The following is a 57,292-nucleotide window of genomic DNA, read 5'->3' as shown; positions in this document are numbered from 1 at the left end:
GGCACTGCCAGACTTCCTGGACTTCTTAGGGTACCACCTGTCTTCCCGGACACAGCCAGGGTTTCTCAGGGCACCACCAGTACTCCTGGGCACAGCCAGACTTCCTGGACTTCTTAGGGTACCACCTGTCTTCCCGGACACAGCCAGGGTTTCTCAGGGCACCACCAGTACTCCTGGGCACAGCCAGACTTCCTGGACTTCTTAGGGTACCACTAGTTTCCCCGGGCACAGCTAGGATTTCTCAGGGCGCTGCCACTTTCTCTGGGAACAGCCACACTTCCTGGACACAGCCAGGGCTTTCAGGGCACTGCCACTCTCTGTGGGCACAGCCACACTTCCTGGACACAGCCAGGGCTCTCAGGGCACTGCCACAGCCACACTTCCTGGACACAGCCAGGGCTCTCAGGGCACTGCCACTCTCTGGGAACAGCCCGACTTCCTGGGCACAGCCAGGGTACCTTCAGGGCTCAGCCAAACTTCCTGGACTCAGCCAGGGCTCTACTCTCTCTGGGAACAGCCCGACTTCCTGGGCACAGCCAGGGTACCTTCAGGGCTCAGCCAGACTTCCTGGACTCAGCCAGGGCTCTCAGGGCACTGCCACTCTCTCTGTGCCTCGCAGGGTACCCTGCTGGAACAACAGCGACTCACAATCAAGGTGCTTACATATTCTCAATGGCGGCCAGTCAAGAGACAAAAGCAAATATCCCCCAGTTCCACTAACAACAGTTCCCAAACAAACAGTCAAGCGGTCCATTAAATTAGGGATGGAAGGCAATTCCCCATAGTCCATAGTCATTCGCCAGGGCTGTCCTGGGGTGAGGGACGACCTTGACCTCACCCTCATCTCCCACGGAGGACTCAGCAAGCGTTACCTCCTGGGACTATAAGTCCTGCATCCGGGCTGCCTGAGCAGGAACTTCCCCGGCCCACAGGGCTGCAACGACCTTCGCTTTCTCCGGCCTGTGCTGGTTGGGGAACCGTCCACATCTTTCCACCTCTCCACGGGGCTCCATCTCTCCAGCAGCTGCATGGCTTTTCCTGTGCTGGTGTGAGAAACGTCCACGTCCTCCCACCCCTCCACGGGGGTCCAGCTCTCCGGCAGCTGCTCCTCCTGTTCTTCCTCAGACTGAGTGTTCACACGCACAAACTGCTCCACCGTCCTTTGGAGAGCTTTGGCTGGCACCATATCCTGCCGACTACGCCATGTGTCATGCGGGAGACCCTGCTCGCTGCGCCATTTGTCGTGCGGGGAGGCCTGCAGGGTCTCTGGTCCCGCTCCCCATACAAGAACGCAGGATATGGTGAGGCCAAAAAGGAACACCCACGGAGCCATAGGTAGGGGAGTCATACCACTATATTCTCTCTGGCGGCACTATACTCTCACTGGAGGCTGGATACACACTGTCCGCAAACCGCCATCCACGCTTGCCAGCCCAGCCGCCATCTTCTTGCTAGCCCCATCCTTCTTCTCTCCTTCTCTCCTCTCTCCTAGCGTAGCCACAGCAGTTATATTGTGGCCAATGGCTCACTGGTTACAGCTGACGGCCAACTAGCCACAGCTGATGGCCATGCAATCACAGTTGGCCATTTACTACCTGAGCCAGCACCTGTCTATGTGAGGCCGAGAGCCTGGAAACTACTCTCTGGGGCTCCGCCCCCACAGTTGGTTTGGTGCTCAGGCTCTCAACTGCAAGGTTGCCAATTCAATTCCTTGACTCCCCCAAGGGATGGTGGGCTGCTAACTAACAATGGCAACTGGACCTGGAGCTGAGCTGCACCCTGCACAACTAAGACTGAAAGGACAACAACTTGAAGCTGAACGGCACCCTCCACAACTAAGATTGAAAGGACAACTTGACTTGGAAAAAGAAAAAAGTCCTGGAAAGTACACGCTGTTCCCCAATAAAGTCTTGTTCCCCTTCCCCAGTAAAATTAAAAAAAAAAAAAAAAGAAAAAATAATCAAGGCACTCATCACAAGTTAAGCAGAATATTATTTTAAAATCACCAGTTAAATTAAGGGAGTGCTTGAAATAGTGTCAGATTATGACTGGAAGATAGTAGAGGAAGGAGCACTGTTTGTCAAAAAAAGTTGTTTCCAAGAAAGACAAAAGTGGGAAGAATAAAAATAGGAGCTGTCAGAGAGGTGAAAATTAATCAAAGGCAAAATTACAGAAAACGGGTCCTACTAAAATCAGGTAGGTATGTTTAAGAAGCCCCACAATGACTCCATCACAGTTCATGGTGTAGAAAAGTCTGTTTCTGGAGAGAAAATGGAAGTAGTCAATCTAGGGCAAATATTAAACCAAAAAATAGTACTGCTTTTAAGTTTAGGGACTATGAAACCATGTCCCGGAAGATATATTCATTAGTCCATTAAGAGGGTCTTTGAACCCAGCAGCTCTTTGATCCTTTCAAGTCTGAGAGTTCTCCATCATTCATCAATGATGCAATAATCTTTCTTCTCAATGAAAGGCTAGGGCCTTGGACTGATTTTGAGCCTGTGTCTAGTCCTAGGAAGTCATCCCAGGTGTGCACTATGATATGAGGAGTCGCATATAAGCCCACTTCCACGGCAAGTGCAGGAATCGTCCACTGGTGTTACAGATCCCAGGCCTTCTTCACAAATGTCTGGCTTATCTCATCAACTGGGGACCACTTCAGCTGTGGGGCCATGGGGGCCTCCACCCTTTCTTTTCATCTCTGTGTCTACAGAAGTGTCTTATCTAAGCTCTGAAATCTCATGTTTTTTTGATTCTTGAGAATACCTGTACGGAGATGTATCTTTAAGGTATATGGTTTAAAAACAATTGAATTCACCACAAATGAAGATCACTCCAAGCTGTATCCTTACAGACGTACCTGCCTTTTGTTTATGTAAATAGATTATCACAAATTTAATAACTTTCAATATTTTAAGTTTTAAAATAAGCTCCTCTCTGGAAACCATTAGTCCATAACAGATGATACAGAGGTTTGTATTATCTATGGTCTATTAAAATTTTCCAGTTGATAACCCTTGAAAGAACACTTTACGCATTAAGTTTGACCTCCTTCTCCAGGAGAGTACCAGTGGGTAGGCAGGATCACCTTAGCTCAGCGAAGGCTTTTAGACAAAAATCACAGTATCTGCCACATAGCAGTGATAACAATAGCTAACATGTATTTCACCTTCAATGTGCTTTACACTATTCTGAATACTTAATCTCATTTAAACAGCTGTAGATGTTATTACAATCATCACACTAAATGGAAGGAAACTGAGGTACAAAGTCATTAAGGTAACTTTCCTAAGATTGCTCAGCTTGTAGGTGACAGTCTGGGCATGAAGCTGAGACATTCTGGTTCTGGAGTCTGCACTCATCTGCTGCACTATTTTTTTCTTTTTTTAATTTGTTTTTATTTTATTGGGGAACAATGTGTTTTTCCAAGATCCATTAGCTCCATGTCAAGTCGTTTTCATTCTAGTTGTGGAGTGCACAACTCATTAGCCCATGTGGGAATCGAACCGGCGACCTGGGTGTTATTAGCATGGCACTCTGACCAGCTGAGCCAACTGGCCGCCCAACTGCTGCACTTTTGAGCTCAGGGAGAGGAGGTTTTTCAGGCCCCTCTTCTGCCTCCCTTTCCCATCTGAGAGAAGGAAAGAATGAAGTGAGAAAGCAAATTGAACTGTCCAGACACAGTATAGGTCCTGTCCAAATGTAATGCTTTTCCTTGAGGCCAGGTGCTCTGTCTGGTAGGTAGAGATGAGAATAAGATAGCCCAGGTGGGATGAAGTCAAATTCAGCAGTCACAGCCTTGTCTGTTTAATTTTCTTGATCAATATAGACAATGCACCTATGAAGCTGTGCTAATACTTATTCAAGGAGTTCCGTGGGGAATATAATCAATAATGTTGTAAATATTTTGTAGGGTGTCAGATTGGCATTTGTCTTATTAGGGAGACCACTTCATGGACAGTGTAGATGCCTGACTACTGCACTGTACACCTGAAGCTGAGGCTGAATAATACTGAATGTCAACTATAATATGTATATAGTCACAGGATGTAAAGTACAGCATTGGGAATAATCAATGGAATTGTAACAGCTATATACGATGTCAGAGGGGTAGTAGATTGGGGGAGGGGGTTATCACTGTGAGGGGTGTAAGTGTCTATTACATTGTCTTGTACACCTGAAACTAGTAAAACAACAACAACAACATGTGAGTTCCCACCAGGGGAGACTGGCCTCTGCGTTTACAGTTCTTTCAAACAGCACTTTGTGTTAGTGAAAGGAGTTATGGTACCCCCTTAGCTTGATGGGTACTTGCTTGAATTAGTTTCTTTGCCTAGCAAAAGACTACAGGTAGAGACTAAGCAGTGTTGGGTGTTTGCCCTTAACTTTAACCATTTCTGCAGCAGGCCCAGCCTGCAACAAGCCCTAGCTTGGACATTAGTGAAGTGAGGTCTATCTCTCTCCATATTGACTTGTCAGCTTTCAGCCTGATAATGAGTTTTCCCACCCCAAAATATGTACACTTAGATGCCTTCACTTCTGTGGGGCCTCAGGAGAGTCAGAAAACTTCATTTGGATCAAGATGTACTGTTATATATCAATTCTAAAGCTGGAAGGGGGTAAAAAAGGTGCTGGGTACAAGGCAGCTTGCAGCTTCTCTCTGCCTCTCTTGCAGTAACTTCATTAAAAATTATAAATAAAACACAGAAAGTTACAGATATTGTACAGATATAAAATATACTGATATTTTGAAATATTGACTATTTCCTTCCATTGTTTTCAGACCAAAAATTACAGATAAACCTGTTCTCCGAGGTGGTTTTCAACTCTTTAAAAAGCAATATACAGTTAGTGGGGAATATTGAAGTTTTGGGATCAGAGAAGTAACAAAATGTGTGGCCCATTTACATAAATTTATTTAAAGACTTTTTTCCTATCATATAGATTGTGTGTGTAGGTATATGCTATCTTGATCCATTTTTGAGGCCCTGGCTAGAAGCTGTCGGTTCCTCTTAAACAGCTGATTATGTCCATACCACCAAACTCTTCCCTTATTGGGCTCTCATATTCTGGGCCACCATACTCCTACTCTAAATGCCCCAGGGTCAGGTATCAGACAAACAAGGATAGCTCCAGAGCCCACTGAAATTATTTAAATTAGCTATTCCTAATTGTGTTTGCTCTGTCTAACCCTTTCCTTCCAGCCGAAGCCACAATAAAAGTGCTTGCCTACAGCTTGCCCTCGCTCTGCCTCGTGACCAACCTGGTGCTTCCCCTGAGTGGCCTTGGCTGGTATGCTGTGTTCTCCCCGAGAGCTATGAGTACAAAAAAGTGTAAAGTTCTTTCTGGTATTTCTCTCATGATCTGCATCTGACCTCACCATACCTCACCCGAGATAATATGGTTACAATTCTTTCCCACTGCAGCATCCATTTCAAAACCATCATGGTTGGATTGTTGAGGGAGCCCAGCCCTGGGGCGCCTGCATCAGCCCCACATTGCTCCTGAGTGCTAGCCCTTGTGGGGGAGCAGCCTCTCCTGCCTCCAGTTCTTCATGGCAGAGTTTTTGCTCCCCAAGGGCAAATGAGCAAGGAGGCCAGCGTTGGCCAATGATTCCTGAGCCTCACTCCACATGGGAAAGAGGTGTGAGACCAGGCTACACGGGTTCCAGTCCTCCCTCTGTGAGCTGAATATATGCTAAGCAATTTCATTACCTATGTTTTTTTCAAAAGTTCTCTTTTTTATCACTTTGGGTTTATTAAGCAGCAATGTGTCCTGCTAACATTTACATTTGGAACACTTTTTTTAATGAAAAAATAAACCTCAAGTTTTATCCTTGAAACATTGAACAAATTATGAGATCTTTATCTTCATAATAGGAGTTCTTAATAATGTTGACTTTGAAAGTTTCTGCTACAATAGGAAAAAAAAGGAGGTTTATAAGTTAAAGAAGATCAGCTGAGTTAAAGTGGTTTGGTGTATGTGAGTGGTAATGAGACAGAAATAAAAGAATAGGGTTTACTGCTCTTCTGTACAAGGAAGAAGAAACCAAAAGTTTTCTGTATCACAGACAGCCTCAGGTCAGGAATCATTAAAGCTTCCTGAACTCTTGCTCTTGTCAGGGCATCCCAAGAGGCAGGCCACATGGGGTGTTATAAAGAACCCAGGGGTGGTGGCTTCATGCTGGCAGCCTGGCTAAGCTGAAGGCCATTGCCCAGAACTCCCTTCCCTGTGTATTTCTGGTTGGGGACAGGGCTACAAGAGAGATTCTTGTGTGAGATTTGGGTGGGGGTGGAACCTACTACCCTCCTTGGTGGGCGGCAGTGGCCAGCCTTTCAACTGTTCCACTTCTCCCGGATCCTCCCTTAACTTCCCTGACTCTTGGGCCAGGTGTGTGTTTAGCTCAGCAAGGAAGGGTCTTCTATTGGCTATCCATGGTCCAAGGCAAGGAGAACAGATGAATTTCCGCTCCAATGCTGACTCACATTGTGAGTTCCAGCTTGTTTTTGCTGTCCCCCACTTTACATCCATCTTTCCTTCTGCTTAACCAGTTCCCACAGTGACCTAACTGTCAACTCCCTGTAACAAATTATACATACACATCTCCTGGTGGTTCTGTTCCGCTTTTTGAACCTTGGTACAGAAAGTCACTCAAAGTTTCAGTTGTACTTATACAATAAATGGGTACTTAGGGACATGGCTCAGTTCTTAGTGCTTATCTGTGAGTACAAAACACACATGGGAGAGAGAAATCACCTGTTCTGACAAGCAGTTAACTGCTGCCTTCCTGAAGTATGGCAGCAGAGATTTTTTTTTTTTTAAAGTGGTTCACTGTAGGGGCTGGCCGGTGGCTTAGGTGGTTGGAGCTTCGTGCTCCTAATGCCGAAGGCTGCTGGTTTGATTCCCACATGGGCCAGTGGGTTTTCAACCACAAGGTTGCCGATTGGACACCTTGACTCCCGCAAGGGATGGTAGGCTCTGACCCTGAGACTAAGATTGAACACAGAACCTTGAAGTGAGCTGCAGCTGAGCTCCCCGATGATGGCTTAGGTAGTTGGAGTGCGTTCTCACAACCATAAGGTTGCTGGTTCAACTCCCGCAAGGGGTGGTGGGCTGCACCCCCTACAACTAACAACTGGACCTGGAGCTGAGCTGCCCCCTCCATAACTATGATTGAAAGGACAACAACTTGTTTTGGAAAAAATCCTGGAAGTACACACTGTTCCCCCAATAAAGTCCTATTCCCCTTCCCCAATACAACCTTTAAATAAATAAATAAATAAATAAATAAATAAATAAATAAATAAATAAATAGAAATAAATAAAGTGGTCCACTTTACATTTTCCTAAAATGATGTACGAGGTCAGACAATTAAATTTGCGAACTTGTTGCAACGATGTTGCTAACTTTTTTTGATATCAGAGGGATTATTCATTATGAATTTGTACCAACTGGACAAACAGTTAACTAAGTTTACTATTTGGAAGTACTGAAAAGGCTGCATGAAAAAGTTAGACAACCTGAATTTTTCTCCAACAATTCATGGTTCTTGCATCATGACAATGCACCAGCTCACACGGCACTATCTGTGAGGGAGTTTTTAGCCAGTAAACCAGTAACTGTATTGGAACACCCTCCTTACTCACCTGATCTGGCCCCCAGTAACTTCTTTCTTTACCCGAAGATAAAGGAAATATTGGAAGGAAGACATTTTGATGAATTCGGGACATCAAGGGTAATATGATGACAGCTCTGATGGCCATTCCAGAAAAAGAGTTCCAAAATTGCTTTGAAGGGTGGACTAGGCACTGGTATCAGTGCATAGCTTCCCAAGGGCAGTACTTTGAAGGTGACCATAGTGATATTCAGCAATGAGGGATGTAGCACTTTTTCTAGGATGAGTTGGCGAAGTTAATTGTCATACCTCATATTCTGGTATTGTGATTAAATGTGCAATATATATCTACATACATTAAAAAGTTCTAGAAGGTTGTCCTGAAAGTGTTAACAGTGGTTTTCTCTACTGTGCCCCTCTTCTGAGTATTGGGAGAACCATCTATTATTTCAATCCTTTGACCTTCAAAGTTTTCCAAACTTAGGGGTTTCATTGCAGCAAACTCACCTGCAAGTCATCTGGGTGCCTCCTGAAATAAGTCGTCTCTCTTTGTTCTTACTGCCTATTATCAATGTTAATTTTGCTGGCAACCACCAGAATCTGAGGACCACTCTCCTCATCAGAGAAAAAAAATTCTTCTTTAAAAATTTTTTAAAATTTTTATTGGGGAATATTGGGGAACAGTGTGTTTTTCCAGGACCCACCAGCTCCATGTCAAGTTGTTTCCAGTCTAGTTGTGGGGGATGCAGCTCAGCTCCAAGTCAAGCCATTGTTTTCAATCTAGTTGTGGAGGGCGCAGCTCTTTGGCCCATGTGGGAATCGAACCGTCTACCTTGGTGTTACAAGCACTGTGCTCTAACCACAGTACCAACCGGCTGCCCCAGAGAAAAAAATCTTACACTCTCCTGAATGACCATTTTATAGGTGAGGAAAGAAAATGGTAATAAAGACTGAGTCATCTACTGTGTTAACCTTAATGTCTATGACTCACCATTATAGCTGTACTTTTATATATACTCTCTTAGAATACAACAGTGGCATAGAAAACTAATTACAGATGTCAGAGAGATAATATCACTTTTATGTGTTACTGGAATGTATTTATTCTTGCACTTGTGAATAGACTGGCAAATCTTCTAGGCATTATTGCAAACCAAATAATGAAGGCACCATGTAGATTTGACTCAGAAAAATATAGAACATTGGGCAGAACCTTTCCTCTTCTTACAGCCCAGCTCCATCTCCTTCTTCCTGGGAAACAAGGCAATAATCCTCTTAGGTGGTTACATGGTTTCTTGCTTTTAACATTCTAACTTCCTTCCCCACCCCCTCAAAACTAGACACCTTAGTAGTTAAGAGGTTTCAGAATGCAAGAAGGTGAATAAATATGCTTTTCTTAAACTATTTTATCTCCCTGCATTTATTTATATCAATAAGAATCTGAAAGCAATTCTGGAATTGCTTATGGGAAATTTGGATTCTATTTCTGTTGTACTCCTACTCACATGCCTGGCAGGCGTCTGCCGAATGTTGTTTGGAGTAAGTATGTGATCACTGCTTCTCATAGTAACCCTGAGAGATGGATAGTTTTATCTGTTTTACAGGTGAGGGACTTACCTAAGGTCATCCATTAGGAAGTGACAGACCCTAGATTTAAATCAGTCTGTTGAACCCTTAAGTCTATGTTCTTCTTAAACTTTCTACTAGGTTGCACCTGGACACAGCCAAACCTTGCTTTGTAGGGTTCCTATATGCACAAATTTCACTTACGTGGTTTAGTTAAGTCCCCTTCAGTCCCCTAACAATATGGTTCAAACTTCAGTTACTATGGTATGTTAACATTAATTACATAAAATATAAACTTGGCTGCTAGATCATCAGGCCACAAATGGCTACGTAAATAACACATGTGCATTATGTTCAGTGAACAGTCAGGTAAGTTCTCTTAAAAAGTCTGGGTGACCACTGGAGTCTGTTACTTAGCTTACACATGGACAGAAAAGCGTGGGCTTCTGTTGCTTCTTGTCTCCCCAAATAAACCATCTGACATTTTTACATAAATAGATGATTGAAAGAGGGAATTAACCAACAAAGATGAAAGTGCAGCAAGTAAATGAAAAGTTCTAATTCTGGGAGGAAATTGGAACTGAGTGCAAATGGAGTTACAGAAGAAATAGCTGCCTGGGAGTGTGTTGACACTGCTTCTGTTCAGGAGACTAGCTTTGCAGCCAGAGATGCTTGTTGAAGGAGAACTTATGACCATGAGTGAGGAAAGTGTGATGAAAAGGATGAAGGTGTCCTAGGGGGAAATGATGCAGGCAAAAAACTTCACATTAAAGGAGTCTTGGAGGAATTTCATGGCATTAAAAATGCAAAGGAGAAAATGTTGGAAGGTGATCCAAATTGATAAAGAAGTATGACAATTTGCCAATGCAGAGGCAAATGCTCACTCTATCATAAATTATGTGATGAAAGGAAGAGGCAAGCATTGTTCAAACTACAATACTCTCGGTAAGTTTTTTAAAATAAAAACACTTTAATTCTCAATGTAATGTATCAAGTTACAAAATACTGAGTAAATATTCGTTTTGTTTTCATTTCCCAATACATTGATATAACTGTCAGATTTTTAAATGTTTTGGCTAAAAATTTTAAATGTGACAAAACCATCACTTTTCCCATTGAGCATGAAGATCGTTTTGCACGATTTCAACTTGCATGGTCACTTTTATAGTCCCACACTACATGCAAAGTGAGGAACACACACATGTACATACATAAACATACAGCAAAGAATCAGTTTAGCTTAAGCAGGAGACCATTAGCATGGTCAGTGAAATAAGGGGTCCTAGCTGTGACTCTCTTCTGTCCTGGCCAGTCTGACTTCTGCTAATTGGCAATCTATAAATTACTACTGATTCAATCCTCAATGCAGTCATGAATATTGAATCTATAAACAAATTACTAAAGTCTGTAAATGAAATGAAAAGCAATTATGCATTTCCTGAAAATGTGAACTATAAGCTCTTCGTTTGCTATCGGGATGTTGGCTGACTTGGAGTCACAAAATTAGTTTTTGTTGATCTTAACCACACAGGTCAAGAGCTCCTGTGATTATAGCTCTTGGGGCTGAATGCCCTTGGGCAGTTGTGCCCCTTAAAAATGTGCCTTTATGTTTATAAAATCTGAGAGGATGTCGAAAACTTCTCTTTTGCTCTATTTTATAACACTTAAAATATTTATATGAGAGTTCTTCCTAAGGATTAATAAATGCAACTATCTATTCATTTCAAAGCAGTTTAGTTTAAAAAGTTGCTAGCTTCCATTTATTTATCTATTAATTCAACATTACTTGAGTCCTTCCTTCAGACAGGGGACTATGCCAGCTGCTTTGGATACAGCAGTAACTAAGATAAACTTGGACCCTGGCCTTGATTACTGGTAAGCAACAAAGACATTTAACCCTTGTTAAACAAAACTGGATAATTTCCTTTAAAACACACACGAATACCTACAGAAAAAGCATTTCTAACAATCAGCAAATACTTATTGAGAATTTATTTTGAGTCTGTGCTTAATGGTATAGAAGATAAAGAAAAATAAATTGTTCTGTCCTTGTGTTTAGAGACCTTACCACCATGCTAGGGATTGTTAATTTATTTTTAAAATTTTTACTGAGGTAACAGTTAATAATATTATGTAAGTTTCAGGTGTACATCATTATAATTTGATATCTGTGTACTTTACTGTGTGCTCACTGTCAGGCAGGGTGTCAGGCGGGGTCTCTGGTCCCGCTCCCCACATAAGAATGCAGGATATGGTGAAGCCATAAAGGAACACCCACGGAGCCATAGATAGGGGAGTCATACCACTATATTCTCGCTGGCGGCTGGGTCGGAGACACAGGAAGCAGAAACCACATGATCCACTACCTACTGTCCACTTCTCTCTGCCAACCAACCCCACTTGCTAACTGCAATCCGCCTTGCTAACTGCAATCTGCGCTTGCTAGCTCAGCCACCATCTTCTTGCTAGCCCCCATTTTCTGCTAGCCTAGCCACGGCAGTTATATTAGTGGCCAATGGCTCACTGATTACAGATGATGACCAACCAGCCACAGCTGATGGCCATCCAAACACAGTTGATAGCCATTTACTACCTGAGCCAGCATCTTTCCACGTGAGGCCAAGGGCCTGGAAACTGCACTCCTGGCTCTGTCCCCACACTCCACCCCTACAGGGTCTCGCCTCACAATCTATGCGACAAGCGTCTTCCGCGAGGGGCCCTGTGCGAAGAGCCTAGACGTGAATGCAATATCCTGGACACAGCCAGGCTCTCTGGGCACAGCCAGGGTTTCTCAGGGCACCACCAGTCCTTCTGGGCATGGCCAGACTTCCTGGGCTTCTTAGGGCACCACCAGTCTCCCTGGGTACAGTCAGGGCCTCTCAGGGTACTGCCACTCTCTCTGGACACAGCCAGACCTCCTGGACACAGCCAGGGCCTCTCAGGGCACTGCCACTCTCTCTGGGCCTCTCAGGGCACCGCCAGGGTTTCTCACATTTTCTCCCAGCCGGTCAAGACACAAAAGCAAACATCCCCCAGTTCCACTACATGGTGGTATGCTCCCAAACAAACAGTCAAGTGGTCCGTTAAATTAGGGATGGAGCCCATTCCCCATAGTCCATAGTCATTCACCAGGGCTGTCCTGCTCGTGAGGGACGACCTTGACTTCACCCTTATCTCCCACGGAGGACTCAGCAAGCATTTCCTCCTGGGACTACAAGTCCTGCATTCAGGCTGCCTTAGCAAGTACTTCCTAGCCCACAGGGCTGCAACAACCTTTGCTTTCTCCGGCCTATGCTGGTTGGAGAACCGTCCACGTCTTCCCACCCCTCCACGGAGTCCAGCTCTCCGGCAGCTGCTCCTCCTGGTCTTCCTGAGACTGAGTGTTCATACGCACAAACTGCTCTACCGTCCTTCGGAGAGCTTTGGCTGCGCCATGTGTCACGCGGGGTGTCATGCGGGGTGTCAGCTCCCGCTCCCCACATAAGAACGCAGGATATGGTGAGGCCAAAAAGGAACACCCACAGAGCCATAGGTAGGGGAGTCATACCACTATATTCTCGCTGGCGGCTGGGTTGTAGACACAGGAAGCAAGAGCCACACTGTTTGCAACCCTCACTGTTCTGCTTGCCAGCTCAGCCACCATCTTCTGGTTAGCCCCCATTTGCTGCTAGCATAGCCACAGCAGCTATATTAGTGGCCAATGGCTCACTGGTTACAGCTGACGGCCAACTAGCCACAGCTGATGGCCATCCAATCACAGTTGATGGCCGTTTACTACCTGAGTCAGCAACTTTCCATGTGAGGCCGAGAGCCTGGAAACTGCCCTCCTGGCTCTGTCCCTACAGTCACCACCAAAAGCCTTGTTTCCTTCCATTACCATATATTTGACCCCCTTTACCCAATTTGTCCCCCTTCTGGTAACCACCATTCTGTTGTCTGTGTCTAGGAGTTTATTTTGTTTTGTTCATTTGTTACTTTGTTTTATATTCCATGTGAGTAAAATCATATGGTTTTTGTCCTTTTCTGACTTATTTCACTTAGCATAATACCATTAAGATTCATCCATGTTGTTGCAAATGGCAATATTTCATCTTTTTTATTCTATTATAGATGTTTACCACATTTTCTTTATCCATTCATCTGTTGATGAACACTTCGGTTATTTCCATATCTTGGCTATTGTAAATAATGCTGCAATGAACATCTGGGCACATATATCTTTTTGAATTAGTGTTTTCATATTCTTCAAGTAAATACCCAGAAGAGGATTTGCTGGATCATTTGGTAGTTCTAGTCTTAATTTTTTTAGATTTTATTGGGGAAGGGGAACAGGATTTTATTGGGGAACAGTGTGTACTTCCAGGTCTTTTTCCAAGTCAAGTTGTTGTCCTTTTGATCTTAATTGTGGAGGGTACAGCTCAGCTCCAGATCCAGTTGCCGTTGTTAGCTGCAGGGGGCACAGCCCACCAGCCCTTGCAGGAGTTGAGGAGTTGAACTGGCAAACTTGTAGTTGAGAAGACGCGCTCCAATCAACTGAGCCATCTGGGAGCTCAGCTTCAGCTCAGCTCAAGGTGCCGTGTTCAATCTTAGTTGCAGAGAGTGCAGCCCACCATCCCTTGTGGGAATCGAGGAGTCAAACTGGCAACCTTGTGGTTGAGGGCCTAGTGGCCCATGTGGAAATCAAACTGGCAGCCTTCGGAGTTAGGAGCATGGAGCTCCAACCGCCTGAGCCACCGGGCTGGCCCCTCTAGTCTTAATTTTTAAAGGAACCTCCATACTGTTTTTCCAGAGTGGCTGTACCAATTTACAGTCTCACCAACAGTGTGTGAGGGTTTCCTTTTCTCCACATCTTCTCCAACACTTGTTATTTTTTATTTTTCATTTCTTTTTTTTTTTAATTTTATTGGGGGAATATTGGGGAACAGTGTGTTTCTCCATGGCCCATCTGCTTCAAGTAGTTATTCCTTCAATCTAGTTATGGAGGGCACAGCTCAGCTCCAAAAGTCCAGTCGCCATTTTCAATCTTCAGTTGCAGGGAGCGCAGCCCACCATCCCATGCTGGAATTGAACCGGTAACCTTGTTGTTGAGAGCTCGAGCTTTAACCACCTGAGCCACCTGGCCACCCCCCTGGGAAGCTCAGCAGCAGATCATTGTCTTCAATAAGGGCACAGCTCACAGTCCCACGTGGGAATTGAACCAGCAACCCTGTTGTTCAGAGCTTGAGGTCTAACCAACTGAGGAATCCAGCTGCCCCTTTCATTTCTTTTTTGATGGGAGCCATTCTAACAGGTGTGAGGTGATATTTCGTTGTGGTTTTGATTTGCCTTTCTATAATAATTAGTGATGTTGAACATTCTTTTTTTTTTTTTTTTTTTTTAACATCTTTTCATATGCCTGGTGGCCATCTGTAAGTCTTCCTTGGAAAAATGTCTATTCGAATTCTCTGTTCATTTTTTAATTGGATTGTATTTTGTTGTTGAGTTGTACGAGTACTTTATATATTTTAGATATTAACCCATTACTGGAAGTATCATTTGGAAATATCTTCTCCCATTTGGTTGGTTGCCTTTTTGTTTTGTTGTTGGTTTCTTTTGCTGTGCAAAAGCTTTTTTGTTTGATTTAGTCCCATTTATTTTTGCTTTTGTTTCCCTTGCCTTTGGAGTCAAATTCATAAAAACACCACTGAGACCAGTGTCGAGAAGCTTAATGCCTATGTTTTTTTCTATGTCTTTTATTGTTTTAGATCTTATATTCAAGTCTCTAATCCACTTTGAGTTAATTTTTGAGTATGGTGTAAGATAGTGGTCTAGTTTTATACTTTTGCATGGCTGTCCAGTTTTCCCAACACCATTTATTGAAGAGACTTTACTTTTTCCATTGCATATTCTTGGTTCCTTTGTTGTAGATAGGTTGCCCTTTTACATATGGGTTTATTTCTGAGCTCTCAATTCTGTTCCATTGGTCTGTGTGTCTTTCTCATGCTAGGGATTTTTATTATTTTCTGAAAGGTAATGTATTCTCAGGAGCCACATGTAATTAAAAATACTTTGAGAATAGAAAATTTGATTAAATCACATAGTAACAAAATACAATTACTATAAAAACACGACTACAATAAGTCCTTGTCTAAAATACACATTGAACACCTGTTAGGAACCCTGAACTGTACTAAAAGCTACAAATAAAAGCCAACCAGTTAAGCTCTAGGAGGAAAGTCAAGAGCAAACCTTGATGATGTCTCATATTGCTCCTTCACCCTGAGATTCCAAATATCTGTGCTACTCACAAATCAGACAACTTCATAAAAGCTGCTTTCAAATCTTAGATGTTGGATCATAGTGATTTCGGTTTGAAATAATCCATTTGGGGTGAAATTTCACAGGGTGACAAGTAGAGGAAGTCTCCTGTGTCTCCCTTCTGAGAAATATTACACCCACAGAGTTAAAGTGGGTGCCTAACTATTAGAAGACTGCACTTCCTTCTATACACAAGTGAATTTCCTAAAGGAAGCTGAAGCTTATTCTGAAGTAATCAGTGTATTTACCACATGCAAAACTTAGGTAACAGGTTCTAATTCTCCTGGCGGAGTGAAGAAAGAAAGTGGCTTAGAAAAGAGATAGCCACAGGCTGCCCTTTCAGAGTGACAGTTGAAGATAGGATTTTAGTTCCTCCTTTCTCTCAGTATGAAGCTGCACTTTATGATAAGTGGGTCCTTTGGCCACACAGGGCTGTTGAGCACTTGAAAAGTGGCTAGTGTGATTAAAGACCTGACTTTTTATTTTAATTGTGCTAAAATACATAACATAAAAGTTACCATCTTAACAATTTTTAAGTACAGTAGGGTTAAGTACATTGAGTGTTGTATAACCAATTTCCATAACATTTTCCACCTTGAAAACCTAAAAGTCTATACCTATTAAACAACAACTTGCCATTCCTGCCTCCCTACAGTCCCTGGCAACACCACCATCCTACTCTCTGGCTCTGTGAATCTGACTACTTTTGATACCTCACATAAGTGGAATCATGCAGTGCTTGTCTTTTTGTGACTGACTTCTTTCATGTAGCAATTGTCCTCAAGGTTTGTCCATGTTGTAGCATGTCTCAGAATTTCCAATTTAAGGCTGAACAGCAATACATGTATACACAGTATTTTGTTTCTCCATTCATTTGTCAATGAACATGAACGAGTTGCTTCCACCTTTTGATTATTGTAAATCATGCTATGAACATTGGAATGCTATGAGACCTTGCATTCAGTTCTTTTGAGTATATATCTAGAAATGGAATTGCTGGATCATATGGTAATTCTTTTTAATTTTTTGAAGAGTTGCCATATTGTTTTTCATAGCAGTTGCACCATTTTACATTCCTATCAGCAATACAGAAGAGTTCCAATTTCTCCACATCCTTGCCTTAATTTAAAAACTGATACTTGATTCAGTTATTCGAAAACTTTTAAGTATGTTTGGGACAATGTGGATATGTGAATCTACTTTTTCAACTGTAAATTTTATGAAATCTAAATATACATTAAGTATTCCCAATAAAAATTTAGCGTCTGCATTGAGATGTGCTGTATGTGGCCAATACACACCAGGTTTCAAAATTTAGTACAGAAAAATAAAAAAATCTCATCGATAATTTCATATGTTGATTACATATGAAATGATATCTTGGATATAACACAAATAAAAATATTAAAATTAATTTTAACTGTTTTTTACTTTTGTAAATGCATCTATTAGAAAAATTTTAAATTACGTATGTAGCTTACATTATATTTCTATCGGACAGCAAGCACTACTATAGAGGTAGCCTTTACTCCTTGACATAATGCAAGTCACCAGATTCCAGAAGACAACTCCTCCTGGAGTCCCAATAGTTGTAAGTCAAATAAATTCTCTTAATCCTCTCTTCTGCTGTTTATATTTACACCCATCATTCTTTTACATGGGAGGAGTCCCTGAATGAAAATTTCTATCAATTGTTACTGCGAAAAGCTGGGCTGTCTGTTATATCTAGTCCCCCGGTGACTATCTGGTGCCCAGGCTTGGGTATCCTATTTTCTATGTTGTGTTGGTGTATAATAGCCCGATGCCTTCCATTACAGAGTTGATTAACTCCTGTTGTTGGGTGAAGGCTCTGGGCTGCAGGACAGTGCCACACCAAGGAAAGCTCAGGAGATGTGTTAATGTGTTTGCAAAGTTTCCTTCCTTCTCCTTTGATTTGACAATGCTGCCTTGACACAACTTTGCCTCCTGTATCTTTGTGGTTCTTACCTACTTACATCTTATTTCCACTCTGAAAGCAGTCAGGAATCCTGGATTACTTTCACCTCTGTGACAACAAAATAGTGGGGCAAGACCTAGAGGAGGTGTGGTCACTTTCAGTGACTGATGGCCACATGTCCAGAGTGGTGAGGGTGTGTAAGGGAATCCAGGAAAGAACCCTGAAATGTTGGGTAGGGAACAGCCAGAAGCTGGAATTGAAGCAGAAAAGCTGTTGTGACTATATTTCTTTGCTCACACCAAGGTCACTCAAGATGCAATAACCACCACCACCACCACCTGAGTTAACAGCAAAAATTAGCCTCCTCCCTAGAGGATAAATTGTGCCTAAGTTTTAAAAAAATAATTTTGGAATAATTTAAAATCTACAGAAAAGTTGCAAAGATAGTACAAGAAGGTTCTGTATACCCTTCTCCATTTCTCCTATATTTAATGTCTGATACAACCATAGCTCATTTGTCAAAACTAAGAAATTCATATTGGTACAATGCTCTTAAATTACAGACTTTAATGTGATTTTACCATTAGCGTCCTACTGTTTAAAATCCAACCAACAGTCCCACATTGCATTTATTATATACCAAGTTCTCCCCTATTTTACCATTCACATTAATGTTTATTTTCTCATTAGGTTATAGGCTTTAAGGCTTTATTTGTGTGTGTATATGGTCATGTATAGTTCAGATATAAATTCATTCATACTGGTGATGTCCACCAAAGACATAGTTATGATCAAACAGTGAAGGGTTAGTTGCTATAGTGAGGGAGATCTCACACCACTGAGGGGGGTGTTAAAGAGGGCATATTATAGCATTTAGACTTGTTAGGTGATTTGGGGGAGGGTCCATGGAAACGGGTCTATTCTGGTGCTATCAGCAGGGGCAATTCAGTGATTAGCTTAATACCGTATTTTGTAGTGTATAATGGGCACTTTTCTTTGCCCAAATTTGTGAGAGAAAAGGATGTGCATTATACATGGGTAGTACTAATTCTACATCTATGTAAATGTTTTTAATTATTTTATTTATGCTTATGCGTTAAAAGTGTAATAGTAGAAATCAATAACGATATCTGTATGCAAAATAATACTCTGGAATATGATAATCGGTTTTGTTGAACTTAAGATGAACTTACAACCACTAAGAGTTCTTTGCCTTCTATCATAAGTTTGTTACCAGTACATAAAATTTCTTGTACCTTGTACCTGTTCTTATGTTTTGTAATTATTTGTTATGTAAAATTTCTTGTAGCGTAATATGGTAAAAAATAAATGCTAAAATTCCTTTGTAATACAAAAAACAAGTATTGTTGTCGCACAGCAGTCTAACTGTCTGTCCCCTCGTGCCTATCCCTAAAGAAAGAAGAGTCTGTGAGACTGATCCTTTCAGGGACTTTGCTTCACCTTTGTGCTTACACTTCATGTCTCTCTGGCCCCCAAAAGACAGTTGGTCAGCCAATGACGGGTAAGATTCCTCACGGGAGGAACAACCCAAGCCAGGCGTAACCATGTATGGACCACCAGGAGAACTCACGGGTCAATAGAGGTGGGCACAACCCCCACCTTCCCCTGGCTAAGGAGAGCTTCTGCTTCTGTGGCCATATTCCTTCCCACAACCTGCTTGGGAAGTGAGTCAATGATGTGATAACATCAGTTCTCCTTCCTTTCTTATCAATAAGTTTCAGCATAAAGGTTTTGTCCCTGGGGAGGCACATATCATAATTGTTAAGACATCATGGGACTTTCTATTCCGGCTGTTTGCAGGCAAGGATGATTGATTTGAATTAGTTTTCTGGTATGATGTATGAGACTCAGACCGTGGAGAAAACAATACTACTTCCTTGCGTGTATATCAATAAAAGCCAGAAGGTGGCCTGATTCGGGGGCTCTCAGTCCTTTGAGGCTATGAGACCTTTGGCCCCGTTTCATAACTTTCTTGATTTCTGTTTCTTTCTTAACCCTTCGCCGTCCCTTCTCGTTCTCTCACTGCCTGTGTTGTGCTGCACCCGACAAAGTATCTAAATGCAAACAAATAAAAATTTGAGTTAAAAAAACGAAATTTTCCCCCTGAAAGTTTGGGCAAAAAACGTGACTGCACATTATACACGGGAGCACATTATACACAGCAAAACATAGCAACTTTTATCTAGAAAGCAGGAGGGATGGAACAGGGCTAGAGGTGTCACTGGAGAAACAGTAGTCACTCAAGTTAGCTGGGGAAAGTATGGTTATCTTTCAGGCATGACTAATCATTTTCTTCTCCTTCCATCCCATCAGAGTCCTCATTTGATGTCACTATTCCATGACGTTGCTTATGTTCATCGGGGCATCCAAGCCAGCTCCCACTCTTGGCTCTCAGGGTTGCTTTTCTTTTTAGTGCTGCACCTAATCATAATTGAGATAGAAACCAAAAAGAGATTGTTATCAGCTTTTGCTACAGAGATCTGACAACTCTTGGTCCCTGACACTGCTAGCTCTGACTGCGTACACGTGCTTAACAAAAACTCCTCACTAAGGGCTGGCGAGTTTAGTCTGTCTTTATCATAAAAACACAGCTGGTAGGAACTCAAGTGATACTGAACTGGTGCGTTTCTCCAGCAGTGACCTTAGTGGTGACACCCTCTGCGCCAGCACTTTGTCCCTGAGAACCAGACCCGAGGCCAAAGCTCAGCCCTCGGGCGGAACCGAGAGCCAGTTGGGTCGACTTGACGGTTTGGAGGAGTGACCCAAGAACAGACAGCACACCCGTAACTACTTCTCAAAGCTCTCATAGTCTCCATTATCCGTCTCCGGTTTCCGGTTCCCTCTTTCTTCCTCCGCAGGAAACGGCTCTCATTTTCTTCCCTCACGCGGGTCTTCAACCCAGGCGTCCTTTGGGCTCACTGTTTTCGGGGAGAACTCCCAGTATCTCCAGGGACACAGAAATGCTCAGCTGACGCTTCCCTCCCCTGAGCCCGGATCACTGGAGTCCCGCGCTCCCCTCCACAGGCCCAGGCCCCGCCCCCACCCGCTGACCAATCCTGGGCTCCGTCCCATCACAATAGCGCCCTCGTCGCCCCGCCCCCGGATGCCTGTCCAGGAGGCCACGCCTCACCCTACCACGGCCTTTGCGTCCTTGTGGTTGCGTAAGAATGGACTACGTCGCGTCCTCCTGGAAAAGGTGGAGTCCCGTGGGGAAACCGACCCAGGGTCACGTGGGCAGCCAGAAGCGGGGTTGGGGCGCGGGCTCCTGGGTGTTGGGGCGCAGGGCTGAGCGGGGGCGGAGCACGCCGAGAGCAGCAGCGTTTCCGGAAATGCCACGTGAGCAAGGCTGGCGGGAGTTATGCGCACAGCACGCTGGGCAGATCACCTCTTCCCTTCAGGCCCCTCCCAGGGCTCGCTGCCAGGGGTTTTCATGGTGGTGGTAAATAAGCCTCAGCTGCCACAGCTGCAGCTACCCTGTTTCCTGGAAAATAAGACCTAGCCAGACAATCATCTCTATTGCGTCTTTTGGAGCAAAAATTAACATAAGACCCAGTCTTATTTTATTATAAGATCGGGTCTGTATAATGTACTACCTGGTCTTATATTTAATTTTCGCTCCAAAAGATGCATTATAGCTGATTGTCTGGCTACGTCTTATTTTCAGGGAAACAGGGTACTATGGATTCCCTTGCATTCCACCCTCCTCTGGGTGCCCAGAGCGACCACCGAAGTGCGGGGTGTGAAGAAGAGTGGGTGCGTGGAGACTCGGAACCCTAGGTGAGGGGGCAGGACGGGCGGAAGGCCCGACGCCCACACAGACGCTGGACCAACCGGGGACTGACCCTGTATTGACCGGGGAGTGGGCACCCCAGTGGTGGGGACAGCAGGCCGGATATTTGGCACGGGGAGGCAGGAGTTTGCAGACGGAGCCAGGTGAGAAGTCGCCAGCCCACCTCGGGATATGGAGACCAAGGAAGCCAGCAGCTGCCAAATTTAAAGAATCCCTTCCTTCGGGCAGGGATTGGGGGAAGGGTGTCCTGGGTCAGTGGGCATCCCGGGACCTGGAGGTTTGAGGGATCTGTGCCAGCTTGCAAGGACACTTTCAAGGGTTTTGAAACTTGGTGGGAAAGAGGCTCTTTTTACTTTAGTTTGACCTTTTATTTTAGTTGTATTTTTTTAAGGCAGTACATTCACATATTAAAAGAGTCACAAACTTGCACACAGCTTTATCACTCAAAAACTTTTTTCTCTCTATTTCCTGCTTCCTCAGGAAATATTTTCAAACCTTTGAACTTTTCTTCTCCAGAAGTTTTATTTTTTCCTCTGGTATCTGCATTTCTTCGCTGTGTTCTTCCTTCTCCAGTTTCACTAAATTTGGTCTGAAATATTTCCTCATTGATTTCCTTTGCTTCCTAGTCACACTTTGCTGCTGCGTGTGTGTAGTCGGCCATTTGTTTTTCTTTCCCTTTTTCTAGTCACATCCTTGACTACAGGTGTGATTAAAAAATATGGTGAATGCTGCTGCCAAGTGCCATCCTATGGAAAGGCAGGGATCTTCAATACTGGAAGCGCCGCATCGAACCTTGTTGCTGTGTGACAGGTTTCAGCTTGTTCGGTGCAGTCAATTGGGTGTGAGCTACGGTTGAGAGGTGTGTTTTAAAGTGTGCCGTAAATCATAGATCGTGAACAACGCATTAACATGAAATTTTGTTTCAAACTGCAAAAAGTGCTAAAGAAACACACGAAATGTTAAAATTAGTTTATGGTGATTCTGTAGTGACCATGAAGATGGTTTATAAATGGTTTGAGCAGTTTTGTAATGGTTGTGAATCAATTGAAGACTAGGAGAGATGGGGACATCTTTCTACATCAAATACCCAAGAGAATGTTGAAAGAGTAAGTGATTAAACAGGCGATTGATTAGTAGGGAAATTTTCGAGGCTCTGAACATTTCTTATGGTTCCGTTCAAAGCATTTGAACAACAGATTTGAACAAGAGGCAAGTGAGTGGGAAATTTGTTCCCTGCATTTTGACGGTTGAACAAAAGCAACAGCATTTGTCAGTTTTTTTGGAGTTGTACAATGGTGCTGCTTCAGATTCCAGCTTTTTAAATACATGTCATCATAGGAGATGAAACTTGGGTCTATGGTTATTATCCTGAGACCAACGTTCAGAGTTCTCAATGGAAATCACCCAGTTCTCCTCGTGCGAAAAAAGCACAGCAATCAAGATTGAACAACAAGGTGATGTTAATTGTGTGTTTTGACCTTGATGGAATTGTGTGAGCTGAGTTTGTACCCAGGAACACTATTGTGACCTCTGAATATTATAAGGGCTTATTAGAAGCGTTGAAGAACTGATGTGCATAGAAAACGGCCTGAGAAATGGGCAAACAGTTTCATACTCCATTATGACAACACCCCTTGTCACACATCGCTTCCGGTATGGCAATTTCTGTCAAATAAAAACATTATGGTGTGTCCTCATCCACTTTATTCACCAGATTTAGTACCTTGAGACTTCTGGCTTTTCCCCAAAGTCAAAATGACCATGAAAGGTAAGCGCAACTAAAGACACTCACGAAAGAGAACTTCAGAACTGCTTCAGAAGGTGGCAAGTACGATGGGATGTGTTTGAAGTGAGGGGGAGTATTTTAAGGGGGATTAATGGCAATGTGTCTTTTACTGTAATAAATTAAAAAAAAAAAAATTTAAACATTCACCGTAGTTTTTGATCACACATCTTACATTTGCATTGGTTCTTTTTTGACAGCTGGAATGAGACTGAATTTAGCAGGTGCTAGGAGTAGGTCCAGGGCTTTGTCTCAGGCTCATATATATTTTCTTTATGATCAAGATTTTGGGTGAGTATTTGAGATCTTGCTGTCTTGCATATGTCAGTTTGGCTCAAGTAAACTCATATAAAAAAAGATTTTTGTATGTAGTTTTTTCCCTCCATTTAAAAAAACAGGAAATATGGCATGTAAGAGATATACTGTAAAACATATCTCAAAGGTGTAAAGAATATTACTCAACCTAAGATCTGTGTATCCACCACTAATCTTAAATAGAACTCTCTCTACATTTATGACTCTGTAAAATCCAAATCATCACAGCACATCCTTCTCCAATCACTGTGTTGAATTTTATTCTTGTCAATTACTTGCTTTTTATAATTGGACAAAAGTTATTTGTATCCCAGAAAAAAATGTATTGAATAGTTTTGGATGTCCTTGGATTCTATATATAAGGTGTTTCCATACTCTTATGTTTTTTCAGTGCCTTTCTGTTAATCAATCTTGCCTGTTGTCTTCGCAGGATGATTCCAAGACCGAGCATAAAGCCATAGTATTTTGCACTGTTTTATAGTATTTAATAAGTTTAATAAGCAGTCAACAACTTATTTCTCCACTGTTCTGTTAAAGGATATATAGGTTATTTCTAGTTTGGGATATTATAAACAGTGGTGCTTTGAACCAGCATATGTTTTCTGGGGCACATGTGCCAGACTTACTTTAGGCTCCATACCTATGATGGAATTCCTGGGTCATAGGATTTGTCCACATTCAACTTCATCACATAAGGACACTTTCCAAACAGGTATACCAGCTTCCCTCCGTAACCTAGTGGGATTGCTAGATTATATAGTGAGTAAATATTTAACTTTATATTTTGCATTCCATTAGCAATGTATGAGAGTTCCAGTGACTTTACATCTTTCCCAGCACTTGATATCATCATCAGTTTAGAAAATTAAAAATATTTATTTTAGTCATTCCATAGGGGTATATGATTATGTTCTTTCATGGCTTTAATTTGCATTTCACTAATTGCTAATAATGTTGATTATCTTTCATGAGCTTATTGATTATCCTATATCCCTTTATAAAGTATCTATCTGGTCTAGTGGTTTCCCCACTTTTTAAAATTGGCTTGTTTCTTTCCAGTTCATTTTTGACAGTTCTTTATACTTTCTAAAACAAGTCCAGATATATGATTTGCAAAATTTTCTTCCAGTTTGTAGCTTAATACGTTGCAGAACAAAAGCTTTTAATTTTGATGAAGTGAAGTTTGTCAACTTTTTATTTTATGGATCTTGCCTTTGGTGTTATATCTAAGAACTCTTTGCACAACACTAGGACTTGAAGGTTTTCACCTATATTTTCTTTTAAAAGTTTTATCTTAACAATTTGACATTTTACACACAAGTATAAGGTTTACTGTAAGGTTTTTTTGTTTGTTTTTGAATGAGCTGTGAGGTTTAGATCAAGGTTCTCTCTCTTTTTTTGCATATGGATATAATTTTGTTCCCACGCCATTTGTTGAAAATACTTTCTCCACTGAATTGGCTTTGCTTCATTGTAAAAAATCAGGTGGCCATTTTTGTGTCGATCTAGAGCTGGACTCTTTACTCTGTTCCATTCATTTATATGTGTATCCTTTCATCAATACTCCACTGTCTTCATTGTAACTTTTTGCTAATTTCTAAAATTGGGTAGTATGAGTCCAACTTTATTGGCTTTTTTCAAAATTGTTTGGCTGTTCTAGTCCCTTTGCCTTTTTATATAAATGTTAGAATAAGTTTGTCCATATATCTATAAAAACTTTTGCTGAGGTTTTAATAGGAAATGTGTTAAATCTATACAGTATATCATTTGGTGAAGAATTGACATCTTAGTATGTTGAGTCTTCCAATCTGTGAACACAGAATGTCTGTCCATTTACTTAGATTTTCTTGGATTTCTTTTATAATCATTTTGCAGTTTTTAGCATACAAGTCTTGCATGTTTTGTTAGATACCTGAATTTTTTTTTGAGCTGTCATTAGATTTCTACATATTTTATTGCTATTATATAGAAATATAGTTGAGTTTTATATGTTGATACTACTTACATTATTAGTTCTAGGAATTTGGGGGGTATGTTTCTTGGGATTTTCTATGTAGCCCATCATGCCACCTGCTGAAGGGGTAGTTTTACTTCTAATGTTCTAATTTGTATGCTTTTAATTTGCTTTTCTTGCCATATTTCACTGAATAGGACTAAATTATGACATTGAATTAGAGTGGTGAAGTGGACATCCTTGCCTTGTTCCTAATTTTGGGGAGAAGCATGCAGTTTTTCACCATTAAGTGTGGTTTATAGATGGTCTTCATCAAGTTGGGGTGGTTCCCCTCCATTTCTAACTTGCTGAGAGTTTTTATCATGAATGAGTGGTGCTGCATTTTGTCAAATACTTTTTCTATGTCAATTCATATGTAATTGTGTATTATTTCCTCTTTAGCCTGTTGATATGCTGCATTACATTGATTGATTTTCAAATGCTGAACCACCCTTTCACATTCCAAACTCTACTTGGTCATAGTATATAATTATTTTCTCTATCACTGAGTTCTATTTGCTGATATTTTGAGAAGGATTTAACATTTATATTTATGAAGGCTATTGGTCTAGTTTTCTTTTTTTTGCACTGTCAGGAACCTTACTACGTGAGTTGGGGAAGTGTTTCCTCCTCTTCCATTTTCTGGAAGAGCTGGTGTAAAATTGGTTTTGATTCTCCTGTAAATATTTGATATAATTTTCCAGTAAAACCATCTGGATTTGGAGATTTTGGGGGGAGTTTTTAATTTATATATTCGATTCCTTTAGTAACTATAGGTCTATTCAGATGATCTGTTTCACGTTGAGTGAGCTGCAGTTAGTAGGCTTTTTAGGAATTGGTACATTTCATCTCAGTTGTCAAACTTCTGTGAATGGAGATCTTTATAGTTTTCCCATTATACCCTTTGAGGTCATTTTACCAAAATTGGAATCTTTTCAGTCATTATTTTTTCAGATACTTTTCAGTCCCACACTGTTCCCTTCTGGGACTCTCTTGACATGAAAGTTAGGTCTTTTGTTGAAGTCCCAGAGATCCTGAAGCTCTGTTCATTTTTTGCTGCTGTATTATCTCTGTTGTTCACGTTGGGTAATTTTTATTGTTCTGTATTCAAGTTCGCTGTCCCGCACCCTCCCCTTTGGCTCCATTCTACTTTGAGCCCATCTGGTGAGTTTTTTTATTTTGGTAATTATTTTTTTCAGTTCAAGAATTTCTGCTTGGTTCTTTAAATCTTTCTTTGCCAGGTTGTACTTTTTCAGTTACTTGAAATATGCATGATTGCTTATTGAAGCATTTTTATGATGGCTGGTTTAAAGTTTTTGTCAGATATTTTAGCATTTTGGTGTTTGATGATGTAAGGGCTGAAAAGTTTTTTCTTCTTCCCTTCTAGGTTCTTTGGCTGGTCATTAAATTGACGTAAGACAGATAACAGGAGAAAAACATTTAATTTCGTATGTAAGGAAGCCCCATAAAAATATCGGAATCAAAGGCAGTCAGGCAATTGAGGCTTATCTGCCATCCTTAACAAAGAATGGGAAAGGGACCTGGTGCTTCAAAGGGGAGGAGGGCAGTTCACAAGGAGATAAGAAGAGCAGATGTTTGGTGATCCGTTGTTTGCCCTGCCCTGCAGGTGTCAGTGAGTCTTTCAGATGAAGTTCTCTCTGGTAATGGCTCTCGTTCTAGGCCAGGCCCCATATCCACATTTTTTTAGGCAGATAAGGGAGAAGTGAAACTTTCTTGATTCTGCTGGGTCTTGATTGCCTTTAGCTCAAAATAATCCACATGACAAAGTGGCACATTTTGGGGTGACATTCTGTTCCCTTTCAGTATCTTTTTGACTTTCTTTTCTCATATAAGTGGGTGTTTTCCTGGTTCTTGTTATGATGATGATTTTTTATTTATTGGATTCTGGACATTTTGAGCATTTAGATGAGACTCTAGCTTTTACTTAAACCTCCTGTTTTTAGCACCATACTGGCAAGGGAAGGGGAGTTCTGCCTCATTACTGTCAGTTCTCCACTCAGCTTCTGTGGACAGTGTGGGGAGAGGGAATGGGAGCGGTGCTTCATTCTAGTGGAGTGAGTGGCTCTTCAGGTTCCCCACTGGACCTTCAGTGGCAACACCATGCCTGTGATGTTTTGTATTGCAGCCTGGTGAGGGTGGAAGTCTGGGATTCCTATTAGTCTTTTATTGATATGGGTGGGGTGGTGTCAGACTGTTTTTCTATGGTGTTTGGCTATAGTAGGGTGGTTATTGCCTACAAGTTTTCTGTCTTACAAATCTGCCTCTTTCTTTGTCCTTTGGCTAGAGAGAACAGGCTTTTCTTAGACTTTAAAACTCTGCACCTATTGACACTTTCAGATTGCTTGTTTCTCTAACACCCAGTCTGGAATATATGAGGCAAAAATAAAACCCAGGGAACCCAATGTCATGTCATTCCTTGTGTCCCAAGATCTCTTCTTGGTCTGCTATTTTTCTTTTCATTTTAATTTTAACCTAAATTTGTTATAAGGATGAAACAGTTGGTTGCTTATCACTAACAAGGCATTAAGAACAATTATTTTATTGGTTCTCTTAATTGTAACAATTATTAAATCCATAGACAGTGGGTTAAAAATTAGATTTGATCAAGGTGAAATTCAGCTGCCATTAGTTATACTCTGTGCATGTTTGCTTATGTAATGTTCAGGATGTTTAGCTGCACTTAGTGGGAAGAATATGATGTAGTATGTACTCTGTCTTGTCCTGAACTGGAAGCTTTGCCTTAACTTTTGAAAGATATTTTTGCTATCTCTAGAATTAGAGTTTGACAGTTTTTTCTTTCAGTACTTTAAAGATGTCACTCTAATGTCTTCTCACTTCCATTGTTTCCAGTGTAAAATCTGATGTTATCTTGATATATGTTCTTTATTTAACATATCTGTTTTTCTGTTTGATTTAAATTTTTTTATTTTTTAATTGTTTTGAGCAGTTTGATTACATGTTCCTTGGTGTAGTTTTCTAAATGTTTCTTTTGTTTAGGGTTCATTGAGCTTGGAAATGCAGGTTTTAGTTTTTTAGTTTTTTTTTTTTTTTTTTTTAAGTGTGGAAAGTTTTAGGCCATCATTCTTCAAATATTTTTGCTGTTTTCCTTACGCCCCTCACCCCCAATTATCTATATGTTAGTCTGCTTGAAGTCATCTTATAGCTCACAGATGTTCTTTTCAACTTGGGAGGATATTTTTGGAGAAATGAACTTGATTGCCTTCAAGTTCAGTAATGTTTTCTTCTGCTGTCTCTCACCTGCTCTTTGTCCCATCCAGTGTATTTTTCATCTCAGACATTATTGTTTTGTTTCTAGAAGTTTGACTTTGGTCTTTACATCTTCTATGCCTGTACTTAACTTTTTGAACACACAGAATACAGTTACAGTAATTGTGTTTGTATCCTTTTCTGCTAATCTAACACCTGTGTCAGTTCTGGATCAGTTTCAATTTATTGAGTATTCTCATTATAGATCATGTTTTCTTCATGCTTGGTAATCTTTTACTGGATGTGAGGCATTGTGATTTTACTTTTTTGGATGTTGGATATTTTGTATTCCTATAAATCTTCTTGAGCTCTGTTCTGAGTTATAATTAAGTTACTTGAAAATAGTTTGATCCTTTTGGTCTTCATCATTTTTTTAGGATTTGTTAGGCAGGTCCAGGGCAGTTCTCAGTCTAGGGTTAATTATTCCCCACTACTGAGGTAGGATCTTTCTGAGTACTCTACCCAATTGACCATGAATTATGAAAATTTTCAGTCTGCCTGCTTAGAACAGGCACTACCTACTGTGTTTCCCTGAAAATAAGACCTAGCCAGACAATCAGCTTTAATGTGACTTTTGGGACAAAAATTAATGAAGACCCAGTCTTATTTTACTATAAGATCGGATATAATATAATATAACATAACATAATATAATTTACATAATAATTATAATACCAGGTCTTATATTAATTTTTGTTCCAAAAGATACATTAGAGCTGATTGTCTGGCTAGGTCTTATATTCGGGGAAACATGGTATTCCAGGAACAGGCCCTCAGTGAGCATTGGGCACCTTTCCCTCTAATGCTTTTGGGTGGTTCTTTCCCAGGACCTGGGTAATTCTTTAGCTACATTCTGCTGAGTGCTTAAGGGGGACCCTCTGTAGATCTCCGGGTTTTTCTCTCCCTGTATCTCTCTCTTCTCTGATGCTCTGTTCAATGAACTCTAGCTGCCTTGATCACCCCAGACTCTCAAATCTGTCTCTTCAACTGTGGGAGTCTGCCAGGCTCTGCCTCAGTTTTTTTCTTCCTGCACCATAGCTCAAAAACTTCTCGAGGCGGAAAGCTGGGGTAGTCATAGGGTTCATCTCATTTGTTTTCTGTCTCTCCTTTGTTGCCTGACGTCCGTTGTCATGGAAACATTTTTTTCCTCATATTTTGTTAACTTTTTGGATTGTTTCAGGTTGGAAGGTTAATTTCATCCCCATTACTCACTCTATCTTGCCTAGGGGTGGCAGTCTTCCATATTTTGTTTTAATGTCTTTTTCTTTTTATTTGTTATTATTATTTTTTAAGGAGGGCACGGCTCACAGTGGCCCATGCAGGGATCAAACTGGCAACCTTGGTGTTATTAGCACCATGCTCTAACCAACTGAGCTAATCAGTCACCCCTTGTTTTTATTTTCACTCAAGTCATTTTAAGTTTATTTTTTAATTTGGACCAGAGCACAGAGTGGTGAGTACATTGTTTTCTTAGTTTTACAACACTCTATGGTCCATTTTGTTATACATTATGTATGTATATATTCCCTTTAATCCGCATTTCCTATTTCCATTCTCTGATCTCATTGGCAACAATTCTAGTTTGAATTACGTATATCCTTTTATTATATGTGAACTTGTAAAATGTATAACTTGTTTATTGAGCAATTTATTTGCAATGCACATAACTAATATTCTGCTGGCGAATTTGTTCATTTGTCCTCCAGCACAGTGTTTTCACATCATGTTGATATGTGATAGTTACTCCGTTAAACTTCCGTTTTCTGCTTGTTCATCTAACATTATTCTGTTCCTCCCCATATTTCACTTGAAAGCAGGATTGCTGGTCATAGTTTATGCATGTGTATATCCTGCCTCTTATTCAGTCCATGTGGAAATTATCACCTTAATTCTAGAATTTACTTTAGCTAAAAACTCTATATTAATTTAGACTTAGCAATTTATTATATACTTTTCTGCTTATCACTATTGTTTATTTGTATCATGTTTTCTTTTTAGAATCAGTTTTTTATTTTATAGACTCCATCCTCTAATAATTCTTAAAAATAGTATTTATGGATTGAAATAAATCTGCATTTAGGCATTACTTGATTGCTTTTTTTCTAATTGAGAATTTTAGGATCAAAATTACATTCCCTTGGCACATAGAAGCCATTGCTCCTTTGTATTCCTATAAGTATTATTGCTGATGTGATTCTGGTTCTTTTCTAGAGCTGGCCAAAATTTTTATTTTCCACCTGTGGTTTAGAAAATTCTGATATGTTCTTCATTTATTTTAATGTTAACCTAAGTGTTTTATAAGGATAAAGCAGGTAGTTGCTTATAACCACAAGGCATTAAGAACAATTATTTTATTAGTTCTGTTAATTATAACAATTATTAAAGCCATAGATAGTGGGTTAAAAATGTTAAGGTTTGAACATCAGGTGAAATTCAGCTTCCATTATTAGTCATACTCTGTATAAATATACCTCCTATCACAAACAAGTTAACCAGTATTATTGGTTAATTGTAAGAGTTTTTTTTACAATTAATAATTATAACTAAGACTATTACAGAGGAGTTCCTTATAATCGAGTTTCTTTATGTAATGTCACTTATACTTGCTTACCTTTCTCATCTATAAAATGGGAAAATAATGTTTATTACATATTATGTATATTAAATGAAACATGTAGTTTCTGCTTTGTTTGCAGCCACAAAAAGATATATTCAAACAAGTTTGATGTCTGCCTGTCAAGTGTTCTGATGCTTTGCCCCTAGGCTGTGGAGGTTTGGCGGCCTAGCTCTCCCGGGTGCTGTTTGCCAAAATGTGCAGAATTTCCAGTATGGAAGATGGGGCATCAGGTGTTTATTTAACCTTTTATTGAACTCTGGTCAGAAGATTATATCAAATGGCCCTGGGGAAAAAAACCATGGGACACAGATGTATTGAAGAACTCAGGTCCCACAGAACCGAAGCAGATGGGTGTTGAAGCACAGTGACACAACATAGTACCAGTGAAGGCAGCTCAGGCTGATACAGCCAGTTTTATAGGAAAACTCCACTGATTTCAGTCTAACCTTCTATAGGAAATAGGTGTTATTACAGAAGTGGAAGCTATATAAACAAGTGCACCATGAACTTGTGAAATCAGTATTTTTTTTAAAAAATTCCTTTTCAGTATTACATAATACCTCAAAATGGCTCTTGCATTTTGAGCCTATTTCAATTTATATTGCAGTAGCGTACCTCAGAAGTTGTATATGTATATTGAAGTAATTTTGGTTATGTGAAATACAACTTTTTTTTGAAATACTACTTTTATACCATGCTGCTCTAAATACATTCAACAGACATGCTTTTGAAAAATTCAGTTAAAGGTGTTAGATCCATAAATTTTTTTAAATTTGATTTTTTTTTCCATTTTAATCTTTTTTTTTCCTTTATAATCCTTTAAGATAAGATTTTACAATATTAAATATGAAAATTTAAACATAACACTAATACTGTAGGATTTTGGTCTTTGTGATTATATGCAATTGTGAAGCCTTAATTTAAAGCTCTCTTTTTCTGTTCATTTTAGTTGTGTTTTGCTAAGGGAAACATTTAACTACATTTTTTGTTACCAAATTAAAATAAATTGTTTTTCACAGAAAGACTCACAGGACTCAAGATACAGTCATACTTATGACTAAGATTGATTACAGCATAAGGATGCAAAGCAGAGTCAGTAAAGGGAAAAAAAAGGTGCATGAGGTAAAGTGCAGAGGAAACCAGACATAAGCTTCCCAGAGTCCTCTTAGTGGAGTCACACGGGATGCACTTAACTGCTGCCAGCAATAGATTGCACCAACTCATGTGAAATGTGGTCTACCAGGGAAGCTCACTGAGGCTAGGAGCCCAGAGTCTTTCTCAGGGGTCAGTCATGGAGGCACACAATTCCTGACTGATGAGAGTCACTGAAATTCCAGACACCCGGGATGAAAGCAGGTGTTCAGTATATACCACATTGTTTGTTAGTTTAGGCACAGTGAGCCACTCTTATCATTTAGGGAAAGTTTAATATGTGTGTAGGCAACTGTTTACCAGGCAAGTTTTCAGATGCCAGCCAAGGGCCGGCCTTGCAAGCAGGCCTTTCTAAGGATAGCAGGCTCAGGTGTACTATGCTAACTCCTTTTGGCACAAAATAGAAGTGGCATAATACACCAGCTGAACAACAGATTGACAGAATGGATTTTAAAAAGTGACTCAGTGTCTATCAGAAAGTCATTATATATATGACTGCTTACAGATATAGGTAGTTTTAAAGATAAAGGGGTGGAAAAGATAAGATCCAGACAAGAAACACAAGAAATCTGAAGTGATTATTGATACCAGAGTAGACTTCCGAAAAATGGAAATTACCAGAGAGAAAGAGAAACAGTATGTAATGAAAAAAACTGAATAGCCAAAACTGTTTTGAAGAAGACGACTAAAGTTGGAGGAAACACACTACCCAACTTGAAGACTTATTATAAAGCTATAGGAATCAAGCTAGCATGGTGTTAGTGAAGGGATAGATCGATTAGTGGAACAATAAAGAGCCCAGAAATTGACAAATATGGCCAATTGATATTTGACAAAATTATAGCAATTCAATGGAAAAAGGATAATTTTTAACAAATAAGTACTTGAATGACTGGATATCCATAAGCAAAAAAAAATATGAACCCCAACTGAAAGCTCATACCTGATGCATTAACTCAGAATGGCTCACTGATCCAAATATAAGACTGTAAAATAATTTATTGGTTAAGCCCCTTAGGACCGTGTTGAAATAACAGCAACTGAAGTACATCCTAAGAATACCCTTCTTATGATGTTGGTAACAGTAGTATTGTCACTATCACTGTTTTACAAATGAGGCAAATAGAAGATTAGTAACTTAAGGGCACACAGCTTGTAGATGAGACTTGTAGTAATGGTTCCTAAGGGATTTGTGTGACAGGAGAGATGGTGAAAAGGGGGTAAGAAGCAAATATTTTAGAAGACTTTCTCAAGAGTCTGGATATTGGAAGCTCATTTCTCCTCTTGATCCTGTTAATAAATCACAAATTGCCCGTCTGTATGGTGTTGCTTATTCTTTGGCATTACTGCCTCGAAGGAAACATGATGATCCCTGGACTGGAAAGGTGAAGAGGTTAACCACCCTCGTGGCCTCTGTCGCTTGTCCTGGAATTGGACCCAGCTGGATTGCTCAGTGCTCAGATGCCCCACCCCGCCGTTTTATCCCATTTAACATGTTCGACTTTGTATTTCTCCACACCATTTCTGGTTTGTCCTTATAAATGTCATGGTTTTCTCAGTAAAGTTACACCTTGACACCTACATATTTATTGCAATATGAATAGAATTTCATCATATTTTGTCAAATTACTATTGGCCAATGGGAAAGATTTAGATGATTTGCTTAAATAGTTCAAATGTCCTGCTAGATTTCAGTAAATTTTTTTTCCTTAGTTTGGTCTTCAATTTGTTTTTAAAACTTAATCTCTTTTTAATAGGTATCCTACTTTTGTTCTTGAATTACTGCATTGATAAGAATTTTGGACAGTATTAATATTAGTAATAATAATAGTGATACTAAGTACCCTTGTTTGGTAACCAAACAATTTTGTGGAGTTCTTTTAGTGGTGAGTAATTAGGTAAAATATTACATAGGGGCTATCTAAAACGCTTCAGTTCTGTTACAGGATTATATTATCTCCCTGTTCTTTTCTAAAATCATGTTCAGAGCCTTGTGGCATACCATCTATATCCCAGTCACAAAACCCCTTTTGGTTATTAATAAAACCTGGGGAGGTGGCGATCTATTTCAATCACTCCTGAGACTTTCTACTTTCTGACGTGATCCCTGATCCATGGTAGTGATACAGACCATCTGTATTAATTTCCTAGGGCTGCTGTACAAATTGCAACAAACCTGGTGCTTAAAAAGGAATTTATTCTCTCACAGGTCCAGAGGCCAAGAAGTCTGTTACGAAGGTGTCAGCAGAGTTGGCTCCTTGTGGAAGTTCTGAGAGAGGGTCCATTCCAGCTCTCTCTTAGCTTCTGGGGAGTGCTGGTAGTCCTTGGTGTTCCTTGTGGCTGCCTTCCAGTCTTTGCCACCATCTTCCTGTGGCCTTTACCTCTATCTCTGTATGTCTTCTTTTCTGTCTTGTAAGGACACACATCCTTACAAGATTTAGGGTCTACCCTAATCCAGGATAATTTCATCTTGAGGTCCTTAACTTTAATTACACCTGCAAAGACCCTTATTCCAGAAAAGATTTCACCTTAACAGGTTCTGGGGGTTAGGACTAGGGCATATCATTTTGGAGGCCACTATTCAACTACTATACTACTCTTCTGTTTACTAAATTTAACAACTTGCCAGAGTCCCTCTTTTGATCCACGCTGTGGAGGGAGGAAGGTGAATAAAAGTGATACCTTTAATATCACATAGTCTTATTCCAAGGAAAGATGCAAAAACCCTCACACACTTATAATGATATATGTTAAGTACAATGAAGAGATAAATACAAATCCTGTGGAAACACAAATTAGGATGTTCACAAAGCTTATTCCTTGAAAAGGTAATGTCTGTCTAAAACTGCCCTATCCAATATGAAGCCACATGTGGCTGTTGAGCACTTGAAATGTGACTGGTGTGACTAAGGAACTGAATTTTTCCTTTTAATGTTAATATAAGTTTAAATACAAATACTTGATTCAGTTATTAGAAAACTTTTAAGTGTGCCTTGAATAACTTGGTACATAAACAATATTTTTTCAATAGTAAATTTTGTGAAATCTAAATATAGATCAAATATTTCTTATGAAAATTTAGCATCTGAATTGAGATACTCTTAATTGTAAAGTACACAGCAGATATTGAAGACAAAGTACAAAAAAAATCAGTGTTTGCATTTCCACATCAGCTAAATGTGATTGACAAGCTTACAAGCAATCTGTTTGGAGGAGAATTGTAAGTTTCAAATTTTACATCATTTTGGTATTAAGAGCATTTACAAAGCCTACTAATTAATGCTAAGATGGAAGTACTAAAAGAGTTCCTGCATCACAAACTAGTAACTACACTGGGGTTTGAGGAGCAGAACAGCAGCGTGGGAGAATGAGGGACTGCCCCGCACTACGGAGTCTGCTCCTCACCCCGCTGCTCTTCTTCCTACCTCAGCTTCCTCCAGCCCCACTGGCCTTGCTGTCTTTAGATTTCAGCAATCAGGCTTGCTGTGTTCTCTCAGGTATAGACATGCCTCACTCCTTTCATCCTTCAGAGCTCTGCTCAAATATGACTTCCTCACAGACTTTCCTCAGAGTCCTCCATAAAATGCCCCACCTCACTCACCACACCTCGTCAATCTTCATCCCTTCAGTCTGCTTTATTTGCTTCCCTATATGCATGAAATAAATATTCATTGTTAATTGTCTTCCCATTAAAACATAAACTCTGTGAGAACAGCAACAGTTTTGTTTACTGGTTCCTCCCCAGAAATTGTAGTTTATGGATGTAAATGAGTGAATAGACTGGGCTGGGGGCAGAGTACCTGGGTGGCCTTTCCTTACCATGTTAACATGGACAAGTCTGTCCTTGCATTTCAGTGTTCTCATTTGTAGGTAAGGGATGATACCAATTTTACTTTTTGCTTGGAGTAGTTATGAAGATTAATGGAAGAAGGGGAAACTATAAACATCTATGGGCATGCATTGCTGCAAGTAATTTGCATAAGCTATCTAAGTCCTATATTAACCTGATAAAATGCATATTAGTATTCTCATTTTACAGATTAAGACACCGAGGCTCAGAGTTTGTGACTTGTAAAATCCAAAGTGATAATTGTGTGAAATACTGGTAAGTATTAGTGATATAAAAACTCTTTGCAATAAACCATGTAAAGTACATTGATATTTTTATATTGATTGCATGTTGAAATGATAATATTTTGAATATATGTTCTAAATATACTATTAATTTCACCTGTTGTTACTTTTTTAATGTGACCAATGCAAAATTTAAAATTACATGTATGACTCTTACTGTATTTCTGTTGGACAGCACTGCTGGGTCTAAAATTATGAAAGGGAACCAGGTTAAGGAGGAAAGAATATTTCACAAAGGAGAAAGAGGTATTATTAATTATGATAATTCGCTTATTGAATGAATGTATGGATCAAGTTTTACCCCAATGTCTTATTCTTGCTATTTGTCCCCTCTCCTTTTTTGTTTTTAATTTTAATAACAAGAATGTATAAAGAAGGGAGAGTATTTGCAGTCTTTTTGGTAATCTCCATTTTGGGGTGTGGGGAGCAAGCACAACAACAGTCAACCTTTCTTCCCAGAGGAATTTTACCAAATCAAGGATCACAATTCTTACTGAGTGGGGAGTCTGAAGAAAAAGGCTTTTGATAATATCTCTGGACAGTTTAATGCTCTGGGTAGAGCGTTATGGAGTATGCAGACAATAAGCAATTGAAAAAGCAGTCAGCCCATTGAGTGAATCGATTGACACTCTGTTCTGTAGTCTGACTAAAAACCTAAGTTTGGAAATACCGGGGGTGCCAAAAAAATGGTTACACATTTTAAGAGATGTAATCTATGTATTACTTTTAGAAGTTGAATTGAATTATGGTAGCAATGTGTAGTATGACTTTTGCTTAAAACATGGCATTAATCAAATGAATGCTAGCATGCGACAGGCAGGACAAAGAAAATGGCGGAAGCACTGTTGCTCAAGGAGCGTTAAGACCATTTTGAAGTGGTATTTGAAATTCAAGAATGTTGTGGAAGTACGATGACAATGGAGGCATGAGTATGCAACAGAACCTCCAAGATGCTTAACAATTGCACACATTTCATAATAAGTTTGAGGCGCATGGTACTGTGTGAAGAAACTGAAATGGCATATGCAGTGATACAAGTGGGCACTTTGGTCAACGTTGCTCAAGCAGTAGTTCGCCGTAATCAGAAGTGTCTGGACACTGATGATAACCACTTTGAGCACCTCTTGTAATTGCAGAAGTCAAACGTGACTTGTATTCATCTTTTGTTATCGGTATATATTGAGTATTACAATTTTAACACTGTTTTCTTCCTTTTTTAAAATGTGTGTACATTTCTTTGGCACCCTTTTTATTTTTCTAGTAATCTCTTTATTTTGTGTGACTCAGTCTTTTGCATATACACGACCCAACTTTTAAACATTTAAAACATAACCTGTTAAACAGGTTAACACCCATTTTGAGGGCTCTTGGGGTTTATAGTTTCCTTTCAAATTTTATGGTCTGAATTAGCTTACTTCTGATTTTGAAATTATTTCATTATGGTAAAATACACATAATGTAGTATTTACCATTTTAACTGTTTAAGCATACAGTTCAGTGCCATTTACATGCACATTATTGTGCAACAATCACCACCATCCGTCTCTGTATAACTTGTATTTTTAGTCAGAAAACACACATAACAAAATTTACCATCTTCACCATTTTTAAGTGTACAGTTCAGAGGTGTTAAGTACATTCACATTGTTGTGCAACGAATCTCCACAACACTTTCATCCTGCAAAACTGAAACTGCACACCCATTAAACAACTCCCCTTTCCTCTTCATCCCAGTCCTACACCCACCATTCTACTTACTTTCTATAAAGTTGCTAACTCTAGGTACCTCATATAAGTGGAGTCATACAGTATTTGTCCTTGAGTCTCTCACTTATTTCACTTAACATAATGTCCTCAAGGTTCATCTACTTTTTAATTTTGAATATTCCATTGTATGTACCACATTTTGTTTACCCATTCATCTATCAACACTTGGGTTGCTTCCACCTTTTGGCTATTGTAAGTAATGCTGCTATGAACATTAGTGTACAGATATTTCTTTAAGGACCTGCTTCCAATTCTTTAGGTATATACCCAAAAGCGGTATTGCTGGATAATATACTAATTCTATTTTTAATTTTTTAAGGAACTACCATACCATTTTCCATAATGGCTGCACCACATTACAGTCCCACCAGCAGTATACAAGGATTCCAATTTCTTCACATCCTCACCAACACTTACGAGGTCGGAAAACTGAGTTCATAAACTCATCCTAGAAAAAGTGCTACATACCTTATTGCTGAATATCACTGTGGTCACCTTCGAAGTACTACCCTTGGGAAGCTATGCACCGATGTCAGCGCCTAGTCCACCCTTCAAAGCAATTTTGGGACTCTTTCTGGAATGGCCATCAGAGCTGTCATTGTATTACCTTTGATGTCCTGAATGTCATCAAAATGTCTTCCTTTCAATATTTCCTTTATCTTCTAGTAAAGAAAGAAGTCATTGGGGGCCAGATCAGGTGAGTAGGGAGGGTGTTCCAATACAGTTATTTGTTTACTGGCTGGAAACTCCCTCACAGACAATGCAGCACGACAGTGAGCTGGTGCATTGTCGTGATGCAAGAGCCATGGATTGTTGGCAAAAAGTTCAGGTCTAACATTTTCACGCAGCCTTTTCAGCACTTCTAAATAGTAAACTTGGTTAACTGTTTGTCCAGTTGTTACAAATTCATAATGAATAATTCCTCTGATATCAAAAAAGGTTAGCAACATCATTGCAACAAGTTCGCGAACTTAATTGTCCAAACTCATGTTTTCTGCTTTTTTTTTTATGATAGCCATTTTAATGGGTATAAAGTACCTCATTGTGGCTTTGTTTTGCATTTCTCTAATGATTAGTAATATTAAGTGAAATTATTTTAAATTTACAGAAAATTTGAAAAAATAGTGCCGTGTTTCCCTGAAAATAAGACCTAGCCAGACCATCAACTCTAATGTGTCTTTTGGAGCAAAAATTAATATAACACCTGGTGTTATATTAGATGATATTAAAGACGGGGTCTTATATTAATTTTTGCTCCAAATGACACATTAGACATTTTTTTTAAAAGATTTTATTGGGGAAGGGGAACAGGACTTTATTGGGGAACAGTGTGTACTCCCAGGACTTTTTTCCAAGTCAAGTTGTTGTCCTTTCAGTCTTAGTTGTGGAGGGCGCAGCTCAGCTCCAGGGCCAGTTGCCATTGCTAGTTGCAGGGGGTGCAGCCCACCATCCCTTGCGGGACTCAAGGACTTGAACTGGCAACCTTGTGGTTGAGAGCCGGTGCTCCAACCAACTGAGCCACCCAGGAGGCAGCTCAGGTCAAGGTGCCATGTTCAATCTTAGTTGCAGGGGGCGGAGCCCACCATCCCTTGCGGGACTCGAGGAGTTGAACCGGCAACCTTGTGGTTGAGAGCCCACTGGCCCATGTGGGAATTGAACCTGCAGCCTTCGGAGTTAGGAGCATGGAGCTCTAACCGCCTGAGCCACCGGGCCAGCCCCCAAATGACACATTAGAGATGAAGGTCCAGCTAGGTCTTCTTTTCGGGGAAACACGGTATAGAGTTCATGTATACCCTTCAGCCAGCCTCCCCTAATGTTAACAACTTACTGAACCGTAGAAACCAGGAAACTAACATTGGTATATAATACATTAACTATACTAACTTTATTCACATCCCACCAGTTTTCTCCCTAATATCCTTTTTCTGATCTGGATTCGGTCTGGAATTCTACATTTTATTTAGTTGTGTCTCATTATAATCTGTGAGACTCCCTCAGTCTTGTTTTTCATGACCTTGACACTTTTGATGAGTACTGGCCAGTTATTTTTATAAAATGTTACTCAATTTGAATTTGTCTACTATTTTCTCATAATTAGATTGGGCTTATGCACTTTTGGTAGGACTACAACAGAAGTGATAGGTCTTATTGTGTCATTGATGTCTATATGTCTTATTGCTGGTGGTATTAATTTTGGTCATTTGGTTAAGGTGGTGTCTTCTGGGTCTCTCCACTATAAAGTTAGTATTTTTTCCTTTGTAAGTGTTACTTTTCTTGTGGGGAGATATTTTGAGATTACACATACAGTGTTTCTCAAACTTTTGCCACTGATTTTGCTACCATACTCTTTGCCCTGTGGTGATTTCACATTCCCTTCTTCCTTCTCATTTTATTTGTTGGAATTATTTTGTAAGAAAGAACTGTCCCTTCTCTTTTATTTATTCTTTTTTTTTAAAATCCTCTTACTCCACTTCACTTTTTTCATTCCTTTTTTGATTTTTTAATTACAGTTGGCATTCAATATTATTTTATATTAATGTCAGGTGTACAGCATAGTAGTTAGACATTTATATAATTTAAGAAGTGACCCACCCCGACTAGTCTAGTACCCACTTAGCACTATCCATAGTTATTACCATATTATTGACTATATTCCCTATGTTTTACTTTATATCCCCATGACTATTTTGTAAATACCAATTTGTACTTCTTAATCCCTTCACCTTTTTTACCCAACCCCCAACCCCCTCCCATCTGTCACCCCAACAAATCTAGTACCCATCTGACACCATACATAGTTATTACAATGTTATTGACTATATGCTGTACTCTACATTCCCTTGACTACTTTGTAGCAACCATTTTGCCACTTCTTAATCCCTTCCCCATTTTCACTCATTCCCCCAACCTCCCTCCCATCTGACAACCATCAAAATATTCTCTGTATCTGTGAATTTGTTTCTGTTTTGTTTGTCTGTTTGTTTCGTTCTTTAGATTCCACATATAAGCAAAATCACATTGCATCTGTCTTTCTCTGTCTGACATACTCCACTCAGCACAACACCCTTCAGGTCCATTCATGCCGCCTCAGATGCCAAGAACCCATACCCTTCCATGGCCTAGTAATATTCCACCGTATATATGTATCACCTCCTCTTTATCCATTCTTCCATTGACAGACACCCAGGCTGCCTCCCCATCTTGGCCATTGTAAACAATGCTGCAATGAACATATGAAGGTCTGACAAGTTTGCAAACTTATTGCAACGATGTCGATAACCTTTTTTTGATATCAGAGGGATTATTCATTATGAATTTGTAACAACTGGACAGTTAACCAAGTTTACTATTTGGAAGAGCTGAAAAGGTTGCATGGAAAAGTTAGATGATCTGAACTTTTCACCAACAATTCATGGCTCTTGCATCACGACAATGCACCAGCTTACATGGCACTGTCTGTGAGGGAGTTTTTAACCAGTAAATAAATAACTGTATTGGAACACCCTCCCTTCTCACCTGATCTGGACCCCAATGATTTCTTTATTTACCCAAAGATAAAGGCAATATTGAAAGGAAGACATTTTGATGACATTCAGGACATCAAAGGTAATACAATGACAGCTCTGATGGCCATTCCAGAAAAAGAGTCCCAAAATTGCTTTGAAGGGTGGACTAGGCGCTGACATCGGTGCATAGCTTCCCAAGGGGAGTACTTCGAAGGTGACCATAATGATATTCAGCAGTGAGGTGTGTAGCACTTTTTTTAGGTTGAGTTTGCGAACTTAATTGTCAGAACTATGGACGCACACGTCCCCTTGAAGTAGCGTTTTGGGTTTCTTTGGATAAATATTCAGAAGTGGGACTACTAACAAGAAACAATTGTTATAGCCTTTGTTTTAAAGTCTATTTTTTTCTGGTATAAGTATTGCTAACCCAGCCTTTTTGTTGTTATTGTTTGTTTCCATTTTCATGAAATAACTTTTTCCCACCTTTTTGCTTTCATTCTGTGTGTGTCTTTTGATCTGAAGTGAGTCTCTTGTAGGCAGCATATGTAAGAGTTTTGTTTTGTTATTCCTTCAGCCCCCCCCCCCCCATGTCTTTTGATTCGAGCATTTTCTCCATTTACATTGAAAGTAATTGTTGATAGATATGTAGCTATTGCCATTTTGTTACTGATATTTTTGATTTTGTTTTTTTTCAACTTAAAGAAGTCTCACTAAGATTCCTTGTAATGCTGGTTTGGTGGTGATGAACCCCTTTAGCTTTTTCTTTTCTGGAAAGCTCTTTATCTGTCCTTTGATTTTAAATGATAGCCTTGATGGGTGGAGTACTCTTGGTTGGAATACTTGCTTTTCATCATGTTGATTTTGTGCCCATCCCTTCTGGCCTGCAAAGTTTATGTTGTGAAATCAGGTGACAGTCTTATGGGAGCTCTCTTGTGCATACCTGCTTTTCTCTTGCTGATTTTAAGATTCTCTCTTTGTCTTTAACCTTTGCCATTTTAACAATAATGTGTCTTGGTGAGGGCCTGTTTGGGTTCATCTTGTTTGGGACTCTCTGTGCTTTCTGGGCTTGTATTTCTATTTCCTTTGCCAGGTTAGGAAAGTTTTCATTCATTATTTCTTCAAATAGGTTCTTAATCCCTTGCTTTTCCCCTTCTCCTTGCGGTACCCCTATGATATGAATGTTGTTACACTTGGTATTATCCAGAGGTCCCTTAAAGTATCCTCATTGTTTTTGGATTCTTTTCTCTTTTTGCTGTTCTGATTGGGTGTTTTCTTTTACCTTATCTTCCAAATCGCTTATTTGATCCTCTGCTTCATCTAATCTGCTGGCGATTTTTTCTACTTCATTCTCCATTAATTCTTTACTTCTGACTTTCTTTTTTTTTTTATGGTTTGTTTGTCTTTTCCTTATGCTTGCTATCTCTTTGTAGAAGTTCTCACTAAGTTCCTTGAACATCCTTATAACCATTGTTTTGAACTCTGTGTCTGGTAGGTTGCTTACCTCCGTTTTATCTAGTTCTTTTTCTGGAGTTTTCTCCTTTTCTTTCATTTGGGACATTTTTTATTGTTTTGTCATTTTGGCTGTCTCTGTGTGTTTGTTTGTATGTGTTAGGTAGATCTGCTACATTTCCCAGTCTTGGCCAGGTGGCTTCATGTAGTAGGTGCCCTCTGGGGCCCAGTGGCACAGTCTCCCTGGTCACTTGTGTTGGGTGCTCCAAGAGTGTCCTGTGTGTGGGTTGTTTATGCGCTCCTGTTATAGTTGAATCATGATTGCTTTTGGCATATCAGTGGGTGGGATTGACCCTTAGACTGACTAGCTGTGAGGTTTGGCCACTTCCACAGCTTACAGGCTGCTGTATGGGGGACTTACCCTGCAGAGTGGGATTCACCCCAATGGGCTCTGTTGAGACTGCCCTTTGTATGTGCTTCTTTTGGGGCTAATTGGGTGATACTCTGCTGTGGTCTGAAGGCAACCTCCAAGTATGGTTTTAAGGCTTCTTAGGAGGGACTCTGGTGCTGGCCCCTGTTACCCACTGCGTGTGACCAACCAGGGACTACTTGGTAGGAGCTACAAAGCGATCCATGGTTCGTTGCTTATGCTGGAACTTGAGGCATGTGGGAGAGGCCATGCTGTGATCTGAGGATGGCTGTCACCAGGTGTAGCTCCAGGTAGTTACACCTGGGGTAGCTCCTCAAAAAGCCAGGACACACCAAGGCCTGCTGCCACCTGCAAGCTCCTGTAAGTGTCAGCCACTGATAAAACATCATATGGTATGCGAGTTGGGTGAGGCGGGGTCTCTGAGTCACCAGGGTGGGATGAGTGGTGTTCTGTAGGTTAATGTAGGTTCTGGTTTGGTGCTAGTGCTGAGCCTGACGCTACTCAGAAAAGTCTTAGAGCACACTGAGGCCAGTCACAGCCTGTCTGTGGGACTCTTGGACCCTAGAGTTATCCATGAAAGAGCGTAATGTGGATGGGGCTGGCTGTTTACTGAGGAAGTGCCTGTGGCTTTGGGTGCGTCAGGTGGGGTGGGATCCTCTTTTAATTGGATATATTTTTAATTGGATATATTTTTACTTTATTCATTGAATGGTGAGTAAGAAATATGTACAATGGTCAGTTATGACCTTGATCAATATGGGATTGTCTAAACCCTGAAGATCTAGAGAGTTACAAAGGGGCTAATGATATTCATGATGGATTTTTAGTCTCATACCTATGAATGCCCAACATACCTCTTGAAATTCACTCCATCTCCACCCAGATATGGAACAGTCATGACAACCGCATGGATGGCAAACTGCCCTACTTTACCATATGTTTGAGGCCAGCAGGAACTTTACAAAAGTAGAAAATATACTCTATTGTAGAGTTTTTTACCCAACACTATTGTTAAGCTGGGCACTCAGTCATGGAGCTGGAAGAAATATAGCTAGTATGACAAAGAACTCTGGAGTTGAAAGAGAAATGCTGAATTGGGAGAAGCCTGGTTATAGTAGATTTTTTAAAAGTCTGTGAAGTTGTAAAGGGGTCTTTGAGAAGTGCAGAATTGATCTTTGGTCATTTCTCATTCTTTGAAAACTTTAGCCTTCTTACTGGTTCATTCTCTTCAACCGATCCATGTCAGAACTGGTAATTTTAGTATCCACAAAATGACTAGTCAAACACACTGGTTGTTCATCCCTGTGACGACTCCACAGGTTTAATTCTCTACCTGTGTGCCCTGCTCATTGTCATTATTGCATGAGACCTTGTTGTTTCTAGGTGTCCCTCACAAAGTGATGTCCCCTTTACTTACTTGGCCAGCTTAATGTTGATGTTCAATCATTATGAATCCCTCCATTCTTGCTTTGTCATTTGTCCAAACCCTAAACCTGGCTCTTTTGCCTATTATGTGACTCCAGCCATGCAGCTGGACTTGGGTGAACACAATGTCATTCTGATTGCTTCAAATTCATGACAATTAATGTGTTCAACAATGATACCATATGTAACTACAGAGTCTAGTTACTCTTCCTTTATTCCAGACAATTATTTTATACTTACTTCATACATTAATTATTTCAATACTTAGTATGTTCTCTGCTCCTGTCAGCAAGAAGGCCATCCTTACTGGTTTGAAAGTCTTGGTCTACTCCTGTTATCTAGATCTAATGATTAGTAGTCCTCATTTCCATTCTCAAAGTGTTCATGTTAAATTATAATCTACTCTGCAATATTGTGATTTATAAAGTGTTTTATCTTTATCCACAGTTTTTGGCTCACAGCTCCCCAAACCCTTGGAATTTCCTAAGTGTTGAGAGTGATCCAGGTATCTTTTATTCATTCAATGAAGGTGATTTTGGACCCCCTCCTGAGGGCTGGTTGCCAAAAGAATCAGTCATGTGATTAGAGGTTTGGAACTTTCAGGCCTCTCCCCATGCTCTCCCTCCCCCGCTCCCGACCTCCAGGTAGGGGAGAAGGATTGGAGATGTAGTTCAATTGCCATTGGCCAATGATTTGATCAATCATGCCTCCATAAAAGCCTCCATAAAATCCCAAAAGGACAGGTTGTAGAACGCTTCCAGGTTGGTGAACACGTGGAGATGCTAGGAGAGTTGCGTGCCTCGAGAGGACAGAAGTATCATGCCCTTCCCACATACCTTGCCCTACGCACCTCTTCCATATGGCTGTTCCTGCGTTATATCTTTTTCTAATAAACTGGTGATCTAGTAAGTAAAATGTTTCTTTGAGTTTTGTGATCTATTCTAGCAAATTAATCAAACAACACATTGGAACCTCCAATTTGTAACTGGTTAGTGAGAAGCATCGGTAGTAGCCTCGGTTTGTGACTGTCATTTGAAGTGTGGGGCAGTTTTGTAGCACTGAGCCCTTTACCTGTGGAATCTGATTCTGTCTCCTGCTAGATAGTGTCAGAATCGCTTGTTGGTGTGGGGATGCCCTAACCCCCCTCAAGTTGGAATTGGATTTCAGAACATCCATTCAGGCCGGCCTGGTGGCTCAGGCAGTTGGAGCTCCGTGCTCCTGGCCCCAAAGGCTACCCGTTCGATTCCCACATGGGCCAGTGGGTTCTCAACCACAGGGTTGCCAGTTCGATTCCTCGATTCCTGCAAGGGATGGTGGGCAGCGCCCCCTGCTACTAAAATTGAACATGGCACCTTGAACTGAGCTGCCGCTGAGCTCCCGGATGGCTCAGTTGGTTGGAGCTCGTCCTCTCAACCACAAGGTTGCCGGTTCGACTCCCTCAAGGGATGGTGGGCTGTGGCCCCTGCAACTAGTAATGGCAACTGGACCTGGAGCTGAGCTGCGCCCTCCACAACTAAGTCTGAAAGGACAACAACTTGAAGCTGAACGGTACCCTCCACAACTAAGATTGAAAGGACAACAACTTGGAAAAGAGTCCTGGAAGTACACATTGTTCCCCAATAAAGTCCTGTTCCCCTTCCCCAATAAAATCTTAAAAAAAAAAAACATCCATTCATATTCAACAGATAACCAAATCTTTACAGCAGGGCACTTGGTTGACCTTTTTTCTGTCTCACTGTTTACTTAGGTGATCGTATACAATCACAAAGCATTAAACAACATCTGTATCCCTAAAAATTTCATACTGAGATCTTCAATCCAGATCCCTACCCTGATACCCAGAAGTCACATATTCAACCTTGCACAACCTTGTGTGTTGTTAAGTAGGCATATTAAAATCACTGTGTCCAGCATGAGATTCCTAATCTCCCATCAACCTGTTCTTGACTTTTTCCCATAATAGTGACAATTCTGTCTGCCCAATTACTCAGGCCCAAAACTTCAGTCATTTTTTGAGTCCCTTCTTTCTCTCACACATCTCATGCACTGTCAGCAAATCCTATCAGGTGTTCCCTATAATACACCTGAGATTTGACCACTTGTCTCTCCACCAGTATGACCCCATCTACCACCATCATTTTGTATGTGACTTGTTGCAATGGCCTCCTAACTGGCCTTCGTGCTTCTGAACTTGATCTTTGGTCATATTCAGGGCTAGGCATCGGGTTAGTGTCTGAAATATACAGATTATCAATAGAGGCAGATGTTATAGATAATTAGGGACCATCGCCTCCCATTTTATGTATTTGCTTAAATATATACTGAAGGACCTTAGGATCTCAGATAATAGAGAACATGGGCTTTTGTACTGCATCAGGCACTTATGTCCATGTTTACCAGCAGCTGTCCAGCCAAAACGTGGTGCTCTAAAAGACCTCTAAGAGCAGAGGTAGGAGCATGTGGCCTCCCATCCTAGGACTGGGACAGTTAACTCCTTTCTCCTCTCGTAGGCCTTTTGCTAGTGGTGGCATGTTGGTAACTCCCCCCCCCCCTTCAAATTAAAAATCAGAATTCCCTGATTTGATCTGTCACAAAGCCTGCAACCCTCACACTGGGAGAGGAACAAAATTAGCATAACTCATCAAACCTGGGACTTGAACTTATAAAACACATTCAACTATAAAAATGTTTCTGAACCATTTTTTAAACTATAAAGAGCAGGAGCAGAATACAAGGGAAGAGCGTCAAAAAATGAAAACAATGCAGTAAAACATCTAGAAAAGAAAAATATGGATGGGTGCAAAGAACCTCACACAGGCATGGTGATCCCACAATGACAGATCATCCAGAAGGGAGATGACAGTGGTAGTCACATCCTGGTATTCACATCCTTGTATAGTCCCCTCCCATGTTGTGTCAGGGTCATCTATTCCATCAAATAGGATGTGACAGAAATGGCATGCCACTTCTTTTTTTCTACTTCTTTTTTTAGGTAATTTTTATAAGAGCTTTCTTGAGCCAAACTGACGACATATGCTGGGGAACAAGACCTCAAATGCTCCTGGTGGCTGGCATGTCACTCTGAGCAAGATTATAAAGGACACTGGCTTTTGCCTCTTTTGGATTGCTTGCCCTGACGGATGCCATGCTGAGATGCACACATGGCAAGGAGTCGAGGCCTCTGCCAACAGCCATGTGAGTGTGCCAGCTGGAAGTGAATCCTCCAGCCCTGGCCAAGCCTTCAGATGACAACAGCCTGGCTGAAAGTTGAAGTGCAACCCCAAGAGAAATCCTGAGCCAGAACCACCCAGATAAGGCTCTTCACTTTCAGACATGGTGTGAAGTAACAAGTATTTGTTGTTTTAAGCCACTAAATTGTAGGCAATTTGTTATGCAGCAATAGATAACTGAAAAACTGCCTGCGAAATCTGTGATTGTAACAATTTTCTGAGAGAACTGACTTGGCAAGGGACAGCTGACCCCACTGTTTTCATATGTGCAGAAGCAGTTTGCTGGACACCCTCTGAAATTCTGGACACCGACATATTAAGTAGGCCTTCTGATAGAATACTAACAGTGACTCAGAATAAAACTCCAGAAAAGCAGCGTCACTTCCTTTGGGATGTCTTTATCCTTTCTATCACTTCTCCCGTTTATTGGTGAGCTCCCCTCCAACAAGTTCCTCTGGTGCAAATGTAGAGTTTCTTCAGTGGTGGCAGTGCCCACACCCCCCCACACCTCCATCAGCTATTTCCTCTGTAACTCCATTTATGTTCAATTCACATTTCATTTCCAGTGTTACCATTTTTCCTTTCTTTGCTGCAATTTCATCTTCATTGGCCAATTCCCTCTTTATGTACTTTATGTAAACTGTAACATGGGTTTGTGTAATAGTCTGACTCCATATTTGATGTTTGATGACAGCCTTCAAGCTCAACCAATCTTCCTTCCCCTTTTGCCCCTCATCTGGGCAAGCTGCAATGGAAGCCCAGTTGCTCCCTCCTTTGGCTCTGAAGGGAAGTACAAGCCATACAAGTCCTGGCATGTGTCTTGGAACCCACACTTCAGCCACACCCCTTAACCACAATAAAAACCTCAAGCCAGTCTTCCCTGCTTTCTCAAGCCATTTTTGGCCCTGCTTGGGAGCCATTGCTCTTCACTCCAGAAAGCCTCGTTATGTAATAAATCTTTTCATACCCTCTTTGTGCATGTGGAGTGTGATCAGTTTTGACATCCAAAGCAAATTTTGGGTGGGGAGTCCATCTCTTTTCTTCTGGGTAATGTCAGAGATAAACAGAGCTGAAAATCAGTTAAAGCAGTGAAAACATTTTATTCAGTAACTACTGACAGGAGGAAAAGAGCTGAGCTCCATTGGATTTGTGCAGAGGTGACATTTTAAAAAGGAGAATGGGGGCAGGGGACAAGTAGGGGTTCAAGTAGTCAGAGAAGTGATAAATTACTAAGTGTTGGTCAGTGTAAACACACAAGGCCAGCTGTGTCTGCAAGTATCAAGTTACAGTTCCACCCTACAGACTGGGAGACAGATGTAATCATCCTTTCTGATGATTACATTTTAAAGGAATGGCTTTCAGGTCCTTGTGAGAGACACTTCTGAGTTGTGGGAGACACACATACATCTCAGAGGGACAGAGGAAGGATTTATAATTGTAAGTCCTTTTTAATAAATGATCTAAGAAAAGGAGGTCAGGGGCCTATCGTCAGGTGTTGGCTGGAACTAACAGTAAATTCTGGCATTTCCTAGGGCAGGCATTTTAATGGTTGTGTGTGTGTGTGCACGCGCTTGTGGTAGGGGTGGGGGTGTGCAGGGTGGGTTCAGGATTGGAGGGAAGAGGTGTCACCCTAGGAACACAGCCTTATGCTGCTTGAAGCCATGCTAGAGTTTGGTTTTCTCTGTAGACTTCTGAAGGGACTCTTTGCCCAGAGTTGTACAATTCTTAGTAACCACAAGAATTTATCACTGGGAGACAAAGAGCCCACACAGCTATAGCTGTTGCTTTCTTTGCGTGAATTGAATGACAAATTTGCAGTGACCAGTGTGGATGGAAAAGGGGCCACATGTTAAACCTGACAAGCTCAGGAGACTGAAAATAAGCACATAGGATGGTGTGAACATAAGAATTCCTAAGTAAGGTGGGCCATGGCGGGAAGTCACATCCTTGGCTGCAGCTTCCTTGACAAAGGTCAATCTTTACCTTAAGTGAGCCTGTCTGTTGTCTTTTTGCATCTAAACATACCCTTGGAATGTCAGAGTAATCCCTTTTTCTGGACCTCCCAGGGAGCACAACCCACTACACCAGGAAACTACAAAATCCCTCATTGTTATCTTGTTCCCCAAATACCATCTCTGTGCTGCTAAATGCTATTAACTATCCTATAACCACCAATGTAAAAGAAGTGTGTGTCTCTCCATTTTGCTTTTTATCCAATCCCAGAGATTTCCGGGCTTTGCTTTCTCCCACCCCCTTAATCTACAACCAATGGATTTCATGTAACCTTCCTCTTTGATTCTAATGTATAAAATAAGTTGCAAAACGGCCATTTTCTGGAGCATTTTCTCAATCTGTTGAGACTTTGCTTCCCAGAAATTGTTGTCAGTTTGGCTCAAACTCTTAAAAGCTTTCTCTTGGGCTGGATGTTTTTTCGTTGACACCGGTCACAAAAGACTGAAAATAGTGATGTGACTGGTCACTGATTATAATGCATATCTATTATTAATGTAGTGATTTATAGCCCGAAGAGTTAGCAGCCAAGTTTGTACTTTATGTGATTACTCACAGTTAACATAATGTGGCAACTGAAGTTTGAATTGAATTGTGTTGTTAGGGAACTGGTATTATTTAACAAAACCATGGTGACTGAAATTCATATATATCTGAACCGTGCAAAGGACTGCCTGTCATGTATAGTGCTGCTACATCTTATGAGAATGTAATTTGTGCAAATTTAAAATGAGGATGAAAAAGGGGCCACAGGTTAAACCTGACAAAGTCAGGAGACTGAAAATAACCACATTAGATGGCATGAATATAAAAAAATTCATAACTAAGGTGGGCCAAGGTTGGAAATCACATCTTAAGCCTGAAGCTTCCTTCATAAAGTCAATCTTTACCTTAAGTGAGCCTGTCTATTGTCTTTTTGCACCTAAAATGGAAAATGGAATGTCAGTAATCCCTTTCTCCGGAGCAGAGCAGGAAAGTACAGAATCCCTGGTTATTATTCTTGTCCCTTGATTAACGTCTCTATATGCTATAAAAAGTGAACTATTAACTATCCTGTACCCACCTTTGCGGAAGAAGTACCTGTCTCTCCAATTGACTTTTATCCAATCAGATATTTCCCCGCTTTGCTTTTTCCTACCCCCTTAATCTACCACCAGTGGATTTCATGGAACCCTCCTCCTTTGATTCTATGTACAAAATAAGCTGCAAACCGCCATTTTGCGGAACATTTTCTCAATCCGTTGAGATTTTGCTTCCTGGCAGTTGTCATCAGTTTGGCTCAAATAAACTTATAAGCTTTCTCTTAGGCTGGATGTTTTTCGTCAACAAAAATACCGTGGAGAAATGGTTGAAAGTTCTATATTATTCACAAAGTTTCAAATAATGCAATACTCTTAATATTTAATAATATTTTTAGGAATCACAGAATTTCAAAACTCTTGAATGTAGTCACACAACAGCCTAGCCAACTGTCCCCCCATGTCTTTCCTTAAGGAAAGAAGAGTCTGTGAGACTGTGCCTTTCTGGGTCTTTGTTCCATCCTTATGTTTACACCTTATGTCTCTCTGTCTGGTCCCCAAAAGATGGTTTGCAGCCAAAGACGGGTAAGATATCTCACGGGAGATACAACTTAAGCCAGGCGGAACTGAGTGGGGACCCCAATGAGCTGCCTTAGAAGGATATGGGAAGGGGCCTTTCCTCCTCTTCCCCCTGCCTGGGAAAAGCTGTTGCCAGCTCTGCCTTTTCCCTGGCACCTGTTTGTGCCAGAAGTTACAAAAACAACAAAGATCAGTTCTCTCCACTTAGCTCAACGGGAACTTACAAAATAAGAGACTTGACCCTTCTGACCCTGAGAAGGTATGTACCTTAATTAGGACATTGTGGGACCTTGTGCTTCAGCTGTTGACTGACAAAGGGTGATTGAGATAAATATTTTTCTGTTATGATGTGTGAGTTTCAGAGACTGTGTAAGAAACAATGTTGCTTTCTCTTGTTTTTGCATACCTATTGAATAAAAACCCCCAGTCAGCCATATTCTGGGGTCCAGTCCTCTGAGACTGAGAGACCCCTGGCCTTCGGAGAGATTTAACTGCATTAAGTCTCTGTTTCTTTCTAAAAAACTTAACCCAAACCGCCCCTTCTCGCACCCTCACTGCCCGTGTTGCGCTGGACGCAACACTTGAACATCAAATTGAGGGCAGTGTTTATAGCTATATTTAGTCCCCTTTAAACTAACACAAAAAATTTAACTCTACCACATGTCAGTTTCCTATAAATGTTGTCTATGTGCTTTGAAACTTTTGTGAATGATCTTCTGACTTGTGCTGCTATTTTAATACTCAATGTTGTTAAAAACAAGTTTTAAACTAACACAAATATTTAGACGTGGTTTTAATACTTGTGCTGTAAGACATATCTGAAAAAAATGATAAATCTGGAATAGAATTTTGATTTCTAATAACATTTAATTTTGATGCACTGTGCAGTAGTAATGGTAGAGAACAGTCTGAAATGCTCAGAAAATGTGAACCAGAATTAAAACAAACATTTTCTATTCTATTTGTAGATTTATGCTCTGAGAATACTCTATACTTACTCCAACGGAAAAATTAGTGCTTGATTATTTAGGGAGTGAATCTCATGTCTAAACTTACACACTCCTCACATCACTACTATGTATTATAATATGTGGGTTTCGTTGACTTCTGGTTTTTGTTTTAAACTTAACAAAACCTCTAATAGACATTTTTGGGACAACTGGGGAAATTTGAATATGGACTTGATGTTAGATGCTTTTTATGGAATTACTGTGAAATTTTATAGGTGTGAAAATGGTATTGTGATTATGTAGGAGTATGTCCTTAATCTGAGAAGCTACATGATGACATATTTAAAGCTGATGTGTCATCACAAATAAATACACATCTAGATAAAGCAAATATGGCAAAATAATAACAGCTGTTTACTCTGTAACCTCAGAATCAGCACAAACCGGTCAGATGCTTTTTCTGACAAGACTTGGAACCAAAGTTTAAACCTTGTATACACCACTCACGAGTAACTCTTGTGAACCCCTTAATTGTTCCCCACTAGGGAACTAAAGGACCAGGACATGACCAGAACTTGAACGCTGGAACTCTTTCAGAGGCAAAGGGTCCATTGTCCAGGAAGATGTGGTCCCTGGATCGGGAAGACAGATTTGAAACTTGTCTGTCACCTTATTGCTCCGCCTCACAGTAAAAGTTTTTTTTTTCTTCAAAAACTGGTGTCATAGTATTGGCTTCTATGTGCATAGGGCAGGGACCTCTAGCTTAGTAATATCAACCAATGGTCGTTGGTGCCAATTCAACACCAAACGGAACCCCCAATTTGGAATGTGAAGAAGGAAACTCTATTCAGTGCAAACAGCTCAGTTGTGATGCAGCAAGGCTGTCAGAACAGCTCTGATTGGATGGGGAAAGTCTCAGTCCTATTGGCTGAAACACAATTTCAGGAACTCAGCTGGCGGCAACACAGTGCAGGCAGACAGTTTAGTGTGGGAGGCTGGCGGTTTGGCGCAGGTTTCTCCCTGAACTGTGGGTTGTGTGAAAGGCCACTGTTTAGGAGCTGCTGCTAGGCACCACTTTTAAATTTGAGCCCAGTTAGCCGTCAGGAGCCCTTCTCCATAGGTATCTTCTTTCTTAGGGTCCATAGTAACAACTAGACGTATGTCTGCTCATTGAAGTCTTTCAAATTCTCTATTTGTTTGCAATTTTCAATAAGGAAGAACTGCTCTAATAGTTATGCCCCTACAATCCCATTTTTGTAAAAAGCTTTTGTCAGAAGGTTGTACACAGTCGTCTAAAAGGGATGCGGCTGTATGGCGGTCGTTTTAATTTGTATTTTTATTCATCTACAATTTTCGTGTATTGCAAATAATTTCGAGAATCTGGCATTACATTTTATCATCATTGCTACCACTATACCCAGCTTCTGAAGCCCTGCTGTCGGGGCTTGTTTTTCTAAATATTCGCACTGCGGGTCTCCTCTACTTGTCGGTAGCCCCGTCAGGGTCTGGGCTCCAGAAGGAAGGGCCTCACTTCCTTCTGGAGCCCAGACCCTTCTGGATTCTGGCCAACGATGCTCGGCCCCGCCACCCTGGCGGGGTCCCCGAGTGGGGCCTGCCGGGAAAATGCCCCTCCGGTGTTCGCGCGCACCACCTGGAAGCTAGGGACGGATGCTCTGGCGCATGCGCTGCCCCTCACGCTGTCTGGCTCTGGGCGCCGCCCCGGTTTGGAGCGCAGTTGGGGCGGGGGGCGGAGCCTGCAGGAAGGCGGGGCCCGCGCCTCGGACCCCGGAGAGCTGGAGCTGCCGACCGCAGCGGGTCGCTCTAGTCCTTACGTGCCCAGCGGCGCCTGCGGGTCCTCACGGAGGTTGCAGTAGGGTTGGCGGCACAGTTCTGGGGCAGCGGAGCGCTCAGTGACGGCTGCCGGGGGTCCGTCCCCCGACGCAGAAAGCCCGCTGAGCACCTCACGACCACTTGTTCCGCGGGAGACGGCGCTAGGAGACACATCCACGTCTGGCTCCTCCTAAAAAAAATGATTCTGCCTAGAGCCAAACGGCGTTGCCGTCAAGTATATTCGTTATCTTACGGGGTGCTTGTATTTCCGGGGTTCTTGGTCTCTTCAGGGCTCTTGGGTCACACTTCACAATGGTTAATTCTGAGCCTGGTCTGAACTGTCCAGCCTGGGTATTCTCAGTGGTCCTGAATTGACTTTTTTGAAAGACCAGCCAGAGATTCCGGGCACAGGAAGTTCCAAGATTTGGGGACCTCATGTAGGTTCCAACTAAAATGACTTTGTCTCCTAGGTTCAACTCCTGGTTCTGAGGCACAAAGCAGATTTTCTGAGGTAGGGAGGACTCCTATCTGGAAGATGGCTCATCTGAATGGCGACCTCCCAGGCCTCCCATCAGGAGTGCAGAACAGAAGAGGACGGAGGCCAAGAAAGAGCAGACCCTAGGTTTGCATAATAGTGGCAATATGTGCTCCTCGTTCTCCACAAGCCACGCTTCAAACTGTGACAACCTGAGGTTTGAGACAAGTTTCAGGAGAGGTGAGCAGGGGCCAAGGCAAGGGACAAGCCCACCCAGGAAATTACACTTCTTTTGAGGGTTTGAGAGAGCATGGTCAGGGGGAAAGAAATACCACCTACCACTAAGAAAATTCTGTCTCAGACCTCCCTAACATCCTTTGACTTCTTTTAAATTCGCTGCTCTTTCCAGAGCATGGTGTGAAGGGCCATGCAGTGTTGAAAGATGTGTGTGCTGCCTCCATATTGACTTCACAGACTTAGAAAGTAATGCAGGAAAAAGCTCCCTGGATCATTCTTTTCTGTGTAGCATGAGAGATGAAAACCACTGGGCCTGAGAAGGTGAATGTCTGGGTCATCCCATTCATCAGTGCCCTGGCCAGTAGTCAGATTTTCATACATAGTTAAGTCAAAACCAGTTTCTGTCAAAAGACTGAAAAGCTACTGCCAAGGTTGTCAGAACCAAAGGATGTTCCCCTACAGGAGGACATTTTATCCAACTAGCGAGTGGAGCTTTACAGGCAGGAGGATTCAAGAGGTTCAAAGCAGATCAGATCTCTTGTGATCCATTCTTTCTTTCTTCTCCCCAGCTCCATCTTTGTCGTTCTCTATGTGTTTCCAAGATCTGCAGAAAATGAGCAGATCTCAGATGAATTGTTTATTGTTTTCTCTACTTTGTTTACAATGTCTCCTATGAGGCTTTTAAGAGTCGGTAGGTCGGAATTGAAATATGGGAATAGACGAAAATCAACTTCAGGGAAAATATACAGGAACATATCAATATCAGGACAAAGTGGTATGCAGAAATATACAGGCTCTCTGCTATTATTGTGCTATTCTGTGCTATTATCAGCCAAATTTGTCTGATTTTTCTGATGGTCATAGCAAAAATGCAAACGTTCTGTTACATAATTTCCATTGGCCCTTAAAGAAATCATCATTCTAATTCCTCATGAGACATTAAGAGTTCTAAAAAATGTCCCTTTCCTGGTCTTCCTGTAGGTAACATAATAAACAATCTTTCAGTGACTGCTGCAAATTAGTTCAGCTGCCTGTAATTGCTCCTCAAAGGAGCAGGATACTTCGTGCCAAAGGAGAACTCAGTCAATGCAGGTTTCTAGGGGCTGAAACATTGTGGTCCCATGGATCTCTTTCTGACCAGTCATAGAAGCTGGGATATCAGCAGGAAAGAATGGACTATCTCACCTTGAGATAATCTCCTTTAATATTATGAATAGATTGTGCAGAAGGTAGGTTAAAGATGTATTTTCTGGCTAATGTTTCCCCATTTCCCTTTCACATTTCAAATTACATCACTTATTGGATCTGTCAGGTAAGGGACACCAATGACCTTATGAGGAAATGTCATGGATACTTTAGTGTTTGCCTTAATTGAACATTCTTTCCAGTTGAGGCTCAAAGTCAATCTCTCCTGGAAAGTTTTCTCGGTTGATTTCTGATTCCTCCTTCTGTGGTTATTTATTTTTTTAATTAAAAATTTTTTTTAATTACAGTTGACATTCAATATTATATTAGTTTCAGGTGTACAGCATAGTGGTTAGACATTTGTATAGCCTATGAGTGGTCCCCATATAAGTCTAGTACCCACCTGACACCATACAGTTATTACAGTATTATTGGCTATATTCCATATGCTGTACTTTACATCCCTATGGCTATTTTGAAACTGCCAGTTTATACTTCTTAATCCCTTCACCTTTTTCACTCATCTGTCCACCTCCCCAACCCCCCTCCCATCTGGCAACCATCAGTTTGTTCTCTGTATCTCTGAGTTTGTTAATGTTTTGTTTGTTCATTTATTTTGTTTATTCTAGATTGCACATATAAGTGAGATCATATGGTATTTGTCTTTCTGTCTGACATTTAATTTACCACAG

General features: G+C 40.9%; 1 long non-coding RNA gene across 5 annotated transcripts; it reads left to right on the top strand.

The window, feature by feature from the left end:
* Positions 1 to 20,572: 20,572 nt before the first annotated feature.
* On the top strand, positions 20,573 to 49,253 carry LOC141572649 (uncharacterized). Of its 5 annotated transcripts, XR_012497958.1 has the most exons (4): positions 20,573 to 21,011; positions 21,101 to 36,479; positions 36,684 to 36,754; positions 38,595 to 38,978. It is a non-coding gene; the product is annotated as an uncharacterized LOC141572649 (long non-coding RNA). The 5 variants fall into 5 exon arrangements; XR_012497959.1 differs by lacking the exons at positions 36,684 to 36,754; positions 38,595 to 38,978 and adding an exon at positions 48,078 to 49,253; XR_012497957.1 differs by having other exon boundaries at positions 21,101 to 21,213; positions 36,414 to 38,981.
* Positions 49,254 to 57,292: the final 8,039 nt, after the last annotated feature.

This window comes from Rhinolophus sinicus, linkage group LG07, assembly GCF_036562045.2.
Source record: "Rhinolophus sinicus isolate RSC01 linkage group LG07, ASM3656204v1, whole genome shotgun sequence".
Taxonomy (NCBI): Eukaryota; Metazoa; Chordata; class Mammalia; order Chiroptera; family Rhinolophidae; genus Rhinolophus; species Rhinolophus sinicus.
The sequence above is the reverse complement of the archived record's forward strand: the minus strand, read 5'-3'. Positions and strand labels throughout refer to the sequence as shown.